Genomic DNA, 60948 nt, shown 5'->3' with positions numbered 1-60948 from the left:
TCTCGTTGAATATATCAAGGCACTAATTCATCTTTCATAAACTTTTTTTTGTCTTTGTGCTTAATTAACCACATATCAACGAACATATGTAATACATGTATCGACAAAAAAAATTATACATATACAGGCTAGGTATTTGCCCACAGCAACACCTGCATAACTGTTTATTCGCGCGTGGTGTGGTAGATCGTAATTGACCGAGAGCAGGTATTGTAGAATCACCTGTGAATAATGCCGACACTGTAATTAGATACAACGTACTAATGAGAATATGAGAATTATCATAAGAAGGGTGTTTTTTTCTGAACTGTTACCATTTTCATACCAAAAGTGACAATGCATTTATAAGTTGTTTTAGTGTCATAATATTCACTCAATCGCCTGTAAACATCGCACCGCATATAATGAAATAATTAGTTCGAGATTTCGTTAGAATGTGAGATATTCAGCTAGACGTTATGCAATGAAAACGACTCGGGTTTTTCCCCATTAAAATACGCGCACGTGTACCTGTATATTGCATATCTATTGTCACTTAATTTCCCAATGTGATGTACTAACGAGACATAAAATGGGTAGTGAAAAAGAAACAAACTAAACTTTAATTTGTTGAAAAATAATGCCAATAAATTGGTGTACACGCGCATGAATTTGTATGATAAACTGTAAAGACGTTTTGAGAGATAAGGCCGGGTTCATTAAAGATCGTTGCAATATGTAAAAAAAGGTGAAATTTGTAAAACTTCTGCAGGGGAAACATCCAACCAAAGGCCCTTTTAAAATAGTAATGTAATGATATAATACAAAGTGTGCTTCACATGATACAATATACTTTGTAAACAATTAGTTAATTCTTTAAAGGGACTGACGAAAACATGGGCGAAATATTTTAATAACGCCAAAAATTAGTAGAACTAAGTTAAAATGAGTTGAATCATGTGTCATGCTTATTATCCCTTAATGTACTTGCGAAACTAAAACAATTGAGCAAAGGAAAATATGCTCGCCCATGGGCCAAACCTTTTTCTCGCTCATGGGCGAAATATTTCAATATCGCTATAAAATCGTTGAATTAAATCGTTGAAATGAGTTAAATTTTGTGTCATGATACATGATGGAATACAAATTAACTATTTGCGAAACAAAAACATGAGTTTTGTGTAAAGGAAAATATTCTCGCCCATGGGCCTGCCCATGGACCAAGCCTTTTTCTCGCCCATGGGCGAAATATTTCAATATCGCTTTAAAATCGTTGAATTAAGTTAAAATGAGTTAAATTGTGTGTCATGATACATGAAGGAATACATCTATGTATTTGCGAAACAAAAACATGAGTTTTGTGTAAAGGAACATATTTTCGCCCATGGGCGAAAATATTTCAATATCGCTTTAAAATCGTTGAATTAAGTTAAAATGAGTTAAATTTTGTGTCATGATACGTAAATGAGTGCATCAAAATATATTTGCGAAACAAACACATAAGTTTTGTGTAATGGAAAATATTCTCGCCCATGGGCCAAACCTTTTTCTCGCCCATGGGCGAAATATTTCAATATCCCTATAAAATCGTTGAATTAAGTTAAATGAGTTAGATTTTGTGTCATGATACTTGATGGAATACAAGTCAAGTATTTGCGAAACAAAAACATGAGTTTTGTGTAAAGGAAAATATTCTCGCCCATGGGCGAGATGGTGTAAATATTGAGTTTTTTAACTTTGTATTTTTATTTTTTTTCCTTAGTATGTTCCCATGAAAACAGCATGCTTATTTTTGTAAATAACTGGACTTTTGGGTTTCCAGAATTAAAATGGGACGTGCTGTTTGTGTTTGTGAGAGAATGAGTGTGTGTGTGTGTGTGTGTGTGTGTGTGTGTGTGTGTGTGTGTGTGTTTGTGTGTGTGTGTGTGTGTGTGATGGTGTATTTGTGAGTGTGAGATGGTGAGTGTATGATGGTCTCTCTGTGAGTGTGAGATGGTGTTTGTACGTGTTATTGATATCTAGGTACCCGTGCTCGTGGGTTTCACCAAAGTGGTAAACGCCTGAGGCCTGCATCACTTGGACTTTCTTCCCACATTAAGCTGACACGCCGTGATGTAACTGGAATAATGTTAAAAGCGGCGTTAAACCTAACTCACTGCCTCACCCACACCCGATTCAAATGAGGACAACGCGACTCTCACTGACACAGTTAGACAAAGCGATCTTTATTGATATACCTCTCGTATGTTGACATGGACGTACGGTTGTCGCAGCTCCAAGATCGCTGTGTGGAATGGGACCCTGTAACCTCACCATAACACTTCCTCAGACTTCAGTAAACAAAACAACCAAACAAAGCCACTGAACACGTGTTAAAACCAGGAAGTCCGATACATTACCCGGAGTCATATTATGCTTCTTTTGCTTTCTTGCCGTCACATTTTCGTCCACCAACAAAGAAACGCAATAGTCCGTTGATGAGAGGAGTGAGCGACTCTGGATGGCGTTCATACGCATGCATAACCACCATCATTGACAGGGAGTACAGCAGGACGTAGCCCTGGGGAATCCGAGATAGGACCTTCACCTTGGACTTGACCTCCATATTGTACAGTGCATGCAGGGAATGGGGAACGAGGAACAAGGCCAGCTCCTTCCGTCTACTCTCCCTCTCAAACAACACCCCGAGACCACACACGAAGCCGGCTACGATTGGGACAAAGGGAGGTAATGGAGGTGGCTTCCGGATGAAGTTGCGTTGGAGACAAATGACGTACTTGGCCAACATAACCATTGTTGACAGGAAAGCACCAGACATGACCAGATTCCTCAACAGCGACAATATGACGACTTTAGGTCTGCAAAATGGAATGAAATCATGGTATTAAGCGGGAAGTTGAGTCGAACATTTGAAATAATCACAGAGGCAAGCTCCAAGTCAAGTAACACTCGTACCATTATGTGTTAACCTTACTGCATACCTATACAGTGGTTGTTTTACACCACACTCAGCAATATTCCTGTTACATGACGGCAGTCTGTAAATAATTGAGTCTGGACCAGACAATCCAGTGCCTGACATCATGAGCATCTATCTACGCAATAGGGACACGATGACATGCATCAACCAAGTCAACGACCCTCTGACCATCCGATCACGTTAGTCGCCTCTTATGACAAGAATGGTTTGCTGAAGATCAGTTCTATCTGGATCTTAACAGGGATGTACGAAAGACAGTAACCTACATGCGTGTATGTCGAGTGAGTGTGTAAGAGAATTTTGTTTCACGCACAGCCCGCAACATTTCAATCATACCCTGCCGGTTTGTAAATAATGACTTTACGGTCAGATAGATAGTGGTTGATATCAGAAGTAACGCCGAAATCAGAAGTTATACCGTCATACATTTTGTTGTCATACATAATTGACATGCTTATATACGTGTATAAGTGTGATGCTATAATTGTAAAACTAAAGTATTATCAGGTCTACAAGTTTCGCATCTGACAAAATAAACTCGCCTGGAGGTTTAAAGTTCCCAAGCCCCGCTTCAATATTTTACTCTGCAAATGAACGCCATCATTACCGTAGGTAAAACGAGATGACATACTATAATAATAAAGGATCGGGCCGTTTCAGAACCTTCCTTGCATTGTGTGCAGGTGTTGATCCACAACATTTGTGCAATGGTACAATGAACTGTGTGTGTTTCTCTCTGAAAATTTCGTCAACATTTTTACAATTACGTTTTAGGGGGTAGGTATGTTTCCAAACTTGAGGAATTCGTGTGTTTACCCGTCAACTTTTGAACTTCCCCCTTGCAACAAACACGTCACGCTGGAGCCTAGGGTCCCACCAGGTCGATCATAACTCCCATATATTAACACCTACGACAGTTGTAACCTTACGATCGCTTTGTTGAACGTGCCAGGCCCCAAAAGCTCTGAAATGCGGACGACAATGACAGTCTTATTAAAATCGGATCTTTCACTTCGATACCAAACTTGTCTGCGTGGATATCTGTTAAAACTGGTTGTGTAGCTGATACAGTGATGACTTACCGTGTATATTCCACAATGTTATTATATATTTTCTTTAATCAATGGACTTACGTTGATGCTAATTAATAAGAGCTTACTTCTCCACTATGAGGTGGCGGCGAAAGATGACAATTGGAGTGACATGGATAGGCAAGTAGAGCTTCACAAAAGATGAGAGACTGCACAGGAAATCCCAGAATGCATGTCGAGTGCATGAGTGTGCGTGTAGACCCCCTTCCTGACAGGATATGAAATGGTCGCTGGGCAAGCGGAGCAGTAAGTCCAGTTTCGTATCCGTGTAGTCACGTGACCATTTCAAGATCGAATGGTAATACCCTTTGGCAAGAACACTTGGTCTCAAGGCCGTACAATACACTAGGAAGCCGCAACATAAACAGAAGGCCATTGTTTCACTGTAAGGCACCTTCCGGACCTGTTCACGGGTCACTAGAGTCGATACCCCAGCTCCTAGTGCTCGGGCCACAGCGAATAAAGCCACCACGCTTCTCCTGCTGTGGTCTTCAACGATGATGGTGAGGCCTGCCAAGCCCCCTGCAAGTCCGTAGTTCCATCCATCCTAGAACAAAATTCCAGTCATTTGACATGAATGTGTGAATTGGATTTAACGCTGCCTTTAACAGACAAATGTTTTCAAGTTATATCACGACGTGTCAGTTTAATGTGGGAGGAAGCCTTAAATGATGCAGGTCCTAAACGTTTACCGCATTGGTGAAACCCACGAGCACGAGTATGGTGCTGATGAAGCAAGACAGAATCAATTTGAACCGACAGCGAAAAAGGGACGCAACTCTGCAAAATGAATTTAAGGGTTTCGGACAACTAAAGCCCCTTTATTTGACATGACCAAATGTGACATAATATCACAGTCAGTCTGACGACAACTTTCATAGTTACATAGTTAGTAACACCAATGAAATAGGAAAGTGAAGTGAAATGGGGTTTAACGTCGCGTCAAAGATTATTGCACTTATATAACGACGTGCATGCACACGTGTGTGTGTGTGTGTGTGTGTGTGTGTGTGTGTGTGTGTGTGTGTGTGTGTGTGTGTGTGTGTGTGTGTGTGTGTGTGTGTGTGTGTGTGTGTTCTTTCACTAGTCCTGATGCCAATTTATAGTGCTAGCCCACTGAGATACCATGCCGCAGTTCGACATGAATACTCCAATCAGAGATAGTGTACTGACTCCGAGCCGACCAGTCCTTGTTTTAGTCCCTAAATGCGCCAGACAGAGTAAGAAAAAGTACCATCTTTTAACGTCTTTTGGTATGACGCGGCCGGGGAACGAACCCCGGACCTTCCGCTCTCCGGGCGGACGCTTTACCACTAGACCACAGAGGCGGTCAAATAGGAAGAGCATGTTCACAGGTCCACCTGAACAAAGCGATCGCATATCTATGATGCCACATCTCTATTTGTCTTATGAATGTAATTTGATTGGGGTACTCAAAACGAGGCTATTGTGGCGAATGTGTACAGGGTATTTATAATAAAATGACGATATAATACACGAGATTATCGAGGATGGGACAGATACCGTCTACCAGCTGGGCTAACAACACAATCGTTCTAACGTACAGGTGTTTGTAAAACACTGTCGCCACACAGTTTGGTTAAAAGCCAGGGAACCAGTGAAGACCCGGGTTATAATTGGTCTTCAGCAACCCATGTTTGTTTTAACAGGTGACTATGCTTGTCGTAAGAGGCGACTAACGGGATCGGGTGGTCAGTTTTCCTGATTTGGTTGATGCATGACATCCAAATTGCGTGGATCGATGCTCATGATGTCTGGTTCAGACCCGATTATTCACAGACCGCTGCCATATACCTAGAATATTGCTGAGTGAGGCGTTAAACAACAAACAAACGAAAGCCAGTGGTCGCCCCTTACGTTGACTGCGATGTATCCCACGAAATGCAGCAAATACTCACATTGATTCCTCTGTATTTCTTGAGGAGGTCGACAGCAAGGTGGTACACACTGGGATACAGACCCAGGAACGTGGCGAACCTGGCGCAGTCCGAGCTCACGATCTGTCCAGGGATCAGCGGTAGACTAAAAAAGGAGCCAGGACAGCATGACCTCAGCATTACGTTGGTGCAACGCATTCGTGTCGTTCAGGATTTGAGTATTTATAATTAGTGACACCAGTGTGTAAAACTGACATGATTTAATAACAACCAAATAATGCCTTGATTTAATTAAGGTTAGTTTTCTGTTGGATTTTAGAACGAAACGATTTATGGAACGAAACATCAGCTGGTAAAACAGACACTGACTGGTACAGACAGTCCGACCCGTGAAGATCCGGGGTAGAAAGAGAGAATCTCACCCGAGTGTCTTTTGATATGAAATATATCAACACGAGTTGATAAAACTGGAAAATCTCCGAGGCTGACACGAGTTGATAAAAGTGGAAAAACTACACCTTTATCAACTCGTGTTGATATATTTGATATCAAAAGACACTCGGGTGATATTTTATTTATCATCCAACATCATTCTTCAGTTTTTTATCCAACTTTTTCAGTTTGTGGACAGTAGTGTCTTAAGTGTAAAACGTACTGTTTACAGCTTCAGTAGCAGAGCTATTAGTGATGTCATTTGATTGTGACGTCATGGAAATCAATGACGTCACAATGGTCTGCAAAGCATTGTGATACAATCTCACCCAAGCGATATCTCCCGTGGGAGCCAGTTTTGGATGATAATAGGTCTAGCAACCCATGCGTGCCGTAAGAGGCGACTGTGCTTGTCGTATACGTATTGTGACCAATACCGTATTCACCTAGTGTGTATGGCCACGCGGGTAATCTATTAGTTAGAGGGTCGGGTGTATTGTATTCGATCATGTAGGCAACTATGCTTGTCGTAAGAGGCAACTAACGGGATCGGGTGGTCAGGCTCGCTGACTTGGTTGATGCATGTCACCGTATCCAATTGCGTGGATCGATTCTCATGATGTCAATCACTGGATTGTCTGGTCCAGACTCGATTATTTACAGACCGCCGTCATATTGCTAGAATAGTTGCTGATTGCTGATTGGACCACACAATCCAGTGATCGATATTTTCAGCACAGACTCCTCCGGACCCACGGGGTACTAGTTCAATGTGTACCAATGTAACTTTTTATTTTCTGATGTCATATTCTACATGTTAAGAAGCCTGTTAAAGATGGGGATTTCAGGAACACCAGAAATGGACTACGCACATTGTACCCATGTGGCGAATCGAACCCGGGCCTTCGGCGTGACGAGTGAACGTTTTTACTACTAGACACCCTGAACTGAGTGCATTTCTTTCAAGAATATAGGGACATAACTCTTAATAGCCACTGATGGTGCTACGATCGAGCCACGAAATCCCGGCTTAGTTCGGCAAGGGAAACTGGACTTTTGTTCTATTTATTGACAGTACGATTGACCGACGGTGTGGGACGTTGCTCATTATATCAATCACTAGTTTGGGCTCACCCTAACACACTACGAATGTTCGAGCTCGCATGGCTTTATACGTTTAGCAATATCGCTGTATTCTGTTTTTAGCGGGACATACGCAAAACAAACAACATTACCCAATTATTTTTGAGCTCCTTGCATACAAATACCCATGAAAAACCCCATACAGTATAATAATTCTGTCCCTCATTACCCACAGTAATATACACTTTTCAACTTGCGGACTACCTACAGTACCTACCTACTGTGCCTTACTTGAGATTTACAGGCCGCTGCCCCCATTCACATACTGTTGCTCAGAAACTTCAATAACAGCTCGTTATCACTATCATTATTCCTATAAAAAATGTTAAATTGAAGAGTGAAAAGTAAAGATAGCAAATTATATTTTATATATCTTTTAAAAATATGACTTTTCAAATTCGAAACTCTTATTTACAAATTCGTTTACGTCAACAAAGGTGTACAAGGTCAAGGTCGGAAAGAATGTTTACATTCACGAGTTACTACCGACGATAATCTTCTTATCTGAACAGACCCCGAGATTGTTAGTGGATGTGTCCCGCTATCAACGTGTCGTCTATGTTTATACCAGTAAATGTTTTCAATGTAACAGTCAATTAACAAGTGGGTACAAGGTGCACGGTGCGCGGAGGTGATCGCACAAACCATGTGAAAATCATGCCACTTGGCCTTTGTTTACGGATCTGTGTGTGGCTTATCACAGAAAACACGCCCAGATCATGCGGTAAGGCTTAATTTGACCTGCGTTGTAGGACATACAGTAATGTTACAGTAGGCGTTATATTTCAAATGTTATCATTCACGTGAACAGTATTATATAAATATGTCACACTGTTTAGCAATCGTGACATGATGTAACGTTACGACTGAGGCGGAGCTCATACAGTACAATGGCCAACTTTTTGCCAATCTCTATTGAGGTGTGAGGATCAGCCTTCTCCAGTATTCCCTGAACTTACCCGCGCCGGAACGGATTTTTCGTGAGTGCTGTGACAGTTTTAAATCCCGAATACAGCGCCAAACCGCTTGCGAATCCCCTGACGAAACGTCGAACAAACTTCTTAGTTCTTTTAGACATATATGGAGACTGAGTTGGTCTCCGTGGTCCATCTCTCACCTCCATTACTGTATCAGTGCACTGCTACACTGGTGTACATCCAGACAGGCCCGACCATGTGATGGCCCTTAGTGATAACACACTGCTGAGCTGTGCATGACGTCCAGAAGGCCATACGGTACACCAACGACATAAGGCGCCTATACATGTAGGCCGATATGAAAGGATTTTGTTTCTGGTCCACCCTCGCGTCATTTTCAACCGCCAGCGTCTGTTCTTTTTTTATTTACCGGACCAAGCGCAGGTATCTCTATACTGCTTTCCCCCAAACGAAAGTTCAAACGGCACCAGACGCACGATACCAAATCAGCTTGGAAGTTCAGCTAAACTGTATTTAACATAACTGGAACACTATGGACGCGGATGTCTCATGTTGTTACATGTTTGAAATGTAAGCGTTGTTCATGTATAATAAGTAATTTACAGCAAATATGATGATGAAATATGTTCAAATATGTACATATATACATAGTATTTACGAATAATTTGGAGTGGTTTCGTCTGTGTGTCTGGTTCACGTCATTATGCGAGTTATTATAAAGGGATATTAAACTGTATAAAGAGAAAGGGGGATGGGGAACAGTGGGACTACGTCATCTACATTCGATTCGTTCGTTCCTATTTCGATCACAAGAACATTTTTATTTTTGTTTTCGCTGAAACTGCAACGAGAGGAAACCAAACTAAAGTAATTTTTAACTTTTAATTCCATTATTAAATGTTGAAGTACAAAAGCAGAAGAACAATGTCTTATTTAAATGATTATTTAGCAGCTGGTTATATATTCCGATGAACGAACGTGTGTCGGTTCAGGATGACAGAAGGGTTTGTGTTTGAGTAGAACTATTTCCCATCAACTGACATACTACAAATTACAAATAAGAAACCTGCAAAGTTAGAAACCAAATTACTCTCTAAAATGTTGTGAAGAACACCGTAAAACAACGCGTGCTGTTTGACATTAAATATTTTTGCTTTTGCTATCGTACTGGGGCTAGCTCCAAGCTCCAATTACACTAAACTTATGCATGATCGTTAATGGCCATTAAACATAGAATGTGGGGTCGCGTCAAATTTAGAAATGGTCCCCAAATGTCTACCATAAAACTTTTGGAAAGCTTTACTGAGGCCTTGAATTGTGTAACCTTGATCAAGTTCTGAGCTAGAGTCGTATGACGCTCTTTGAAATCTTGGTAGAAAGAACATGCTCGATGGTATCTCATAAGTTGCGAAATGTAAACACAAAAGGCTGGAGCTGCTGGAATATTGCTCGACATGAAGGGAAAGTTGACTGTTGGAAAGTTGAAGTCATCCCTTTAGTCATACAGTCTTGTGCAGAGTGTTTTGTCACTCTGAGTCGTTATGCATATATCTAAATATGAAACAGATGAGGCGGTCTCACAGGTCTCCTTTATTTCTAGTTCAAGTGGGTAAATCAGTGGAAGGGGATTGGCTATTGGATTGTAATTAAACGATATCAGATCATCGATATACCTGAAGCTAAAGTTAAACTGCTTGGCCAAATTACCTTATGTTGACTCTGCCAATCCGAACAGAAATTCCGATTCATACTACACTCCAGTCCTTGATACATAGTCGTTTTCAGCTGGCATCGCCTCCTGTCATACAGCGGGAAAGTTTGGCCACGTCAGACATTTTATTTCGACTGGGCTCAATACGACGAATACATGTAGGTATTCAAGTGAACATCCGATAAAATGTCCTTGAAGCATTTCCGACAGTATATGTGTATTTTGTAGAGGTTTGCAGTGATGGCTTTCGCGCTTGACACACTGTTTTTTCATCAGTCTTGCTGATAACGATATTTTCAACAGGAGTGCTTGGTGACCTCTAAATGACATGTCAGAAGTCAAACTGGAACTCGTCTCTTGTGTATGCACAGTTGTCTAGTCTACTACGTACTTGAGCTGAGACAGGACACTTTTGTCGTTCAGCTTTCCTGGACAAAATATGAAAGAGAAACCATTTTCACAGAGCCATGACATGACTTGGTTTGGTCAACCTTGAGCTTTCTCTAAGTTGCTCAAATGACGATACTGGAACAGAATGTTTTTGTTGATTCTCCTTTAAATTACACCTGTGGTAATAGATATAAAATTACACTCTCTTCAATTTAATATTAAGTTTATGTCCCGGGTGAAATAATTTTCAGTCTGCCCTCGATAAATCTCGTGTAAAACTGAACACTATTTCACTGTTTATATCAAACGGGACATAAACTTATCTTATAAATATTACCCATTGAGGCAAGATATAGGTGAAAACGATTTCAGTCATTTTGCTTCATGCTGATTGGCTAGTTCGTTTGTTTTCAGTTTTTGAAAAGGCCCAGAGCAACGTGTCAACAAGTGAAAATATTGTCACAAATAATTGAAAATTACGTCATCCATTTTATTCCAATATACTTTTTTATTTCCAACAAAGTACATAGATGGGACATATTATGACAGGTAAGCAGCAGGACAAATATTTAATGCAGTCAAGATAAAACCAAAAGTTAAAATTGTATGAGGTCTTCAGACACTTTCCAATATTATAACAAGGTGAGGTGAAATGGGGTTTAACATCGCGTCCAAGATTATTGCACTTATATAGCGACGTGCATGTACGTGTGTGTGTACGGGCGGACGCTCTACCACTAGACCATGGAGGCGGTCCAATATTAAACTAATATTTAACTAAAACAAACGTTTAACTTTCAATTGCAAATTTTGACAAAGGTAACCATTTCTTTTTAAACATATTTCCTTGCAATACATTTTCAATAATGTATGAGCTTTTGACGTCATGCATCGTTCATGACGTCACAAACGACTTAATGTAACATCGTTCCAACAAAAGACTCACGAGACTCCTGATCAGGAAACGAACAGCTTTAATACACTGCTCAAAAAGGACTATGGGTTATATAAAACTCGAAATTACAGATTATCTGTGTCTCGTGAAATAATTATAAATGATCCTCGCCAAGAATCTAAGCTTTCAACTTTTATTCACTCGGAACATGTAATTGTAAAGTATATTGCCACAAACCGCACTGTGTTGCCGACACAACCATGTGGACACAAACCGGAACCTACATGCTTTTGATACATGCTATTTCCGGTAAACCAAACCTCTCATTTTCTTTCAAGTTTTTTTTGTCAATACAAGCCTCTTTACAGCTGTCATATTTAGATGTTCACAAAGAACGTGTATTATAACGTAAAATGTCTATATAGTTGTAATTACAGCGTCAATAGTGTCGATAAGGTTTATTGCCAAAAAGTTTATTTGAACATAGTAAGCTAGTTGTTGACGGCATGAGCAACAGGTCACACAATCAGGGGACGATGAGAGGCAGTCAGCCCTGTCGCTGAGCTTGACCACTTGATCAAGTTAAAATGTAGTCGCCTTTCACCAGAAGCAAAACAGTGCTCAGGACCTATTCAACCCGAGCACTAATGAAATATATCGCAAACAAGTAACAACTATGATAAAACCAATGCCCCCCAAACTTGGTAATAATGACAAGGATAAAAGAAAATTACACATGAATTCATAATACACATAAATCAAATAAAGTGTCTTCCTACACCACCATTATCCTCACAGTGATTGGTGAATGGTTTTCTTGAATTTGTCAATTTTGTTTTGTCTTGAAATGGATACGAATATTTTTATCCGTAGGACATTTGTGTATATGTTATAAACGCATATTTTAATCCTCATCCATCTTGATGCACTGGCTGATTTCTTTCCACAGCCTCTCTTCATCGTCCCTGTATCTGCCGACACAGAAGATGTGTCTCTCCTCCACAACATTCAGCAAGGCGGGGGAGATGTCACCTCGTCCCACGTCCTCAAACAACACAAGAAGGATGCTACCAACTGGCATTCTGTTGGAGGAATAAACACTACGATTAACGATGAAGCGGCACCACTGGTCCTCTACAAAAGATTGAGTGAGAATAAGGACCGTCTTCCAACTGGAATCTATTCCGTTGATGATGTCGTCAGCTATTTGTCCTCCAGGGATGGTGTCTCTGTCTTTCAGGAAGAGTTTGACTCCATGTCTGTCTTCTAGGTGCTCTCTCATAGTGTGACAGATGTACTGATAATCGCAGTCACTGTAGCCGATGTAGGCATCGTTTGGGAAATTAGTCCGTCTCAATGGTTTTGCTACATTTATAAAGCCAAATAATCGCATTAAAATGTTGAAAAGTAGAGTCTTCTTTTGAATTATGACATACATTATCATAAAGAAGAAGAAGAGCAATGCAAAACCCGAAATGCAAACAGAAAGCCAAAATGGACCAGAACAACGCCTCCAGATTGCTTCGTAATGACTATAAACATATAATGGAGATTCAATCTGTCCATTATCTAGCACGCAGATATAGTTGTCTACGTTCTTCACGGTTGCATCTGTCGAGAAAAGCCACAGCACAAAGCCTAGATTGTTACAGCCACAGGACAAAAGGTTGCCATTCAGGTTCAGGGTAAAATTTCGTCTGGATGACAGCTCATCAACAAGGGTCATCTCTGTTTCTGACAGAACAGGGAGCGAGTTGAAGCTGAGGTCAAGGTCATACAGGGAAGATGTCGTTGTCAGATCAAAGGGAATAGCCTCAAAGCGATTGAATGATAGATCGATCTTGATCATTGGGTTATTGGAAAATATATTCTGATCCATAATTGCGAGATCGTTATAACTAAGAACGATCGTCTCTAACCGTATTAACGGTCGAAATACTTCACTTCCATGATTTAAAAGAAAACTCTTGTCAAGTCCAATTTGAGACATTTTTAGGATTTTAAGATTCGGGAAATAGCTCATCGTATCTGGTTTCATTTTTGTGAATGGATTTCCCGAGATATCAAGCTCTGTGAGGTTTTCTAAACCATAAACACCATACTGAAAAGCTTCAAGTCCATTGAAAGCAAAGATAAAACTCCGGAGTGATACTGCGTTTGAAAATACGATTTTACTATTTAACTCCCCAATGTCACTTAATGTACCGTGGATGTACAGGGATCTCAGTGTGGGGGGAAACGAGAAACGTAAGGTTGGTACTGATGAAGAAACTTCGTAATTAGGCATTTTTGGAAGTAACTCATTTTTCCTGAAATGGTTAGAAACATTAACAAACGAAATACGTGGTGCAAAGTATATACTAAAAAGTAACATCCTATCGCCTAATAGGTGATTATCAGACAAATCAATGGATTCAAGACAGTTGGAGAAACGTGAATCAGGTTTCAAAATAGAGGTGCCAATCCATAGTATCTTGTTACTCTTCATTGAAAACCTCACAACGCACACATCTTGCAGGTTTTCTAGTATGGCATTCGTCAGGATCCTTCGATCTAGGGTACCGTAATGCAAGCTACTAAATGGGTATATACGATCAAAGTAAACAGCGGTCATGTTGAGGCCACTCAGACTGTACATTGAAGTCACAGCTTCTATTGCAGTAACCTGCTTAGCATTAGACAGGATCAGATTGTTAAGTTTCTTCAGATGTATAAAGGCCATTTTTTCTAGATCCGTGAAGGGACAGTTGACAAAGTCAAGGTCTTCAATATTGCAATGCCGAAATGACCAAAGAGTGTCATTTTTTAGTGCCTGGATTTTACAGCCAGTAAAACCAAAGATGAGTGTTTTTAGATTCGTCATGTTTGAAAAACCTGATCCAAAAATGGGCTGTTGAAATGTGTCTATTTTTAACTCCTTTACACTCCTGAGCTTTCCGAGAGCATTCTCTGGGTATACACCATCAAGACGAGGATCATTGTTGTGCAGATGGAGCTTCTGAAGCTGCTGGAGAGGAAGGAAGACATTATCTGGGTAGGTGGTGGAAGTTAGCATCAGTCTGTTGTTGTGTAACAATAATTCGCGGAGATTACGTGTTCTCGTGAATGTCCTACTGTCAAGTTTTGATAATTCGTTGCTTGATAAATCCAAGTATTTGAGATTATCCAATGACGAGTTGGCTGGTATGTTCACAACGGTGATATTGTTCTTACTTAGATCAAGTGAAGTTGTCGACGTAGGCAAATCTGATGGTATGTGAGACAGATTGATGTTCGAGCAATCAACATATGTCCCTCCATATATATCATCATGATGAAAGTAGCATCCATTGACAACACTGGCACATAAGCAATATACCAGAAGAAGGACTGGGATGACCATTGTGTTTGCCACCTGGAATTAAAAAACAAAAACAAAACGTAAACAGCGAGTTGACCGTGAGTGAGTGAAAACGGTTTTGCACGACATGAGACTATCTTCTTCAGGTCTTAATTCTCACAACAAGCATTATACATTATAGTGTCGGCCTTCTGGTTCTGCCTCCGCAGGGTGGCAGTATGAAAAGATTTCAAAATGTCAGGGTTCATTGATTTCGAAATTTCTTGAAACGTAAATTAACATATGCTACAACTTTCAGCCACTTAACTCTTTTTGAATTAAATTTTTTTAGAGGAGGCTGCAAAAGCAACGATCCACGTACGGTCGAGGTACGATAAAAAAAATCAGCAAGCTTCACTTCCCGATCCACGCCATCGAAACACGAGGACACACAATAAGCGGCCATGACTTCATGATCCACGTCATCGAAACACAAGGACAGACAATTAGCAAGCCTGACTTCTCGGTCCACGACATCAAGACACGAGGACACACAATCAGCAGTCATGACTTCCCGATCCACGCCATCGAGACACGAACACACACTACCAGCAGTCATGACTTCCTGATCCACGTCATCGAAACACGAGGACACACAATAAGCGGCCATGACTTCATGATCCACGCCATCGAGACACGAGGACACACAATCAGCAAGCCACACTTATCGATCCTAGCCATCGAGACACGAGGACAGACAATCAACAAGCCTGACTTCTCGATCCACGCCATCAAAACACGAGGACACACAATCAGCGGCCTTGACTTCATGATCCGGGCCATCGAGATACGAGGACACACAATCAGCGGCTTTGACTTCATGATCCACGCCATCGGGACACGAGGACACACAATCAGCGAGCCTGACTTCCGCCGTCATATAGCTGGAATATTGCTGAGTGCAGCGTTAAACAACAAACCAACCAAACAACCAACATACTAGTAATGTATTCAGTTGCATCCATCATGTACACAAAAGTTCCCCAACCATACATTGATTTTATTCAACTTTGTTTACCTTTATAAGATCTGAATACACGATCTAAGGCGGAAATCGCAATCTTATTCAAATATATTTTCTACTACAAAATAACAATTGAAATTAGTATTAAATGTGTTAAAACTAGTTATCAAATATAATTTGTGGACTTCATGCATTTATTTATTGTCATCCAATATTATATTTTGTTAAAATCGAGACACATGGACACACAATCAGCGAGCCTGAATCACGATCCACGCCATCGAGACACGAGGACACACAATCAGCGGCCTTGACTTCATGATCCACGCCATCGAGACACGAGGACACACAATCAGCGGCCTTGACTTCATGATCCACGCCATCGAGATACGAGGACACACAATCAGCGGCCTTGACTTCATGATCCACGCCATCGGGACACGAGGACACACAATCAGCGAGCCTGACTTCCGCCGTCATATAGCTGGAATATTGCTGAGTGCGGCGTTAAACAACAAACAACCAAACAACCAACATACTAGTAATTTATTCAGTTGCATCCATCATGTACACAAAAGTTCCCCAACCATACATTGATTTCATTCAACTTTGTTTACCTTTATAAGATCTGAATGCACCATCTAAGGGGGAAGTCGCAATCTTATCCAGATATATATATTTTCTACTACAAAATAACAATTGAATTTAGCATTAAATGTGTTAAAACTAGTTATCAAATATAGTTTGTGGACTTCATGCATGTATTTAATGTCATCCAATATTATATTTTGTTAAAATTCGACAACGATCACGACAATTAGTTCGGTACTTGTCGTACACACACACACAAAAAAATTGGGAGGCATTTACCGAACAGACAAAACGACGTTGCGCGTCATAGGCCTGCGTTGTGTTTGTTTGTTTGTTGTTTAACGCCGCACTCGGCAATATTCCAGCTATATGACGGCGGTCTGTAAAATAATCGAGTCTGGACCGAACAATCCAGTGATTGACATCATGAGCATCTATCTACGCAATTGGGATCGATGACACGTATCAACCAAGTCAGCGAGCCTGACCACCCGATCCCGTTAGTCGCCTTTTACGACCTATTCTACCCCGGAATCTTCATGGGTCGCCTGCGTTGTGGGTGTTGCATAATTTCCTACGCACTCTAAATGTGTTGAGGGAGTGATGTCGGATCAAATACTGTAGGCACAACATGACACATTAGTTACGTTTTTCCTTCACATCTCATAATTATAGGGCCCTTAAGAAGTTCACGGTACAACGCGAGACCTTACGTTGTTTTATTACTTCCGGTGACAACACGTTTCACGGCAGTGGCGATAGCAGTGTTACGTCGGACAGAACCCGGCTAATCATACTCGATACACTCTAGTGTAACTTAGAAACCATGACATGTTACTGGCCATTTAAACACTCGAGCTAGTTAGCATAGATAGCACGTGTATTTTGTCAAAGTGAAACTGGACGGTACGCTGAACTGTAAGTGTTCAGTTTTTGCCCACCTCTGTGTTTCCATTAACAGGCTGATATGCTGGTATAATTGTCAATGTTGATCGGTTAATCATCACACGTACTATGATGATGGCCTTTAAATGTATGTAGAAACTGTCGATCGGTGATTCATGGAATTTTATTTGTAGGCATTTATTTTTAAGATAAATAAAAGGAATTTGCAATTGTTGGCAAGTATCCATTAAATCTATTCTGAACCTTTTCCAATATATTGAAATGTATAGTTCTAATAAGGAACTACGCAGAACTATTCTTGTGTCTAGGTGATATGACACAGCATACAGTAGTGAATACTATGTGAATTTTGGCAGTGTAAAATTTTGTGTTGAATTGTTGTCAATACTTTTAAGCAATTATTATGTGCAAAGTCATTTATGTGGGTGTCTAATGATATTTCTGTGCACTGAAAAATGAACATTTATTCACAGAACATATTAATATGATTTGTAAATATGATGTTTAAATACTTACTATTTTTGGTTTTTAAGAGCTCTGAATAGCGGTTAACTTGAAATCTATATTCTGTATGATATGAACTAACGTGATCATTACAAACCCTTTCTGCATTTTATTAGCATATTTAGTTAAAGGTAGAATCTACATTCTTAATGAAATCATTGTAAGGAATTGTTTGTATTTTAGAAGTATTAATTTTATGTTCTCGTAAGTGTTTTTCATCGTTTGCAGTTAAACCAGATTTCCATGTCTAGGGGTAAAAAGATTTCCCAATCTTACTGATGAGTAGACCTATGTATCACCAGAATTACCACTGACACCAAACATAACTGCAGCCAAACAGCGTTTTCTGTCATCCGAACTTCCATACAGTCATCCTGTAGATGTTGACGAGAGTAACATGTTTGTGCAAGTCTACCCAATCTGCATTATTATATTTGTTCACTGTGGAAACAAACTAACTATGTTAATTACACAACAATTTTGGACATGTTTTCGAATGGCTCCTTCATAAAAAGGTGTTTAAATAACACTTTCTGCTTATTACTAATACATAAAATAACAAATAACAATTTTGAAAATTCCTCACTGAAATTAAAGTGTGTAACAGAGTGAATATGACCAAATAAAATATATATTAAATTTTAAGTTTCAAACACATGACTGGTTAATTAATATCAATATTAAAAAATCAATTAACAAAATCCATAAATTCATTGCTCAGACGTTCCAAATTTCGTCCCCTAAATCTTGCACGCTCAAACTGCCAAATGCACGCCTATATGACACTTTTGATGAAATCAGATATTAAAACTCATGGTTGCATCGTAAAAAAATATCTTACATCACAGAAACAAGTAACATATCTTCTGTAATCATAAAACACTGTCCACAGCGAATATAAATACATGTTCCCAACAGTTATCTCTAAATAGACGTTACCAACAGTAATCTATGAATAGACGTTCCCAGACGTTCCCAACAGTAATCTATGAATAAACGTCCCCAATAGTTATCTATAAATAGACGTTCCCAACAGTTATCTATAAATAGACGTTCCCAACAGTAATCTATGAATAGACGTTCCCTGAAGTTCCCAACAGTAATCTATGAATAAACGTTCCCAACAGTAAACTATGAATAAACGTCCCAAACAGTTATCTATAAATAGACGTTCCCAACAGTTATCTATAAATAGACGTTCCCAACAGTTATCTATGAATAAACGTTCCCAACAGTTATCTATGAATAGACGTTCCCAACAGTTATTTCTAAATAGACGTTACCAACAGTAATCTATGAATAGACGTTCCCAGACGTTCCCAACAGTTATCTATGAATAAACGTTCCCAACAGTTATCTATGAATAGACGTTCCCAACAGTTATCTCTAAATAGACGTTACCAACAGTAATCTATGAATAGACGTTCCCAGACGTTCCCAACAGTTATCTATGAATAAACGTTCCCAACAGTTATCTATGAATAGACGTCCCCAACAGTTATCTATAAATAGACGTTCCCAACAGTTATCTATGAATAGACGTTCCCAGACGTTCCCAACAGTAATCTATGAATAGACTTTCCCAGACGTTCCCAACAGTAATCTATGAATAAACGTCCCCAACAGTTATCTATAAATAGACGTTCCCAACAGTTATCTATAAATTGACGTTCCCAACAGTAATCTATGAATAGACTTTCCCTGAAGTTCCCAACAGTAATCTATGAATAAACGTCCCCAACAGTTATCTATAAATAGACGTTCCCAACAGTTATCTATAAATTGACGTTCCCAACAGTAATCTATGAATAGACGTTCCCTGAAGTTCCCAACAGTAATCTATGAATAAACGTTCCAGACAGTAATCTATGAATAAACGTCCCCAACAGAAATCTATAAATAGACGTTCCCAACAGTTATCTATAAATAGACGTTCCCAACAGTTATCTATGAATAAACGTTCCACACAGTTATCTATGAATAGACGTCCCCAGACGTTCCCAACAGTAATCTATGAATAAACGTCCCCAACAGTTATCTATAAATAGACGTTCCCAACAGTTATCTATAAATAGACGTTACCAACAGTAATCTATGAATAGACGTTCCCAGACGTTCCCAACAGTTATCTATGAATAAACGTTCCCAACAGTTATCTATGAATAGACGTTCCCAACAGTTATCTATAAACAGACGTTCCCAACAGTAATCTGTGAATAGACGTTCCCAACAGTTATCTATGAATAAACGTTCAGAACAGTTATCTATGAATAAAGGTTCCCAACAGTAATCTATGAATAAACGTCCCCAACAGTTATCTATAAATAGACGTTCCCAACAGTTATCTATAAATAGACGTTCCCAACAGTAATCTATGAATAGACGTTCCCTGAAGTTCCCAACAGTAATCTATGAATAAACGTTCCCAACAGTAATCTATGAATAAACGTCCCCAACAGTTATCTATAAATAGACGTTCCCAACAGTTATCTATGAATAAACGTTCCCAACAGTTATCTAATGAATAGACGTTCCCAACAGTTATCTCTAAATAGGCGTTACCAACAGTAATCTATGAATAGACGTTCCCAGACGTTCCCAACAGTTATCTATGAATAAACGTTCCCAACAGTTATCTATGAATAGACGTTCCCAACAGTTATCTATAAATAGACGTTCCCAACAGTTATCTATAAATAGACGTTACCAACAGTAATCTATGAATAGACGTTCCCAACAGTTATCTATGAATAAACGTCCCCAACAGTTATCTATAAATAGACGTTCCCAACAGTTATCTATAAATAGACGTTCCCAACAGTAATCTATGAATAGACGTTCCCAACAGTTATCTATGAATAAAGGTTCCCAACAGTAATCTATGAATAAACGTCCCCAACAGTTATCTATAAATAGACGTTCCCCACAGTTATCTATAAATAGACGTTCCCAACAGTAATCTATGAATAGACGTTCCCTGAAGTTCCCAACAGTAATCTATGAATAAACGTTCCCAACAGTAATCTATGAATAAACGTCCCCAACAGTTATCTATAAATAGACGTTCCCAACAGTAATCTATAAATAGACGTTCCCAACAATTATCTATGAATAAACGTTCCCAACAGTTATCTATGAATAGACGTTCCCAACAGTTATCTCTAAATAGACGTTACCAACAGTAATCTATGAATAGACGTTCCCAGACGTTCCCAACAGTAATCTATGAATAGACGTTCCCAGACGTTCCCAACAGTAATCTATGAATAAACGTTACCAACATTAATCTATGAATAAACGTCCCCAACAGTTATCTATGAATAAAGGTTCCCAACAGTAATCTATGAATAAACGTCCCCAACAGTTATCTATAAATAGACGTTCCCAACAGTTATCTATAAATTGACGTTCCCAACAGTAATCTATGAATAGACGTTCCCTGAAGTTCCCAACAGTAATCTATGAATAAACGTTCCCAACAGTAATCTATGAATAAACGTCCCAAACAGTTATCTATAAATAGACGTTCCCAACAGTTATCTATAAATAGACGTTCCCAACAGTTATCTATGAATAAACGTTCCCAACAGTTATCTATGAATAGACGTCCCCAACAGTTATCTCTAAATAGACGTTACCAACAGTAATCTATGAATAGACGTTCCCAGACGTTCCCAACAGTTATCTATGAATAAACGTTCCCAACAGTTATCTATGAATAGACGTTACCAGCAGTAATCAATGAATAGACGTTCCCAGACGTTCCCAACAGTAATCTATGAATAGACGTTCCCAGACGTTCCCAACAGTAATCTATGAATAAACGTTACCAACATTAATCTATGAATAAACGTCCCCAACAGTTATCTATAAATAGACGTTCCCAACAGTTATCTATAAATAGACGTTCCCAACAGTTATCTATAAATAGACGTTCCCAACAGTAATCTATGAATAAACGTTCCCAACAGTAATCTATGAATAAACATCCCCAACAGTTATCTATAAATAGACGTTCCCAACAGTTATCTATGAATAAACGTTCCCAACAGTTATCTATGAATAGACGTTCCCAACAGTTATCTCTAAATAGACGTTACCAACAGTAATCTATGAATAGACGTTCCCAGACGTTCCCAACAGTTATCTATGAATAAACGTTCCCAACAGTTATCTATGAATAGACGTTACCAACAGTAATCTATGAATAGACGTTCCCAGACGTTCCCAACAGTAATCTATGAATAGACGTTCCCAGACGTTCCCAACAGTAATCTATGAATAAACGTTACCAACATTAATCTATGAATAAACGTCCCCAACAGTTATCTATAAATAGACGTTCCCAACAGTTATCTATAAATAGACGTTCCCAACAGTTATCTATAAATAGACGTTCCCAACAGTAATCTATCAATAAACGTTCCCAACAGTAATCTATGAATAAACATCCCCAACAGTTATCTATAAATAGACGTTCCCAACAGTTATCTATAAATAGACGTTCCCAACAGTTATCTATGAATAAACGTTCCCAACAGTTATCTATGAATAGACGTTCCCAACAGTTATCTCTAAATAGACGTTACCAACAGTAATCTATGAATAGACGTTCCCAGACGTTCCCAACAGTAATCTATGAATAAACGTTCCCAACAGTTATCTATGAACAGACGTTCCCAACAGTTATCTCTAAATAGACGTTACCAACAGTAATCTATGAATAGACGTTCCCAGACGTTCCCAACAGTAATCTATGAATAGACGTTCCCAGACGTTCCCAACAGTAATCTATCAATAAACGTTCCCAACAATTATCTATAAATAGACGTTCCCAACAGTTATCTATAAATAGACGTTCCCAACAGTTATCTATAAATAGACGTTACCAACAATAATCTATGAATAGACGTTCCCAACAGTTATCTATAAATAGACGTTCCCAACAGTAATCTATGAATAGACGTTCCCAGACGTTCCCAACAGTAATCTATGAATAAATGTTCCCAACAGTTATCTATAAATAGACGTTCCCAACAGTTATCTATAAACAGACGTTCCCAAAAGTAATCTACAAATGGACGTTCCCAACAGTTATCTATAAACAGACGTTCCCAACAGTAATCTACAAATAGACGTTCTCAAAGTAATCTACAAATAGACGTTAGAAACAGTTTTATACAAACAGACGATCCCAACAGTAATCTTAAAGGATACAGTTCCATCAGTAACCAATGAATAGACGTTCCCATAAGTTACCTTTTACATAGACGTTCCCAAAAGTAACCTATAAAAATGACGTTTCCAAAAGTATTCTATTAATAGATGTTCTCAACACTAACCTATAAGAAGATGTTCCTAACAGTAATTGTCAAAAGGTGATGGTCCGAACAAACAATGAAATCATCCCGCCGTGCCTTTTGCACATTTAAATGCATTACTACTTAGTCATAAAACATGGAGGAAGAAAAGAACAACTTGATGCACGCATTTCGTTTTTTTGTGCTAAAATTTAATTTGTTCTAGATAAAACTGCAAAATATAATTGGTCTTCAGGCATTATGGAGAGAAAGTTGATCGCTTGACATGCAGGTTTTGAAATATTTTATAAAGTAAAATCGGCTTATATGTCCTAAAAATATTTAATTGTGGGTCTCTAACCTATTGATATACACAGATGTATGAACCTATACAGAGTCATCCAAGATCTCGTAAGAGGCGACTAACGGGATCGGGTGGTCAGGCTCGTTGATGCATGTTATCGTATCCCAATTGCGTGGATCGATGCTCGTGATGTCAATCACTGGATTGTCTGGTCCTGACTCGATTACAGACCGCCTTCACATAGCTGGACTATTGCTGAGTGGGGCGTTAAACAACAAACAAAACAAACAATCATTTATTTGAATGAATACTGCATGAATGTTTGACTTTGTGCAACAATGGCTATTTTAACCATGCTATATGTTGAGCCCCACCTGACCCAGGTCATACAAATAATGAAAGTAACTTGAGGGTGACACTCGCCTGTTTCCTAATAAATTCATGACTAGCAGTGATTAATGACTAATACACGACGGAGTAAGTTAATAATTGATACTGATTCAGAATAGTTACAGATGGATCAGCACTTACTTTGATGTGTCTAGTTGTACACGGGATCAAGAAACAGCTTCATCACCTATGGCCTTTGAAAAAGGGAAGTTAAATCGGATATAAACGACAAGCTGCCCATTGTTCCCATCAAATGAAAGTTGCAACTCACACTGGCTCTATTCATTCCGCCTTTACTTCCGGCAGCACTACCGCAGTGATAGCAATCTGACACTTTACATAAAACATGATCTCTGTTGCTCGCCTTATTCCTGTATTACATTGTATAAACGTCCGGTGACGTCATCCCATTGTTCTATACGTTTTTTCACTTCAGCAAGTACGTGGGCTCCCAGTTGCGAAGATCGATGCTCATAATGTCAGTCACTGGATTATCTGGTCCAGACTCGATTATTTACAGACCGACGTCATAAAAATTAGCTATAAAATGTTTGACTGTAAAAATGGCAAATAGATACAGGGAGTGTGATTTTTTCATGAACGTCCATATACTACAACATACCTAAAGGAGATCACAACAGATTACAGTGTAGTTACATTGTATAAACGTCCGGTGACGTCATCCCATTGTTCTATACGTTTTTTCACTTCAGCAAGTACGTGGGCTCCCAGTTGCGAAGATCGATGCTCATAATGTCAGTCACTGGATTTTCTGGTCCAGACTCGATTATTTACAGACCGACGTCATAAAAATTAGCTATAAAAAGTTTGACTGTAAAAATGGCAAATAGATACAGGGAGTGTGATTTTATCATGAACGTCCATATACTACAACATACCTAAAGGAGATCACAACAGATTACAGTGTAGTTTATTGTTCATTCGGTAATACGAATCAGTTTCCCTTTGCTATTAATAGTCAACGAAAGCTAGTTAGAAGTGCATCTAAACATACACACTACTCCAATGGAAAATGCGACTGCGATGTTGTTTTGCGAAAGGTCTCACTCTAATTTAGAATGCGACCATTGTAGAAAGAATATCGCAAACAGAATGCCTCATCGTGATATGTCGCAATTCTAAAAATATACAATGTGTGGCTCTGTGCCGACGTCGCGACACCAATCATCTGGCATCTGCATTGTTTTGACATCCTCGTGACATCCTCGTGACATCCTCGTGAAACAATAACACTTTGCCTAAAAGCGGGAACAATAATTCCGTAGTGGCTTGAATTACACAATGCAATGACCAGTGTGTGTAATAAGAATAATATTCTCATAAGATGAACCCATGATTGTGTTGTTTCAAAACACACCCACCGACACTACCCCCGTCGCGACATACCAACATATTTTCAAAGATGGTACTTTTTGTTACTCATCAATAAGGGGATAACACAAGGACTGGTGTGGCTTGGGGTTTAATGTGTCTGAATGGGCCGCACACACACACACACACACACACACACACACACACACTACCCCCTCACACAAACACACACGCACACTACCCCTACTCAACTGATAGTATTGTCCAAGCGCATCGTGTTTTGGGTTCGGAAGGAGGGCGGAAAATAACAAAAATAAGGGTGAAAGACTACAGCAGCAAGGCTTTTAGTTCAAAAGGGTTGACAATCACGCGCCGTAACACACACCAATGTTTCCAATGTTCTGTTACTAAGCTTAAAGCATATAGGCAGTCGGACGGCGATTCTTTATCGTTGGTGATGAGGCGGCCGAAGGCGACGACACGACGAGACCTGCTGTTCGTACGCCGATTTTATAGTGCTCTCCCACTGAGACAGCATGCTTCAGTTTAACAGGAATACTCCACTCAGACACAGTATACTGACTCTGAGCCGTCTCGTCCTTGTTTTAGCCCCTCAATGCCGAGTGGCAGACAGGGTAACAACAAGTACCATCTTTTAACGTCTTTTGGAATGACACGGCAGGGAATCGAACCCCCGACCTTCCGATCTGCAGAAAGACGCTCTACCACTAGACCACGGAGGCGGTCTGTGATTAGAGGGGGTACTCGGAAGGTTCGCTAAATACATTGAAACAAAGAAGGTACTCGTGCAGGGCACTTTAACATTATATTTAAAAATGTATTATAGATAAATCACGTGTAAGTGACAACTATGGACACAACTAGGAGAGCGGGGTTCTGACTCTACCGACGAACTACTCAATCGTGTTTTGAGGCAAGCTATTTTTATGTTTGTTTGTTTGCTCGGTGTTAACAATATGAGCTATGTGGCGGCGGTCTGTAAATAATAGAATCTGGACCAGACAATCCAGTGATTGACATCAAGAGCATCGTTCCTCGCATGACATGCATCAACCAAGTCAGCGAGCCTGACCATCCGATTCCGTTAATCGCCTCTTACGACAAGCATAGTTCCCTAGACATAATCGAATACAATACACCCGACACAGCCTAACTAACAGATTATGGCCTTGACCCCTCTACACCGCCAACGACGATTACAATGCGCAAGAACTGTACGTCGGTGGCATCGGCGTGATTGGGAAAGGTGCTGTTCACAAATAATAAAGACGCTTTAAGTTGTTCCGAAATGATGGCCGAGTCCGTGTTTATCGACGAAGCGGAGAGCGACTGGCACCTAACTGCATCCAAAATGTGCACCCTTATGGTAATGGTGGCGTCGTGGTATGGGGCGGTATTTGCGGTCAGCGGACAACAAGGCGTGTCATCATCCGTGCGAATCTGACTGGCCAAAGGACTGGAAATGAAGTGTTGCGGCCTGTTGTAGTGCCATTCTTACGTGGACAGCCAAGGGGTACCCTTTTGCAGCAGGACAATGCACGACCTCATACCGCCAGACTTGCTCAGCAATATCTACACACCGTTAACGTCAACGCATTACCTTGGTCAACATGTTCTCCAGACATGAATCCCATAGAGCATCTCTCGGATAATCGTGATCGACAGTTGCGACAACGCGTACATCCCCCAGCAAACAGACAGCAGCTTGAATAGGTTTTACTAAATGAGTGGCGCAGAATTCCTGCTGACGTTATCCGGCGATTGACGAAATCCACGAGGAGACGTATTTTGGCGTGCACTGATGCAGGGGGTAGTCACACACGCTACTAAGGACATGTCTTGTCACAGGATTTGACTTTATGAGCACCCTTTGTGTGGACTCTGTTTGACTCGTGTTAAGGTAATTTTATATTTTGACCCTACGTCTCATTCGCTCGGCCTTATGGCAAGTGCACTATCGATACGGCTTTGCAATTTTGTACAGACATCGAAAAATGATTTCTTTCATTAAAATAATCATCATATAGTTAATATCTGTCTTTGTTTCTTTTTATAGAGCTACTGAACAAGGTGATAAGTTTCTTTTGCCCGGTAGTTTGTGATAATACGTCTCTTCTTTTGGAATAGGGGGTGGTCGGGTAGCCTAGTGCTTAGAGCGTTCGCTCATCACGCCTAAGACCCGGGTTCGATTCCCTACATTGGTACAATGTATGAAGCCCATTTCTGGTGTCCCCCGCCGGGGCATTGCTTGAATATTGCTTAAAGCGGCCTAAAACAATATTCACTCACTTTTGTTTTGGAATATCTTGTTACTGTAACAAAAGTGTCAAGTGTAAGCGCTATGTGCTTTAAATCCTGATATGTATTTATTTGGAAATATGTTATAGTCCAAGCAGTTGATTCACAACTATTTCATTGATAATTATAATTCATGTTGATTATATTTGCCATGGCATGTTGAAGTATGTTTTACCACAAAAAGACGTTTTTTTGTCTTACAGATATTAGAAACACGTGTAACATGTTCACAGAAAAAGTATGTCGACTGCATCTGAAATTTCGGCTTCGTGCTTGCAATGGCACAATTAACCTGGAACTTAAGTACTTCTTCTATGCGAGTTTTGGGCCACAGTTGAAACGAAGGGTTAAGGAATTAAATAACACGTTATTACTTTTTACTGATATAGGAATTCACAGTAATTATGACTATGAAGAAATTCAAAAAACGTTTTGTTACCAACACTCAAGTACATAGAGAACAATACGAGACCTTGGCCAAAAGTTCTGTGGGCAGCTAGTCATGCCCCTGGTATCATGAAGTCCCCGATGGTGTCGTCCGAGTCATATGGCAATGTTAAACGCTTCAATGACAACATGGGTCCTTTTCTCAGATGCTGGAAAGTTCCTGTTTTCAATACCTTTAACATATGACCGATGGAATGGCGAGTTTTGATGGTGAGCACTACGGACTTGGGATGAATGTAGTGAAAGCAAATCTACTTCTTAGTTACCAAAAGAATTGAAAAATAGGGGATTGTGGTGAGCTATTGCGCCGGTGTTTCTCATATTGAGTACCATTTTATTAGAGGTAAACTGACTTATGATCATGTGGTTACAATCCATGTGAGGATCGACAGTCATGTGTTAAACGCGAGCGTTTATATTTAGCAGTGTGTGCATATAAATACTACAGCACGATTTTTTCTTTAAGTTCTATCTGGTAATCTAATGAATACAGAGGTGTCAATCAATATTTGTGTTTGATTACTTGTTAATTGTCTATACAATAGTATGCAACATAATGTCAATTTCGTGATCAAAACTCCATATATATATATATATAGCATTATGAACAATTTGACACAGCATATTTTTCTAAGCGAAAAACTTGGATAGGCCTTGACCATGTAGGATCGAGCAAGATGTTCTGGCATGAAAGTTGTAAGCACCATATTTATGAGCAACCATAGAAAGATAAGCTAATAATAAAAGAATAAACAATACCAAACTATAATATTGTAATCATTATATTGGAGAAACATTGTATATTCACAGTCATAAAATACATGCATTAAGTTTTCTTTCTCTATCTTGCAAAATTCACATAAATCATCATCGACAAGTTTCATTTTATACAGTTCTTTTTTGTATATATCATTCTGTGCAGGAATCTAAATTGAAAATCTGTCAATGTAACATCTCTAATGTCTTTTCTAAAAGAGACAAAACATTTAGCCCATTCTAAGCATTCACCAAATTCAATCTCCCAATTCTTACATATTTTGAGTTGTGAGTCTTAAAAATGTCTTGAACCTTTTTTACAAATAAAATAAGTCCTGATAACATGGAAGAATATACATATCAAAGTATAAATCCACATCAAATTGTTTTTTTAATTGCTGTTTTCCATGTTTGAGGAATAATTGAACATAATGCAAAATTGTATCTTTCTTTTATGATTTCAAATGGAGTAAATCTATTTCCCTGACATATATGTTTCAGGGACCAAATACCCTTATTATACCAATCTTTTATGAATTTTTTTGTGGAATTTAAGTAGTGGTTTAACCATAACGGTTGATTCATAATGTTTTCAATAAGAGAAAAGTCTAATTCATATTTTCTAAAATATTCACACCAAACTTTAATAACATCATTCCAATAAGGGTTAGAAGCTTTTGTGTAGATAAAAGCATTTGAACCTAATCTGAGTAAATCTTTTACTGGAATGTCATATTGCTGATATTTCTGTTGTTTAATACATTTACTTAAAAAGAGATTTTTAGAGATTTCACAAAATATCAGGCTTTCTTTCCCCCATTTTTTTTATTCTCTCTTAATATTTTCTCTTTTTATTTTATCTGTTTTTCCGTTCCAAAGAAAATAAAAAAATATTTTATCTAATTTCTTTAAAAAAGCATCTGGCGGATTTGGGAGTGCAGTGAATATGTGAACCAGCTGTGGTAAAGCAAGTGTTTTAATAACTGTAATTTTCCCAATTAATGTTAGATGCCTTTTTCTCCAGTTTGCTAAAAGTTTAGTGATATTTTCTAATCTTTTACGAGTATTGATTACCCATAAATCCTTTAATTCCGGGTTAAGTAATAATACCTAAAACTTCAAATTTTGTATGACACAGGAAGAACTATTGTTTATAAGCATATTTACCCAATCGACAATATAGGATCCAAAACCAATTTTTTTAAGTACGTCTATTATGAATGATTTGGAAATTGTATCAAAGGCTTTCTCAAAATCTATAAGAAGAAGAAGACCTGTTTTATTTTGTTCTTTTAGATGGAATATGATATCATATAATAATCTTATATTTTCTGCAATGCATCTTCCTGGTATAAAGCCAGTTTGATTTTCATTAATTAGACAAGGGAGAGTTTTCTTTATTCTATTTGCAATACATGCACTCATTATTTTGTATAATATACTAGCCACATAAAGAAACTGTGAACGGAGAAAATATAGATATAAGGGCACACCGTCCACATATGAAATAAAGGTTTGAACACAGCAATTATTGGAGACATTCAAACGCTCATGCACGTACCTTGCGATATGACGTCATTGATGGGGGCCTATGGACGTGCAATGTGTTACTGCACGTGCATACTGTGCAGCTGTACACAGCATGTGCAACTCAAAATTCGCTGTCACTTTGGAAAGCATGATCTGTGGTCATTCAAAAATTCAAAACTTCTCAGGCGTAGACACAAGCATATCAGAAGCAAATTATGCCAAGATTGACAGCTGCACAGCGTCATGAAGCCATTGGAATGATCCGAGCGGGAATGAGGCAACAACAGGTTGCAACACATTTCCAATGCCATCGTAACACGATATCGGCATTGGTGAGGCGTTATCAGAACACAAATGACGTTGCCGACCACCCACGTTCAGGACGTCCCCGAGTAACGACGCCAAGACAGGACAGATGGATTCGAGTTACACATCTCCGACACAGGTTCCAAACGGCAGTAAAGACGTCCCAGACAATTCCTGGACTGCGCCGTATCCATCCCAACACTGTCAGGAATCGTTTACATCAGTACGGGATTCGGCCACGACGCCCTGCCATACGTCCCATCCCGACACACCGTCATCGCGTCAACCGTCTAAGATGGTGTCGAAATCATGTTCGCCAACCTCGAATATGGTGGAGAAATGTTGTCTTTACAGATTAATTGAGGTTCAACATTTCCCACAGTGACGGGCGCCAACGTGTCTACCGGCGTTTGGGAGAACGTTATGCACGCAACTGTATTGTGGAGAGGAATCGTTTTGGAGGTGGCTCTGTGATGATTTGGGGTGGGATAACAGCACGGCACCGAACCCCTTTGGTGGTTGTTCAGGGCAATCTCACCGGTGTTGGCTACAGAGATCAGATTCTGAGGCCTGTGGTCATTCCTTTCCTGCAACGTCATGGCCCGGGATTGACATTTCAACAGGACAACGCTCTTCCTCACACAGCTAGGGTCGCAATGGATTTCCTTCACCATAACAATGTCATGTTACTGCAATGGCCTGCAAATTCTCGAGATCTCTCCCCAATAGAGCATGTGTGGGATGAAATGGAGCGCCGTCTGCGTCGTCTTCCACATCCTCCAGTTAACGTCTGTGACTTGGCACAGGATTTGAGGAGGATATGGCAGGCCATTCCCCAGGGTGGTCATACCCGTTATTGACTTTGTGACTTTGTCGTTTGACCCCCTACTCCATTTTGATCTTCTGACGTCATCGTAACAGATGTTGTTCAGGTCCCATTGACATTTTCTTATGGTCCGATCATTCAGCTGCTACAGCGTCTGCATCATTTTGTGTTGTGCTGAGTTGTATTTCAATCCAGAATATATTTTCTCCGTGCACAGTTTCTTTATGTGGCTAGTAGACATTAAGGAGAGTTATAGGTCGCCAGTTTTTAAGTAAAGTTCTATCCTTTTTTACCTTTGGGAATACAGGTGATGATACCTCTGTTAACTGTTATTGTTAATTTCTTATTACTAAAAGATTCATTAATGTATCTGAAAATCCAAGGGCCTAATTCCTTCTAAAAAATTAAAAAATTCTATGCTAAAACCATCAAGACCTGGACCCTTGTTATTTTTCATATCCATGACAACTCTATTAATTTCCTCTTGAGTGATTTCTTGTTCCATACTATCTCTTAAATTCAAGTTAAGTTTAGGAGTTTTGATATCTTTTAATAAACTATCCAGGTTATCGTTTTCGAAATTTGGATTAGTATATAAATTTTGATAGAAATGTTTTTGTTGCTCTAGTATCTGGTTTCCATCTGCAATCATATTACCTGAATCATCTACTAGTTTATGTATCAATTTATTTGTAACTTTTCTTTTCTCTAAATGGCAAAAATAACTGGTTGGTTTCTCTCCTTCATCATACCATCTTAATCTGCTTCTAATTTCTTGAGCTCTTACTTCTTCCTCTTTTATTTGTTCCAATTCTAATTTAAGCTTGGAAAGTTGGGCGAATTTATTTTCGTTAACATGTTGAAAATCATTTCTTAGTTGATCTTCTACCTCATTTATATCTTTTTCAAGTGATTGTATTTTATTCTTTTTTTTCTCTTCAAATAAGATGATACTGAAATTGAATTTCCTCTAACTTTCATCAAGAAGGTTTCGAATACAATTGTTGCTGGGTACTTTAATTTTATAAGCTTTACAGGAACATTATCCTGGTCATTACAGGCATATTCAAGTTTAACTTCTTCAAGTGTTTTTTTAACCATATCACAAAATTCCTTATTATATAACAAACATGAATTAAATTTCCAATAAACCTTCCCTTTTTCTTTGTTTACAGATGTGGATGAGGTTAACGAGATGGCTGAGTGATCCGATTTGTAGCCTGCTGATATATTTGCATCTAGTGGAATAATACTTACATTTTCTAATATTAAAAAGAAGTCAAGTCTACCTTGTTGTCGCGGGTTCTTTTTCCACCAGGTATATTTATTAAAAGAAGGGTTCATTTCTTTCCAGATATCATGAAGATTATATCTCTTCATATTTTCTATAATAAGATTTCGCGCTTTAGGGTTGTTGATATGTTTATATATTTCAACATCTATGTTTGGATCTATTATCAAATTCCAATCACCACATGTAACCCAAGAGTCATGTTCAAATTCTAGCATATCTGTAAATAATTGTTTATAAAAATTTGGATCATCATTATTAGGGCCATAAATATAAGCAATTACCATATCAATTCCATCAATATTTAGTGAAACAATTATGAAATTTCCATTTTTATCCTGTTTATATGAATGTATATCGATTTCACAGTTATTGTTAAAAAGAATGGCTACCCCTCTAGTATTAGATCTTAAAGGAGCTATATTACTTTGTAGGTCCCATTCATTTCTGACAACTGTTTCATTTTCCTCAGAGATATGAATATCTTAAAGGCAGATTATGTCCAATTTAATTTTACGATACATATTCATTACTTCTTTGTGTTAATTCTTATTTGATAGCCCTCTACAGTTAGCAGATATTACTTTAATTTTATTAGTCATTGTCAAATTTTAAAAGTATGATTGTCAATATAAACATAACCACTCTAGGAAATTGCAAGCCACTGAAACCTTTTTTTAGTTTTTTAAAAGAACATAAATTGAGAAAAACATAAAAAAAACAAATACATGTTCCTCCATTCATCAGTCTTATCCTCCTATTGGATCTTATACCTAAAATCCACCTATGAGTATCTAGATATTTAAATCATAAAGGAAATGCCAAATCAAATTGACTGAGGCTTTGGAAAATATAGGTATTATGAATTAGCATATATCTTCCCGATAATCATGCTAATTATTAGGTGAAATCTACGTCAACTAACCTATTGTATAATTAATCGTTAAATCAAAAAGTCTAACTAAAGATTGAGATGCTACAATCAGCAGGTATCACTACGTATATTAGATCTAGATAATGATTATCAAAATACAATACATCACTACGAAAAGGAGAGATTAGCATATATCTTAATGCTAATTGTTAAATGCAAACTAAGTTTGACTAGCAAAATAAATCTAACTAAAGATTGATGAGTATCTTCTCTGTATCTACAACTGTAATGTTAGTAATGTTCCTGATAATGAAAAGGCTTGTTTTTGCTGTGTAAGGATTAACACACATATGCAGCTATCTTCGTTAATTTATTAAATCGCGATAGTTCGTGATTCAATTTTAAGTGGCGAGGACTAAGGACTAAGTGATTTGATTTCCATATTTGTACACAGATGATGTAGTTTGTATAGCTAACTATAGTTGGCTTGGTCAAAACGAGAAGAACTTACATATTCGTGCTGGGTCCTGGGGGCATCGGGTGTCATGTGAATAATGGACTTGTACCATACACCAGAAAATTAAAAGATTTTGAAACCGAAGGAATATTATGCAATAGAATTGACAGAAATTTGAAGCAGACCTATGGATATGTGTTTGTTATCTTCCCCAAATTAGTTCCAGGTGGATAATTGACACTGAACATTTATTTATGGATCTTCAAAACCAGTTCTGAACTAGTTCCAAATAGAGGTATTACCTCCAAGATAAGGACATTTACAGGACATAATAGAAGGTATTGACGATGTAAAACTCAGAGAAATAAAAGATAATGTTGTAAATCGTGATGGGGAAACCTTGGTGGATTTTCTATCGGAAAAGCGACTTGTGTGTGGTGAATGGAAGTGTTGGGAAACATGATTACACTTATCCTGTCAAGGAAAGTCTGTAGTGGATTATGGAAGTACACCATATGAACAACTCCAGTATGTGTACCGAATAAGTGATCTGACAATTTCTGGTAACTGTCCCCACCTATTGTTCCACCAGACCACTCTGTTTTGATTTTGGATCTTCACATGGACATAACGCCACGTGACATAAAAAGTGAAAGAAGAGCCGTAAAATCTCAAGACCATAAATCACCACAAGATTGTACTTTTATCAAATATGATGTGAGAAATATTCCTGAAGATTTCCTCAACAACAAACAGTTAGATCATGTACTAAAATGGATAAAAGAAACAGATGAATCAATTGTGCAACAAGAACTATTGGATAAAAAATGGTCTGATAAATACAGTGAGAGTAGATATGAAAGACAAAACTTTATTAGAAAACGTCTAAATTAGAGACAACTGTCAAAAATTTAGAAAATTCAGTGTAAAAGCTTATTGGTGCGAAGAATTGCAAAACTCCTGGAACAATGTATGCGAAAATGAAAAGACATGGATCAAGGAGTAGAGCGGTCAGGCCCCGAAGAAATCTTGTCTAGCGGAATTTCGTCAAGACAGAGAAAGTCTTTTGACAAGCTGCACAGACAGCATAAAATAATATTCCAAAAACAGAAACAAGAAACTTGGTGATTCACTTTCTAGTCCTACTGTATTTTTGAAAGATATTGGCAAGATAGGAATACAGAACGAAAGAAAAATATTTATCCCCAGATAACAGACCACAATACTGTTATGGATAGATGGATTTCAGGAGATGAGCTCCAGTGATCAGTGGTGTCATTTAACAAGAATAAAGTAATAATTAAAACGTGATAATAGGTTCACAGGTGTATTATGAACAGCTAATTGTATTAATAGATGACAATAAGAGGGATCAAATAAGCCAAATCTGCACTGACAAAGATCTCTGATTAATTAAATCAGATCGAATACACCAGCGGCTAAGCTAAGCCTCTTTTTTAAAGTAATAAAATGGTAGTAGTTAAAACAACACTTTAACAATATACTGAACAGATGCTTAGCCAGTCCATTAAGTCAACTGCGAGTTAATTAACTCAACACTGACAGCAGCTTGAACAGGTTTGTTTAACGTCGCAATCTGTAAATAATCAAGTCTGGACCAAACAATCCATTTAATGACATCATGAACATCGATCCACGCAATTGGGATACGATAAGATGCATCAACCAAGTCAGCGAACCTTGACCACCCGATCCCCTTAGTCGCCTTTTACCGCAAGAATCGGTTGCTGAAGACCTTTTCTACCCCGGATCATTTCTTTAGAGATAGGTTGTATTACAAACAAACATGTCCACTGCCATTTCCTCACGTTTTGGTGTTTATGTAAAATAATCCTGTCATTTGCATCCCTTTTAAACCCTATGGAAACAGTTGAGGCGTTGTCTTTTAATTTCTATTACTTTCAAACCTGTATAAAACTGATAAATAAAATTGCTTTCATTCCGTTATGTTTCATTATGTAATGGCTTACAATAGAACATGTTTCACAATGTGTCTCAGTGGGGTAGCCCTGGTCCGCTGCGGCTGCGAATATCAGTGAGGTGGCACAAAAGAACCGGCATTAGTACAAACGGACATGGACACAAACATTCACGTTGCTATATACATACAAAAGCCTTGAAAACGACCCTTAACCCCCATCCACTCACAACCTTCCAGTCACCCCTCGTATATTAAACCAAAGATATCTTATCTGTTGTTTTCTCAAACTGTCATTTTAAAAATATTTGCTTTCACCCTCTCCACCTGAAGCTTGGTATGGAGTTGAGAAACACGACATAATGTGGATGGTCTTACGGTTATTATTTGGTTCACTCAGTTCATACAACACACATACACTTTTCATGATGTGATATATGCCCCGAGTTGTAAGAGGATATTACATCACATGGATGATATATATGCAAGTGTAAATTGATGTACAGAATTCTCCTTAATTAAATTTAGTTAGTGACACAAACGTTTTAATGTTCAAGAACACATATGTGTGCATGCGTACGTGCTTTGGTGTGTGTGTGGACTATTTTATTTGTTGGTTTGTTTCACCATGCAATGCACTTATTTTTATAGGTCTCTAAATTCCCAAGGCCGAAAATAGAAATTACAATTTGTTTTTTTTTGGTTTTTTTTAATTTTTATTCAGTCATTACACATAATACATAAGCACTCGGAGAGCAATACAGTTTTATGAATATCGATCTTTCTCAAAAGGATATGGTGCAGGCCTAAAGCATAATCCACATCATGGTACAGGTGAAGGCATATTTATGTATAGAATTAAGGAGATGCGGTATTTATGGTACATCAAATTATGTTGCAAACATCAAGTGAATAAGTTATTTTGCAGTTTGAGGAAACAAAGCCCATTTTCTATTAAAGGCAAAGAAGTCGTTTTTTCTACGTGCAATATGATATTCAACGTCATAGATACTTCTTATTGTGTTCTTAAAAGCAACAAAGTCAACATTTTCATTCTTAATACACTGGACAAAGATAAATCTTTTAGCAGCTACAATCAAATGGTTAATTAATACATCAGAGGTACCAAAGAGGAGCTCGTTGTCAGTTATAAGGATTTTTCTATGCAAGATATGAGTCAAGTAAATACAGAAATCTGACCAAAAATTCTTAACAACATGACATTCGATATAAACATGAAAAATATTTTCTTTGTGAGTATGACACATAGAGCACTCGTCGTTATCAATAAGTTTCATTCTTAATAACTCACGTTTAGTAAATATTACTTTATGAATAAATCTAAACTGGAAATCCCTGAGTTTTGTGTCCCTTAACCCATGGCAATATACACTGAATATTTGTTTCCATGGAAAAGAGCATCCCAGCTGATTTTCCCATTTCAAACAAGATTTAGGGAGAGGGAGGGAATACCCTATCAATTTATTATAAAACACTTTTGTTCCTTTAATAGAACGTGTAAGATCATAAATCCAAGGAGATATTGTGAGATTAGAAGAGGAATGTAGATTTTTATCAATATTTTGTCTCCAACTTCTTGGAATATTAAAAAGCATACGGTTATAGTCGAGAAAAGTTCCTTTAAGATCATAAAGTTGTTGTAAACGTGGGAAAGGAATCCATCCGTTTTCATCATACAAGTCTTTTATCGTAACTATACCTTTTTTAAACCAGTCATTAAAAATTAATACTGGTTCTCTAAAATAATGGTTTAACCATATGGGTTGGGAAGCAATTTCTGTTTTTTCTAACTCTTCAAAGTCATATGAATGCATAAAGTCACTCCAGGCTATAAGGGTATCTTTCCAGAACGGATTTACAATTTCCCAATTCTTGTGCAAACTGGCACCTAAAGTGTAGATATGAGCCAGCTGAAAACTAGCAAGGTCATAATTAATGTTTTTTTCACAATATCTTTTTAAACATGAAATTTTTTTAAAGATGATATAATTTTGGGTATATCAGTCATTTTCAATCCACCTTGACTATAATTCCTTTTCAAATAATCCCTCTTAATCTTATCTCTTTTGCCACTCCAAATAAAGTTAAAAAGAATTCTATTCAATTGATCAATAAAAGCTTTTGATGGATTTGGGAGAGCGGAAAAAATATGTACAAGGGTAGAGAGAATTAAGGTCTTAACAACTGTTATTTTACCCATCAAAGTCAAATTACGTTTTTTCCATTTGCTTAAAATACCATAGATATTATCAAGGCGTTTTTTAGTGTTGATTACCCAAAGGTCTTTTAAGTCAACATTAAAACATATGCCCAAAACTTCAAAGTTGCCATCATGCCAATCTAGCTTTAAGTTAGGACAAAATCGGACTTTACTACCAGCCATACTGCCTATCCATATTGCTTTGGTTTTTTCAAAGTTCATTTTTAATCCTGAGATTTTGTAAAAAGTTTCAAGTGTATCCATGGCTGATTTTAATGATTTTTCCGAGCCATCTAAAAAAAGTTGTGTGTCGTCAGCATATTGGCCCAATGTGTGTTCAATATCGTGTAGAAGTATACCTTTTATATCTTCATTATTACGAATCATGATACCGAGAATTTCAGCTACGAAAAGAAACAAATAGGGGGAAATTGGGTCACCCTGTCTACAACCTCTTTCATTCATGAAAAATTTAGAGAGGTAGCCATTTTGGACAATACAAGAAGAGGCATTAGATATGAGTATATGTATCCATTTGATCATATTTGGCCCAAAGCCAAATTTTTCCAGAACGAGGAAAATAAAATCTTTATTCACGGTGTCGAACGCTTTCTCAAAATCAATGAGTATCAACGTACCTTTTTTGTCAAGTCTCTTAGTTTCAAATATGATATCGTAAAGTAATCTAGTATTTTCACTTAAACATCTCCCAGGGATAAATCCTGATTGATTGCAATGAATTAATTTGTTTAAAGATTGCTTGATTCTATTAGTAATACAAGAGCTTAAAATCTTATATACAGCATTTAATAAAGTAATGGGACGCCAATTTTTTAATCTTTTTCTATCTTTATTTGCTTTTGGAATGCAAGTAATCACGCCCCAGTTCATAGTAGAAGTCAAAGAGTTAGAGTGGTAAGCGTGATTAAAGTATCTCCATATCCAGACTCTTAAATCTTTCCAGAAAAATTTAAAGAAGTCAATTGGGAAGCCATCAAGATCTGGGCTCTTATTATTTTTCATTGCAAGTGTAGCTTTACCAATTTCGTTTAAGGATAACGGCTGTTCAAAGGCTTGTTGCATATCAATCTCTAGTTTTGGAATTGGAATATTGTTTAACATCAGGCTTGGGTCAATATCTACCGAACTATTTTTTTGGTACAAGTTTCTATAAAATGATTCTTGTTCTTTAATGATGAGAGTTGTATCATTCAGTTCCTCACCTTCACTATTAATCAAAGAGGATATGATATTATTTGTAAAAATTCTATTTTCAAGACGACAAAAGTATTTAGTTGGTTTCTCTCCCTCCTCATACCATTGTAATCTCTTATTAAAAGCATTTATCTTGCTTTCTTCTTCTTTAATTTTTTCATACTCCTTTTTTGATTCAGATAATTTACTTAAAGCTTCTTCAGAAATATTTTGAAAATCCTCTCTAATTTTGTTTTCATATTGGTTTATTTCTTTTTCTAAATCGCCCAATTTCTTTCCTCTTTTCTTTTTCAAATATGAGGAAAAAGAAATTGTTTTACCTCGCAAATTCATTAAAAAGGTTTCCAAGAATAGGGAATCAGGTATATTCAGTTTTAAATCCAAATCATCAAAAGGAGCAGAATGGTCTGATCTATAAGATGGATGCACATATTGTTGTTTTGTTTCATCTAAAACAGTCGTAACCATATCCACATATTGTTTATTTCTTAAAAGGGAAGTGTTAAATTTAAAATATCCACGGCCCCTATTATTTATCAGAGAATCATTTAGGCATAAAGAAATAGCCGAATGGTCAGATTTATAACCTGGGAGAATGTCAGCAGCAGAGGATAGGTTTAAAATATCTTCACTAACCAGAAAAATTACAATTTGTTACTGATTTAGATATTAAACTTAGGATTTTTCCTCTGAAAAGATATACTTCAACGTCGTTCATATAATTATATATTTTCGGTTTGGTTCGTTCCATTCCATACACAGACATGTATATATTCCAGATATTATGATCTCATTGATTAATGGGTTATTATGAATAGATCCAAACCAGATTAAGTGCTTTGTAAATTTAATATGTTCTGTCATATACATGTATGTGTTCAGAAACGTGTTGATGTCAATCCATAGCTTGTGTTTCTTTACATTCCGAATAAACATGACAACAACTCTCATTCGTTTCTTTACAAAATCTACATAAACTATTGTCAACTATGCTCAATGTAAACAAGTCTTATTTCTGAATCAGTAAAGAGGAGTGTTTTCCAAGAAACATCACAGACAAAGACAAATTGTCATTTTGGCCATAAAGTAAGAATGTTTTCTTCAACAAAAATGTATCATTTAAGGTGATATTATGTAGATTTGTGAGACTGGCATTATCAATAGTTTCTTCTATCATTTTTTGTCGATTGAATAACAAGTGCCTGTAATAGAGTTTAATGTCACATTATATTTTACGTTCTTCAAAGGGCAAAGGTATTTAATTGTATAGATGACGTTGTTTTGAAACAATTTGCAACGTATTCAGAACTTTAGCTGTTTAATGTCTTGCATGGGCCAGTTCCTCAAAATTTCATTTTGAAAATTTTGTTCAAACCAAGAATTGACAAATATCATGCCTGTGGCTTTCGTGTGCGTGATCTTACTTAAAGCTTTGTTAAATGGCGTTGGCTGTGGCATCGAATGGGATCTGTTCAGTCGTTTCGTACTGTTGGAAAAATTAAAAAAATCACGAAATACATACATTTGAGATGATGTTTTGTGGATATCAAGATCATTAAATGATGTCAAGTGTACACAGACAAGAGTATAAAGAATAAATTTTCAGTTTTAATCCTGCTTTCTGTGACTTTTGGTCAATGCATCAACTTATATATACTTCACATTTTTTCTCTCTTTTCTACTGAACATATATCTAAATTAAAAGGTGATTTGGTTTTCTACTCGTATATACCTGTTCTGGTTGTATATTGCAGCGAAACACCTTCAAAACCTTATTGGGCAGACATGGGAACAGTTCATCTGGAATAGATCGGCTTGCTGGCTAGATACAGGAGCTTCGGGAACAAACCATCCTGAAAAACAATACATCGACACAACTTTACCGACGCATCCTGTCAATGGCACAAAGACGTCCAAACTTCAAACTTGTCGTAATCTTACTGTAGAATGGGAAGCACAGTGTGGTGAAAGGTTACGGGACATTGGTTTCATGATTATTGCACAATATAGCTAAGAGCAGTTGAAGTGTGTGCATGTGTGTGTGCGGGCGCGCGTGCGTGTATGTGAAGTCCATTCAGACACATTAAACCCCAAAACCGACCAGTCCTTGTTGTATCCCCTTATTGATGAGTAACAAAAAGTACCATCTTTTAACATATTTTGATATGTCGCGACCGGAGATCAAACCACCAGCATTCGTGGCGGAAGCTCTATCCACTAGACCACGAAGGCGGTCTCCAAGAGCAATGAACGGCACAAAACCACCTGATTTACATCTTTAAAAATGATGACAATCTCAAAACAGATTAAAATTAAACGTGAAGTCCGAGGATTGCGGAAGTATGTTTTCGACTTTTGTAGACAGGTGTCGATGTATTTCATATCAAAAGACACGAGAGCGCCTTTAAATTGATATTCAACATCATTCTGAAATTTTATTTAGGATAAGAGTGTTTCCAATTTGAAATTAAAGTAAATATTTGAGACCACCATCACGACACTGGGTTATGTCGATGTGCACCATGTTCATGCGACTGAAACTTTTGCATTTTTGTCATATGTGCAGAAGCTTTGTGAAATCATTACGTATAAACATATTTGTCTCAAGTTTTGGGCGAGATGTCACTGGACATTGTTTTGACATAATCCATATGACTGAATGTGATGGGTTTAACGCCGCTTTGAACAGTATTCCAGTTTATCACGTCTTGTCAGCTTAATGTAGGAGGAAAGTCCGATATGATGCAGGTCTCTGACGTTTACCACTTTGGTGAAACCCACGAGCATGCTGACAAACCAAGAAACAAAATCGGGGAGAGCGGGGATAAGAACCAATGATCGTAGGTTGTTGCGTTGCTTTTGAGTGTTGTCGTAAAAAGATCAAATTAAAGGAAATACCTTTCTTTTGAACAGAATGAAAATTGTTAAGAAATGTCGCCAATCTGTATCCAGGAACGAAGTTTCTTTATGACGTCACAGTGAATGCGTTTTGTCTTACACAAACTCATATTCTCCTTATCTATAGCGTTAAATTTACATAGTGACATTGTTGGAAATCATTTACAGTAATTTGATTGAAGTAACAGATAGTTTAAAGTAGAATACCTAGGTTTCCATTTGTAGATTTATTTCGCAAAATGTCATTAGCCCGTTGGATACCGCTTGGCCAAACAGTGTGTACAATGCAAAGGAGGACACGTTACGGATGTACGGACAATCCCGTTTGTGAATACATGAAGTTGGCAGTACACCATTGACAATATATGTACCAAGCATACATACGTGATGCAAGACTCGCAGTAATACCGACGACGACAGTGACAAACATTCCCGTGGCACAGTAGTTGATGTATGACAAATCATAAATTGATAAGTAGCCCCTGAAAATAGACGAAGTCAAATATCTTACGGCCACACCCTGAAAGGAGTCCCGTGTTTTATCGGTACACCATGCTATTGATAACACGAGCATTTATAGAAACCGAGCATGTAGTTCAAAATATCCGTTGTTATCATTTAAGAAACATAACTCATAATAGCAGGCTTTCTAGTACGAAAACCTAAGACCACATACGTTGCTTGTACTTCTTCAGCAGCATGGCCATCGCCGTTGGTGAAGTTGTCAGCAATGTGTAGACTTTATTTTGTGGGTTTAGGATTGCTTCTAGAGTAAGAGCCTTATTTAGATTTAGGGTGGTTTGTAGTGTAGTTCGGTGTGTTAGGTAGTGGGTGCAGTGTATGAGTGCGTGTTCTGGGGTTTCTTGTTTGCAATGTGGGCAGGTTCCTGTTGCGTGTTGTCTTATTATTTTGAGGTGGTAATTTAGGTTGGTATGTCCTGTTTGGAGTTTAGTAATTACTCTGTCGATTTTTTTGGACGGATGTAGAATTTTTGGTTTGGTTAGGGGTTTTTTTAGAACCTTTTTGATTTGGCTATTTGAGTTTTGATATAGGTTATGCCATTTTTTGGTGATTTTTTGTTTGTTAACACTTTTAATTTCTTATTTGGAGATGGGTAGGTTTAAGCTTATTTCTGGGATCTTAAGGGATAGTTTAGCTGCTTTATCGACGTTTTCATTGCCGTATATTCCTACGTGGGCGGGGATCCAAATGAATACTATTTGTTTGCCTGCCTTAGTTAAATCGTTTGAGCTTTTTACTATCTGATTTATTAGTTCAGGGCGGTTTTTGGTGTTTTTTTATTTTGGAGGGCTTGTAGTCCACTGAGCGAGTCGGTAAGTATTAAGATTTTTTGTTGTTTTTTAGATTGTTGATTATGAAGGGCTGAGGCCATGCCCATTAGTTCGGCAGTGAATATTGATTGATTGTTTGGGAGTCGGTAGGATTGTGTGGCTTAAGTTGGTTGTGTGATGTGGACTCCGAAACCTGTGTGTTTGGAGATCGGATCTGAGGATCCGTCTGTGTAAATGTGACACCAATTTGGCCAATGTTCATGTATGTATGCTAGTGTGGTGGTTTTGGCTATGTTTGGGTCGGTTTGTTTATTTACTGTGCTAGCTAGTGTTATGTCTATTTTGGGTGTTTTAAGTTTTGGGGTGAAGATATTTGATTTTTTACAGTTTTGTTTAAGATTGTTTATTTGGTGTTCATTTAAGTAATTGGTTATTCTTTGGGATATTGGAGTAAGTAGAGGGTGTTTTCGAGCTAGGGCTTGGTTTTTTGGGCTTATACTTTTGTTTATTAGGCTTTGAATTAGGGGGTTGGATTGAGACGCGGACCAGAAATTTAGGGTTAATTGTTCCCTACGTAGACTTAGTGGCATTTCTGCTGTTAAGGCCTGGAGTGAAGTGTAGGAGGTGCCATGTTGAGTGCGTGTTATTAGTTTGAGAGCCTGATATTGGATTGAGTCTAGTTTTTTGCTTAGGGATTGGTTTAGGGTGTCGTATATGTCACATCCGTAGTCTATTTTACATCTAATTAGTGATATATAGAGTGAGAGGAGGGTGTCTTTGGAGGCCTCCCAGTTTGAGCCAGTGAGGCATCTTAGCGTATTTAGATCTTTGCTACATTTAGTTATTAGATTATTTATGTGAGCGTCCCAGGAGAGATGTTCATCGAAAATTAGTCCTAAGAATTTGGTTTGTTTTAGGAATTGGATTGGTTTGTTGTTTAGCTGGAGTTTTGGGGAGGCGGGTTTCATGTTTTTGTGTTTAAATACTATTCCTGTAGGGTTTTTTCCGAGTTAAGGGAGAAGCCCCATTTGTCAGCCCATTGCTGTTCTTTGTTTAGAGATTTTTGAAGTAGGTTTTGGGCCATTTTAATGCTTTTTGCGCGGATCCAGAGGGCTCCATCATCCGCGAATTTAGATGTGTTTATTTTAGGGGATAGGCCCTCGAATAGATCATTTATCATTATATTGAAGAGTGTGGGGCTGAGGATACTGCCCTGGGGAGTGCCATTTTCTAGGGGACATTGGTCCGATAGCGTTTGGTCTATACCCACGGTTATTTAACGATTGTTTAGGAAGTCTTGGATGTAGTTTATTATTTGACCTTTGAGTCCTATTTTTTTGTAGTTTTTGTATTAGCCCGTCGTGCCATACCATGTCGAAAGCTTTGGAGAAGTCTAAGAAGATGCCTGTAGTATATTGTTTGCTTAGTTGTCCTGTTTTAATGTCCTGCTCTAAACGGGCGAGGTTATCTAAGGTTGAGCGGCCAGGAGTGAAACCACTTTGATCTGGGTCTATGATGTTATTTTGAGTTAGGTAATGTTGCAGTCTGTATTTAGCCATAGATTCCATTACTTTGCATAAGTTTGAAGTTATGGAAATTGGTCTATAAGAGTTAGCCTGATTAGCTGGTTTATTAGGTTTAGGGATTGGTATGACTAGGGCCTGTTTCCAGGGAGTAGGTTCTTGTCCGTTTTGATAGATGAGATTGTATAATTTAAGTAGTGCTTGGAGTAGTTTAGGGGGGAGTTTTTTAATTATTTGGTAGGAAGTTAGGTCCAATTCTGGGGCTGTGCCCTTTTTCCTGTTTTGGATGACGTAGAGTAGCTCCTCCATTGTGTAAGGGTGGTTTATTTCTAGGTTGTCATTATTTGGTTCTTTGGTGGATTTGTTTTCTGTTTTAAGTTTATCTTGAAATTCTTGGCTAAAGTTGTTGTTACTGCTTACGGCCGAAAAGTGGTTGGCGAGGTTGTTTGCCTTTTCAGCGGGGTTTGTTGAATTATTAATGTTAGGTGGTTTTTTTATGACGTTTTAAGCCTCTAATGGCGTGGATTTTGCGCCAGACCGTTCTGGCGTCTGTACGGTTATTTATTTCTTCACAGAATTTTTTCCAGTTTCTGGTTTTAGATATTTTGACTAGACTTTGAACTTGGTGGTTAAGTTCGTGAGCTATTTTTAGAAGTTTATAGTCGCGTTTGGCTTTATTGAATGCTGATTTACGTTTACGTCTAGTTTGTTCTATTTCCTCATTCCACCATGGTACTGTTGGTTTGCCTGTTTTAGTTGTGGAGGGATGGAGGTTTTGGCTGCTTTTGTTATGTAATCTGTTGGTTGTTATTTAGGAGTACTAGGTCGTTTGTTTCTATCCATTCGGATATTAGTTTGCCATGATTATCTATTTTATCATTTATGCTCCAGGTAGGATGGTGAGCGTTAAAGTCTCCTAGGAATATAGTGGATTTGTTGCTTATTTGGAGTAGCTTATTTAGATCCTCAGGTTGGACTTTTTGTTCTACCCAGTGGTATATATTAATGATGTTTATCTTTTTGTTATTTAATGTGATTTGAATGCCGTTAGCTTCTAGGTTTGGCGTTTATATCTTTATTTCTTCGTAGTTTATAACTTCCCTGATGTATATAATCAGTCCTCCTGCGGCTCTACCTGTTTTTGGTTTAGCTCTATCTGTTCTAACTGAGTTATAGTTCGGTAGTGTAAATATGGATTTTTTGGAGAATTTAGTTTCCTGAATACAAGCAATATGTGGGCCTTTATCTCGTTTAGATTTAGCTTTTAGTTCATGGCCGTGGGAGGTGAGTCCGTTTGCGTTCCACTGAAAAATATTTAGTCCTTCAATTATTGGGGTCGGGTGTCTGGTAATTTTCGTTTTAGTTTTATTTTAATTGGTGAGTTCTTTTAGGTGGAGGTTAAAGAGGAAGAAGGGGAGATTGGTTAAGTTTAGATTAAATGCTACTTTGTGGAAGGATTTCATGCTTACGTTTGGTGAGGTTTGACTATGCATGTAAGCTAGGAGTAAAGTGAGACTATTTAGGTTTTTGAAGGTAGTTTCATTTGTTTTAGTTGGAGTAGCTTCGATTGTTTCTTCTGTTGTGGAGTACTCTTCTTCATCAGTTAAGTTAGAATTAGCTGTTTGGGTTTCCATAGGGGTGGCTTGCGGTGTGGAGGGTTGTGTTAGGCCTTGCGGGGTGGGCGTAGCTGTGGATTTAGTGTTTGTGTTTTTTTTGTTGTGCTTGCTTGTGGGTGAATGTTGTTGCCTTGTGGGCTGTAGAGTGTTTGGGTGAGGGTCGTGTTGTGGTGGTCGTTTTGTGGTTTGTTTTGCATGCGGGTGTTGATGTTGTGGCTATGTGAGGTATGGAAGAGTTGGTGGGTGGTTGTGTGGCTGCATGTGTGTGTGAGGTGGGTGCGGTTTCTATGTCGTCGTCCCAGACAGAGCTTGCGGTTATGGGTTTGGTGTTTGTTTGAGGGATGGTGTTTGGGTGCGGTGTAGGGAGAAGCGGTTTTGATGCGGGTGATGCAAATTTTCGTGTTTGGATTTTGGCCGTTTCTATGTTAATGTGTTTGTTGGCCTGCTGGGTGAGGGTGTGTCTGTGTGGGCATTGGTTTGAAAGTGAGGTGTGTTTGATGGATTTGCAGTAGATGCACCAGGGTGAGCATGTGCCTGTGCAGTCTGTTTGTGCGCATTTTTTACATTTAGTTTTTTTTAAATGTGCATTGGGAGGCTCTGTGATTATAATCGAGGCAGTTGGAACATTGTTTGACCTGTTTTATATAGGGTTTGACTTCTAAGCTAGTGTGGGCTCCGAAAGATATGTGATTAGGGGCTTCGGGAAACCTAGCGGTCTTTTTGAAGTTGATGATAACAATTGAGGTTGGGACCGTTTTTCCATTTCTAGTTGAGGTGATTCTGCGGGTACTTGTGATTTGAGGTTGAGGGTTTAGGTCTTGGTTTATGCTTGCTTCTAGGGAGTAAAGTTCTAAATCTTCAGTTGTTTCTCTTGGATTGACTCTAATTGCGCCTCGTGTGTATTGCTGCCAGTTTGGTTTTTGTTTGATTACGTTAACGTGGAATATTTGAGTTAATTTATTGGCTGCCATGAAGGATTCTTGGTTAGGGAAAATAATTTGGTATCCTTTGTTGGCTTTTTTAATGTTGCTGTAGTTTATCTTTTCTCGTTTGAACCAGAGTCCTGTTTTGTCTATTGAAAGTTGGTGTGTGAGTGTGGTGCCTGAACCTGCTGAGAAGAAGTAGAGGGCGAAGGTGGTGAGGAAGGCGGCCGGGGAGGGTGTGGGCGATGGAGGTGGAGTGGATGTGTCGAGTTTGCGTTTTTTGGTGTTTTGAGGTGGCGAGTTGGCTGGTTTGGTGGGGGTGGTGTGTTTCGTGTTTTCGCCATACTCGGTCGGGACGATGTTTTCGAGTGACCTCCCGGAAGTGTTGTGCGCTTCCGCAGGCGTGGGTGAGTAAGGAGATGGAATGTCTGCGAGTGTGGCGTTGCGGGTGTCAGTCATGTTGTTTGGGTGTTGTGTTGGAGAGTTGGAGAGCGTGTGTTGTGGTGAGTGGTGGTGGAGTGGGAGTGGTGTTTTGGGGAGGTGAGTTGGTTTGTTGTTTTTACTGGGTGAGTTGTATTTAGGAGGCGGAGGAGGTTGCGGTGGTTATTTGTTGTTGGTTTTAGTAGGAGGGTTTGGGAAATGGATTAATTATTAAAGATTTATTTTGTTGCTGGAAGGCTGGGATTAGGTGAGACAAGTGGAAAGCGGGGATTAGGAGATATTTAGTCGAAGGAGCGGAGGTATGTGAGTGGTGGGCGTGGGTGGTGAGTAGGAAAGAGCGTGGGTTGTGTTAAGGAGAAGGGGGGGATTAGGTGTTGGTTATTTATAAGAGTTGAGTGTTGTTGTTTTTAAGGATTTAGGGGTTTTGTGATTAATTCGGTGAGAGTGATGTATGTGAATAAGGATGAAAGGATAACGTGATAATTATCGATGATGGATTTCTCCTTGGCTGGCTATCAGGCAATGCTCTGTGCAGGCTTGGGAGGTGTTGCTCGCTTGGAGTACAAACTGCAACTGTAATGCTCAGGATTACATGGCTTGTAATAGTGTGTACAGCTCAGGATTACAGGGCTTCTAATAGTGTGTACAGCTCAGGATTACAGGGCTTGTAATAGTCTGTACAGCTCAGGATTACAGGGCTTGTAATAGTGTGTACAGCTCAGGATTACAGGGCTTGTAACAGTGTGTACTACTCAGGATTACAGGGCTTGTAATAGTGTGTACAGCTCAGGATTACAGGGCTTGTAATAGTGTGTACTGCTCAGGATTACAGGGCTTGTAATAGTGTGTACAGCTCAGGATTACAGGGCTTGTAATAGTGCGTACTGCTCAGGATTACAGGGCTTGTAATAGTGTGTACTGCTCAGGATTACATGGCTTGTAATAGTGTGTACTGCTCAGGAGTGCAGGGCTTGTAATAGTGTGTACAGCTCAGGATTACAGGGCTTGTAATAGTGTGTACTGCTCAGGATTACAGGGCTTGTAAAAGTGTGTACTGCTCAGGATTACAGGGCTTGTAATAGTGGGCACTGCTCAAGATTACATGGCTTGTAATAGTGTGTACTGCTCAGGATTATAGGTCTCGTATTAGTGTGTACTGCTCAGGATCACAGGGCTTGTAATACCGTGTACTGCTCAGGATTACAGGGCTTGTAACAGTGTGTACTGCTCAGGATTACATGGCTTGTAATAGTGTGTACAGCTCAGGATTACAGGGCTTGTAATAGTGTGTACTGCTCAGGATTACAGGGCTTGTAATAGTGTGTACAGCTCAGGATTACAGGGCTTGTAATAGTGTGTACAGCTCAGGATTACAGGGCTTGTAATAGTGTGTACTGCTCAGGTTAAGTGCTTTAAGTGCTCAAAGTGAAGCCCTTTTCCCTTCACATTCTCAACATAGACTCTATCAGCAGTGTTTGGCGTGTGTTCGGTCCGAGTGTTCTAAAACAACACAACAAACCTAGCAGTTTGGATAATCATGTAATCAAAGTCATGTACAACAAGGCACATTAATCCTGTAATTGTTTCTTCTGTTTAAGAATCTCAGCAAAAGTTTGAATAATGCCTTACACTGAAAACTGGAAGTGCCCATTACCAAATAGGGGTCAATTCTGTAGAATATACTTGTGGTATATGCGAATAGAGGTGTAATTGAATTAGAGTGTAGGCGAACAGCTCAAGCCTGTTATCCACCCTTTTTCAAACCAAAGGCAATTTTGTGTCCTGGTAATGATATATACCAGACGTGTGTTGTTAATGACACTGAGCCCGGTCATTTGTCACGAAGGCAATGAGATATGAATCCCACTGACTCCTAAATGGACTAGTGGGCTTAACACCTGGTAATTATGGACCCTGTAATATATATAGAGAGAAATTATCATGTCCACAGATGTATATCGATTCAAACATTTAATTTAACAATTAATGTGTATCGTATGTACTTATACACGAGTAGGAAATATACTGACGAAGGTAATGAGTTTGTTTTATCATCGTTGAATTATTTATTATATATATTTGTTCACTTTACCCTTCCTAACTTTAAATAACATTTATGTGATACATTCTGTGAAAAAGAAGAAACATATATTTTTTGCAACATCGTTTATAACACTGAAGTTGACTGTCGCTCATGATGCTTGCAGAAAATTGAATCTACTTGTAGTCATTATCCTTCCCATGAAATACTAGCTTCATACACCTTCTGGCGCGCGAGAATACGATTTTTCATTTCGCTCGTAACAAAGTCACACGATCTAAACGAAATATGATTTCTTCATTAGACGGAATATGCATAAGCTCATTTCATTAAGTAGAGTTATTTACATACTTTATAATGCAATACATGAACACGTACACATGTCATTTGTCATTATGTTGTTGAGGTGCCATATTGCATTCTGTTTGCTCTTAGTGTACAAATTAAACGCTTCGTACGAACCCTGGAACCCTGGAAACCTCATATGTTATATTTGGGATAACGCTTCCTTAGTAATCAAAGTACAAATTCTAGTATTTTGGGGGGCTGAGTCCCATCCGAGATTCGAACCCACACTCACAGAGTGAGGCACAACATCGCCAGCACACAAAGTCAGCGATCTAACCCGTTGATACTTCGAGGCTTCCGCAAAAATGATAGTCCGACAACTGGTAGTCTGGATCACGTACTTTGGGACCCCCTTATTGAGTACTTTTGAGTTATAAGATTTATGTTTGGATCAAACACTTTCTGAAATGAGTAGCAATTTCGTGCTCGATGTTTTGTTTCAATACTTATTTTTGTACACGTTCGTGTTGGTTTGTTTGTTCTTTGCTGCTGTAGCGTTAACGGGATGATGCTTGTTATTGGACCAGAATTGGATGAATTAATATTAAAATGAACACTCTTGTTCCATTGGTAGAGAACGGCAATGGCGGAGCACTACAGCATCAACAGCGGTACAAAGAACACCCTCCACTGGGAGGACTATGTTGTGTTTGGAGGTACACTTCTCATCCCTGCATGGATTGGCCTCTATCATGCGATCAAGGACAGGAAGACAGACAGCCCGTCAGAGTTTCTGGTTGGAAACCGTCAGATGGGCACTATCCCTGTAGCTTTGTCGGCGACGGTGTCCTTTTTGTCAGCGTTGACGTTGCTTGGGATGCCTGCCGAAGTCTACAACTACGACACGATGTTCTGGTGGCTTGCCCCCAGCTTGGTAATTGCAGTGGCTGGATCGGCACATATCTTTCTACCTTGTCTATACAAGCTTGGGGTAACCAGCGTCTTTGAGGTACTTTGCGTCTTCCTATTCAAGTGTCTTGTCGGAATAACCAGTTTCAGGGACGCATTTAAATTGTCCGAGGGATATTCTACAGAATGCCTCTGGGTTCAAGGAAATACTATACTGAACCGCAATAGATATATGACATATGAGAAACCTTATTTGTCCAATCACTGTAAACATACTTTGAGACATGTTAAAAAGATGAAACTTAGCAAAACTGATCATCAAGGTTGAAATTAAAGCGTCAAATGTTCTTAAAGTGAAACACAACACTAGTCTCTGAGAAAATGGCATCACAAGTCAGAATCGCGTGTGTGCGCCATGTGAAGTAACGACTGCCGTGCAACGTCGATACATGGCATGGATGAGGCGGTTAATGAAGGCCATAGGCACTTGAGCCTACACTCTGAGGAACGACTGACGCAGTTCAACTGCAGTTGTGGGCCTTGGTCGGACGTCATTCAGCCGTCTTTGAATCTCGTCCCACAGGTGCTCGGTGGGATTTAAATCGGGACTGAGGGCAGACCACTACATGGTTCTGATGCCATTCTGCTGTAGGAAGTCTCTTGTTGCTCTCGCAGTGCGGGCACGGGCGTTATCATGCTGGAACTCGTGGTTGCGGCGACGTGCCAAATGAGGTATGGCATGTGGTCTCAAGACTTGATCAATGTACCGAGCTGCTGTTACACCATTGCCTCTCCCTGGAAGACCACAGGGCCGACTCTCTGTGCATGACCAATTCTAACCCACACCTTGATGCTCGGACCACCCCACGAGTTTCTCTCAACAACACAAGCATCCGAATAACTTTCCCAACGGCGTCGCCAGACTCTCGCTTCGCATCTGCTGTTGAGATACAGTAACGGCTCTTGTCTGAGAAGAGGACTGCTGGTGGCGCCAAAGCTGGTGCCGTGTTCCCGACTGAGGACGGCCTCGGCGATGACGTGGTGTCAGAATTGGTCCTCGATGAGGCCTGTGACAGTGGAGGTGTCTGCTCGTCAATCGTCGACGCACGGTGTCCACACTAAATGTGTTGCTAGTGTGTCCCCATGGTCTGTCGAGCAGTTTCCGCAGCAGTAACAAAGCGATCTTGCACAAACTGACCATCCTGACGTCGGGTGGTGACCTTTGGTCTTCCACTACGTGGTCGGTCATCTGTAGTGTTAGTGGTCTGGTACCGTTGCTGGAGCTTGTATATGGTCCTTACGTGGACTTGAAAGGCATTGGCTACTTGCCGGGCGGTTTGTCCAGCTTGCAATCGTCCAAGGGTAAGGTGTCGCTGATTTCTTGTCAATCTTGGCATGTGGTAGCAATTCAAAAACAAATGAATGTTAACCGATCTGGGTGATTTTTATAGGGCAAGAAATGGCGGAACGCATGTGCTTTTCAATTTTCACGGAACTCACGTGCATCGGGTTACCGTTGCCGAGCTGCTGTTACACCATTGCCTCTCCCTGGAAGACCACAGGGCCGACTCTCTGTGCATGACCAATTCCAACCCACTCCTTGATGCTCGGACCACCCCACGAGTTTCTCTCAACAACACAAGCATCCGAATAACTTTCCCAACGGCAATTCAAAAACGAATGAATGTTATCCGATCTGGGTGATTTTTATAGGGCAAGAAATGGCGGAACGCATGTGCTTTTCAATTTTCACGGAACTCACGTGCATCGGGTTACCGTTGCCGTGATGCGTTTGGGCGATCGGTTTTATTGTAATCTGCTTTGTTATGTTATCATCAAATTTCATTTTTGCGGACGAGGTTATGTTAAATTTGAGAAACTTTGACAAAAAATATAATTAATCAGATATTTAAATGACAACTTTCCATGCAATGTTACTTGGGGTGACGTTTCTTTTGAGGTTCAGTATACAGTAGATTATCCCTTGGTTATTGTTACTTAATAGGATCTAACAAACATATAAACATCTGTCTATGCCAACGAATTCTATAAACAACTGGAGTCCAGTTTTTGGCGAAAATAGAATTATAATTATTTAAAATATTTGTTACAAAACGGATTTTCTAGTCTGTGATATTATCTCCCCGAAACGACAATAAATCTTTGGTATTCTGTTGCCTTGGGACCTTTTCCTCAGAAATAGCTGGGGGCACGGGTGGCCCAGTCGTCTAAGGCGCCGCGATTTGCTGTGCAGAAACCTATGATTGTGGGTTCGAATCCCGGTGCGCCCCGATTATGTTTCTAGGTTTGTCAGCACCATACCCGTGCTCGTGGGTTTCACCGAAGTGGTAAACGTCTCAGACCCGCATCACTTGGGGCTTTCCTCCCACATTAAGCTGTCACGCCGCGATATAACTGGAATACTGTTAAAAGTGGCGTTAAACCAAACTCACTCACTCACTCAGAAATAGCTAAAAACATAAGTGCGACTTGATTCATATTTGTTAATGCCATCACAAAGAAAAGATACAATATATGTAATCAATGAAATTGTGACAAATCTTCTGAGAAGTTTTCTCCTAGAACATAAGGCACATTGTCTTTAAACTTTGTCAGGGGCGGCGGGGAAGCCACATGGTAAAAGCTTTTGGGTCACATGGGTACATACATGCGGCTCATATTAACACTAAATTCTGAGGTTATATACATGACACAGATACATCCAGATTAACACTATGTACTAGAAGTAAAACATGGAGAAATTGGGTATGATCAATTGGTTGGCCCGTTATGCCATGTTCACATATTGAAGCAGTGTCGTTTTTCGAGGTAAACCATGTCTATTTCCAATTGCAGTACCTCGAACTGAGATTTGGGAAGCGAGTACGGATAGTGGCATCCCTAAGCTGGACTGTACAAGTGGTAAAACAGTTATTGGAGTTATGTTTATGTACATGGACGAAGTGAATATTAGCTTCAGTTCGTTAAAGATTAGTTTACTATTTATTATGGTCTGTAATTACGTCCGAGTATGTGCATTGTGCTATACGGGGCGTTCAATAGTAAACGCAAACACAGATCATGGACATTTATCACTTTGTGCAACACATGATTCGGAAACTTCGATTTGCAAACTAAAAAACCGATATAGAACACATATACTCCTTCGATGGTACTCACCTTTTGTGTGTCGGGGCCTCAAGGGCGACAGGGTGTATAAAACATCCACAACCATACATTAGTGCGACCGTAATTGTCTACATTCGGAACTTGCCGTTATAATTCGTTCTTGATATACATAAATCAAATATTCTGCTGTGAATGCTTCGCTGAGCCGTTGAGAATTTAGAACCCTCAACAGTGTTTGGTCGGTTAGAAAGTTCAACTGACGTTGAAGTGAGGATTTTGGAAGTGTTGTATGGTTGTATGTGGATTTGAGGCTGAAAAATACATTGAATGATGTATGGAACTGATCGATGGCAATATGTTGAGCGCAATCACAATTGATACTTTTCAGCTTAATGTTTCATACATCGATTGCTTAGATCACTGTTTATGCTACCAAGTACCTTCTTATCCGACAGACACACTAGCTACTCGATGCTATTCATGCTGCCGTCATCTGGCTTTGATATTTCTGACCAGACCTTGAAACATCATTTTCTCTTCAGTGATTGGGTATATTGCAAGCGAATTTATTTTCAGCTTGTGTACATGGCGTTTGTCCTGTTTGCACCTTCACTGGTGCTTTATTCAGGTAATAAACTCCAGTTTTAAACAAAAGATTGAAGTGTTATTCCATTTGTTGTAGTAATTTTAATGTGAATAATATGATATTTGAAACTTGTCATAAAATGCATTTCATGTTTAATTAAAAAAAAACAGAGGGGTATCATATTTGGTTGATCGGTTGATCTTACAGCCATTGGTCCTCTTGTATTTAATGTGTAAATCAATGTGTAATGTTAAGATCAAATTGATGTAGATAGTACTGTTGAAACGATATCTCAAGATGTATGAAACTGTGTACATATCCCGGTGGGGAGGCTTTGAACTTTCTGAAGTGACATTCACCTGAAATAACACCACATGTTATTAAGACTCAGTAGAGAGAGTGGTGACAGGTGCTTCCCTATTAGCAATAAAAGACAGCAACTCATTATGTGCAATATCAAAAAGTACATCCTATTGGAACATTATCGTGCTATGAATTATAAAGGTAAAATCCATGTGTTTGGACCATATGTCACATCCAGTATTGCTCACATCAGTTGACCATGGTCGCTACTGAGGTAAGAGTATCTCTTCGTTTCCATACGACATGTATATATGTGGAATAACCTTGAACGGGGAATTGCTTAACCGAAATCAGATACGTTCATTGTCAGCTTTTGTTTTCTGTATGAGAGAAATACTGTTAGTCTTACGCCAACAACACATTTAGTAACTCCCCACTATTTAAACCTTTAGGGGATACGAACCTTTGATTTGTAATCCTTCACGTTACCAGTTGTGCTGCTTGTGGTCACAGATCTCAGTTTGCCTTGTCTCCGTTAACCAAGTTTAGTTTATTTGTACATTGTTATGTTAATATTGGACCAAGTCCGTTGTAAGTCCTGGTGGTGTTATGCAAGTGCCTGTGAATCTGATATGCACATATATATTATGAATCCTATCCACATTTGACTTATTTCCTGAGTCAACTTTATTGAAACATGTTTAGATCATGGGAATGTTATGTTTAGGTGGTGTTTATGCTTGAGGCGATAGCTCATTTCATGCCTATACATGCCTATACACCCTTTTCCCAAACACCTGGTGCCATAACTGAATTTTAGTGGTCCTGCTCAGCATTACATGGCTTGTAATAGTGTGTACTGCTCAGGATTACAGGGCTTGTAATAGTGTGTACTGCTCATGATTACAGGGCTTGTAATAGTGTGTACTGCTCAGGATTACAGGGCTTGTAATAGTGTGTACTACTCAGGTTTACAGGGCTTGTAATAGTGTGTACTGCTCAGGATTAGAGGACTTGTGATAGTGTGTAGTGCTCAGGATTACATGGCTTGTGATAGTGTGTACAGCTCAGGATTACATGGCTTTTAATAGTGTGTACTGCTCAGGTTTACAGGGCTTGTAATAGTGTGTACTGCTCAGGATTACAGGGCTTGTAATAGTGTGTACTACTCAGGTTTACAGGGCTTGTAATAGTGTGTACTGCTCAGGATTACATGGCTTGTAATAGTGTGTACAGTTCAGGATTACAGGGCTTGTGATAGTGTGTACTGCTCAGGATTACATGGCTTGTAATAGTGTGTACTGCTCAGGTTTACAGGGCTAGTAATAGTGTGTACTGCTCAGGATTACATGGCTTGTAATAGTGTGTACTGCTCAAGATTACATGGCTTGTAATAGTGTGTACTGCTCAGGATTGTGTATACCAAAATGCTACCGTTGCCATGGCCACGCGCGTGGCCAACGGCGATTGCAGCTAGCGCTGCTGGCCTGAGACTGCTACCGCTGTCCGGCCCCCACGGTAGCATATTTAAATGCTACCATTGCTTGGCAACTCCCACGCTGCCAAAAGCAGCTCCACGCTGCTGGCCTAAGTCTAGCCGGCCAAAGAAGATCCCACTGCCTGGCCCCATTAGCAAAACCATTATGCGGCTCCCGCCGCGGACCCAACTGTCAGCTACCGCTTGACAAGACGACTTCCGCCGCCGGGCCCATATACGTGGCAATTGTTTGCCCCAACGTATGTTATTTTACGATTCCCCGGCTGAAAAGTCGGGAAAGACAAGGTTCCCACTGAGAAGCAGGTAACCCCGGAAAGGTTCCCGTTGAAAAGCAGGTAGCCTTAAGCACGAGTATTAATTTGGAAGCAAGTTAATTTGTTACTAGCAGTGTAGCCCACAAGAACCCCGCACACCTCGACATAGTTTATTGTTGAGACAGGTATTGCATATATACATATATACAGCTATTAAGACGTCATGTTTATTTACATATATCAGAATCGTTTAAAAGTATGAACATATATACAAGGGCCCTGAAAACCAATTTTACATATGTACAGGTTTATTTACATATATACAATCCGATCTGCTGGTACCTGGAATAGGATAAATGCTGAAGAAAAGAAGTGATTAGCATTCCAGGTGAAGAGGACACGTCAGGCTGAAAAAGAAATAAAATGAGTGGCAAGCTGGGTGGGTGGGTTTGAAGGCGATTAGATACAGTGACACACGTGTGTACTTGGAGAAGGGTTTTTCGCGAATGACGGACTAACAAAGGGCGGGATGATGATTGCGCGGGATTATTCCCCGGGCACGGTGCCGAGTGGTGGCCCGGGGGTGATTGAGTTACGAGGGGTGATTGGGTTACAGACGTAATTAGCCCTTGGTTTGGATACGCGCGATAAAGTCATTTAGTAGTTAGTACTAAATGTAAATAGTGTGTACTGCTCAGGATCACAGGGCTTGTAATACCGTGTACTGCTCAGGATTACAGGGCTTGTAACAGTGTGTACTGCTCAGGATTACAGGGCTTGTAATAGTGTGTACAGCTCTGGATTACATGGCTTGTAATAGTGTGTACTGCTCAGGTTTACAGGGCTAGTAATAGTGTGTACTGCTCAGGATTACATGGCTTGTAATAGTGGGCACTGCTCAAGATTACATGGCTTGTAATAGTGTGCACTGCTCAGGATTACAGGTCTCGTATTAGTGTGTACTGCTCAGGATCACAGGGCTTGTAATACCGTGTACTGCTCAGGATTACAGGGCTTGTAACAGTGTGTACTGCTCAGGATTACAGGGCTTGTAATACTTTGCTTGTAATAGTGTGTACTGCTCAGGATTACAGGACTTGTATTAGTGTTTACTGCTCAGGATCACAGGGCTTGTAATAGTGTGTACTGCTCAGGATCACAGGGCTTGTAATAGTGTGTACTGCTCGGGATTAAATGGCTGAAATAACACCACATTACCTGTTATTAAGAGTCAGCAGAGAGAGAGTGGTGACAGGTGCTTCGTATTGGCACCATACATTCTCAACATAGACTCTATCAGCAGTGTTTGGCGTGTGTTCGGTCCGAGTGTGTTAAAACAACACAACAAACCTATAATGGATAATCATGTAATCACAGTCATGTACAACAAGGCACATTAATCCTGTAATTGTTTCTTCTGTTTAAGAATCTAAGAAAAAGCTTGAATAATGCCTTACACTGAAAACTGGAAGTGCCCATTACCAAATAGGGGTCAATTCTGTAGAATATACTTGTGGTATATGCGAATAGAGGTGTAATTGAATTAGAGTGTAGGCGAACAGCTCAAGCCTGTTATCCACCCTTTTTCAAACCAAAGGCAATCTTGTGTCCTGGTAATGATATATACCAGACGTGTGTTGTTAATGACACTGAGCCCGGTCATTTGTCACCAAGGCAATGAGATATGAATCCCACTGACTCCTAAATGGACTAGTGGGCTTAACACCTGGTAATTATGGACCCTGTAATATATATAGAGAGAAATTATCATGTTCACAGATGTATATCGATTCAAACATTTAATTTAACAATTAATGTGTATCGCATGTACTTATACACGAGTAGGAAATATACTGACGAAGGTAATGAGTACAACGGCTCATGACGTGTGGCGACACCATGAAATGCAAATCATAATATTTTCACACATCCTACCTGCTCACCCTCCTCTTCTCACAATAATGTTCACACCATTATGCAGAAATTACTGTAACTAGCTGCCGGAAGGTGAAACAAAATCAGTGTTGATGATTTAGAGCTTGTTTTCACCAGGCTGCACATCTAATTCCTCACTATCAACGCCAGGAAAGGTAGGAGTCATCTCACATTATACTGAGTCTATCTGTCTACTGAGTCTACTCTTTTCCCACAGTTAATATATTTTCTTTGAATTAACGCGTCAAAACCAGTTTTACTGATGTTGTTTTTCGAAGTAGAGTTTGGTTTTTAATTCAACCATACGTAAACGCCTACATTTTTGCCATTACTCTTCCATATAAAAAGATAATTCGGTGATCTGGTGTGGCAATCCTGTTTGTGGGCGAATATATATTTTTCCTATTGCAGTCTGTTGGCTATAATCAGAAACAGAAGTTGTTTTATCATCTTTGAATTATTTATTATATATATTTGTTCACTTTACCCTTCCTAACTTTAAATAACATTTATGCTATACATTCTGTGAAAAAGAAGAAACATATATTTTTTGCAACATCGTTTATAACACTGAAGTTGACTGTCGCTCATGATGCTTGCAGAAAATTGAATCTACTTGTAGTCATTATCCTTCCAATGAAATACTAGCTTTATACACCTTCTGGCGCGCGAGAATACGATTTTTCATTTCGCTCGTAACAACAAAGTCACATGATCTAAACGAAATATGATTTCTTCATTAGACGGAATATGCATAAGCTCATTTCATTAAGTAGAGTTATTTACATACTTTATAATGCAATACATGAACACGTACACATGTCATTTGTCATTATGTTGTTGAGGTGCCATATTGCATTCTGTTTGCTCTTAGTGTACAAATTAAACGCTTCGTACGAACCCTGGAACCCTGGAAACCTCATATGTTATATTTGGGATAACGCTTCCTTAGTAATCAAAGTACAAATTCTAGTATTTTGGGGAGCTGAGTCCCATCCGAGATTCGAACCCACACTCACAGAGTGAGGCACAACATCGCCAGCACACAAAGTCAGCGATCTAACCCGCTGATACTTCGAGGCTTCCGCAAAAATGATAGTCCGACAACTGGTAGTCTGGATCACGTACTTTGGGCCCCCCTTATTGAGTACTTTTGAGTTATAAGATTTATGTTTGGATCAAACACTTTCTGAAATGAGTAGCAATTTCGTGCTCGATGTTTTGTTTCAATGCTTATTTTAGAACACGTTCGTGTTGATTTGTTTGTTCTTTGCTGCTGTAGCGTTAACGGGATGATGCTTGTTATTGGACCAGAATTGGATGAATTAATATTAAAATGAACACTCTTGTTCCATTGGCAGAGAACGGCAATGGCGGAGTACTACAGCATCAACAGCGGTACAAAGAACACCCTCCACTGGGAGGACTATGTTGTGTTTGGAGGTACACTTCTCATCCCTGCAGGGATTGGCCTCTATCATGCGATCAAGGACAGGAAGACAAACAGCCCGTCAGAGTTTCTGGTTGGAAACCGTCAGATGGGCACTATCCCTGTAGCTTTGTCGGCGACGGTGTCCTTTTTGTCAGCGTTGACGTTGCTTGGGATGCCTGCCGAAGTCTACAACTACGACACGATGTTCTGGTGGCTTGCCCCCAGCTTGGTAATTGCAGTGGCTGGAGCGGCACATATCTTTCTACCTTGTCTATACAAGCTCGGGGTAACCAGCGTCTATGAGGTACGTTGCGTCTTCCTATTCAAGTGTCTTGTCGGAATAACCAGTTTCAGGGACACATTTAAATTGTCCGAGGGATATTCTACAGAATGCCTCTGGGTTCAAGGAAATACTATACTGAACCGCAATAGATATATGACATATGAGGAACCTTATTTGTCCAATCACTGTAAACATACTTTGAGACATATTAAAAAGATGAAACTTAACAAAACTGATCATCAAGGTTGAAATTAAAGCGTCAAATGTTTTTAAAGTGAAACACAACACT

The 60948-nt window shown here is 39.0% G+C and overlaps 4 protein-coding genes and 1 pseudogene across 4 annotated transcripts in view; 2 read left to right on the top strand and 3 right to left on the bottom strand.

The window, feature by feature from the left end:
* Positions 1-2222: 2222 nt before the first annotated feature.
* On the bottom strand, positions 2223-8648 carry LOC139475002 (transmembrane protein 135-like). The gene is made up of 4 exons (XM_071258206.1): positions 8483-8648; positions 5970-6093; positions 4119-4597; positions 2223-2837 (listed from the first exon to the last, which is right to left on the bottom strand). Exons 1-4 carry the CDS (start codon positions 8644-8646, stop codon positions 2390-2392), a joined length of 1215 nt encoding a protein of 404 aa, XP_071114307.1. The 5' UTR covers positions 8647-8648; the 3' UTR covers positions 2223-2389.
* A 3713-nt stretch (positions 8649-12361) lies between these two features.
* LOC139475508 (toll-like receptor 4) lies at positions 12362-14839 on the bottom strand. Its single transcript, XM_071258702.1, has one exon. The coding sequence runs from the start codon at positions 14837-14839 to the stop codon at positions 12362-12364; it is 2478 nt and encodes an 825-aa protein (XP_071114803.1).
* Positions 14840-27669: 12830 nt separating this feature from the next.
* LOC139474904 (uncharacterized) lies at positions 27670-28191 on the top strand (annotated as a pseudogene).
* An 8526-nt stretch (positions 28192-36717) lies between these two features.
* On the bottom strand, positions 36718-38369 carry LOC139475507 (uncharacterized). The gene is made up of 3 exons (XM_071258701.1): positions 37857-38369; positions 37685-37803; positions 36718-37468 (listed from the first exon to the last, which is right to left on the bottom strand). Exons 1-3 carry the CDS (start codon positions 38355-38357, stop codon positions 36790-36792), a joined length of 1299 nt encoding a protein of 432 aa, XP_071114802.1. The 5' UTR covers positions 38358-38369; the 3' UTR covers positions 36718-36789.
* A 21945-nt stretch (positions 38370-60314) lies between these two features.
* LOC139475846 (sodium-coupled monocarboxylate transporter 1-like) overlaps positions 60315-60948 on the top strand; it is a 17383-nt gene continuing 16749 nt past the window's right edge. The window contains exon 1 of the mRNA XM_071259051.1: positions 60315-60680. Within this exon, the coding sequence (XP_071115152.1) occupies positions 60315-60680 (366 nt within the window). The remainder of the gene's footprint in view (positions 60681-60948) is intronic.

Source organism: Haliotis cracherodii, unplaced genomic scaffold (assembly GCF_022045235.1).
Source record: "Haliotis cracherodii isolate W230 unplaced genomic scaffold, xgHalCrac1.p SCAF_3, whole genome shotgun sequence".
Classification (NCBI taxonomy): Eukaryota; Metazoa; Mollusca; class Gastropoda; order Lepetellida; family Haliotidae; genus Haliotis; species Haliotis cracherodii.
This window is presented reverse-complemented; position numbering and strand designations above follow the sequence as displayed.

Coding starts and splice junctions, on each gene's coding strand:
- LOC139475002 (XM_071258206.1), bottom strand. CDS start 8,646: ATGGAGGTGAGAGATGGACCACGGAGACCAACTCAGTCTCCATATATG. Junction 6,094..8,482: donor AAAAATCCGTTCCGGCGCGG/GTAAGTTCAGGG, acceptor CTCCTTTTTTAG/TCTACCGCTGATCCCTGGAC. Junction 2,838..4,118: donor CGCCACCTCATAGTGGAGAA/GTAAGCTCTTAT, acceptor TCCATTTTGCAG/ACCTAAAGTCGTCATATTGT.
- LOC139475508 (XM_071258702.1), bottom strand. CDS start 14,839: ATGGTCATCCCAGTCCTTCTTCTGGTATATTGCTTATGTGCCAGTGTT.
- LOC139475507 (XM_071258701.1), bottom strand. CDS start 38,357: ATGGATACACTTGAAACTTTTTACAAAATCTCAGGATTAAAAATGAAC. Junction 37,804..37,856: donor CATCTTTAAAAAAATTTCAT/GTTTAAAAAGAT, acceptor GCTAGTTTTCAG/CTGGCTCATATCTACACTTT. Junction 37,469..37,684: donor CATTCATATGACTTTGAAGA/GTTAGAAAAAAC, acceptor TAATATTCCAAG/AAGTTGGAGACAAAATATTG.